Genomic DNA, 72,089 nt, shown 5'->3' with positions numbered 1-72,089 from the left:
TGGTCAATGTCCAACCTCAGTGCCTTAATAAATCCTGTTACAGCAACCATTGATGAGGTGTTTTTTCGGCCAACCAAAGGGATGGTCCAAATCAGTGGATTTCCCTCAACCGAGATCATTTAATGGAATTCATAGAATTTTCTTAGATATCTAGCATACAGTTGATAGAGTGGCCTACAGTCAAGCAGCCAATGTTTTACAGTATCCATTGCACTTGTACAAAATCTACACCCAAGTTGAGCCTTTGGAAATATACCAAATCTTGCAAGCAGTTGTTTAGTTTGAATAACATTCCATGAAAACGTAGGAAGCTCAACCGGGTTACTCTATCAGGGTCAATATTAAGAAATTTAGCCAATGTAGCCAATTCTTTATGTTCCACGTGGCAAAGGGAACTGTAGGAGTGCAAGGACTCCTGCGTTTTAATCCAGTCCCATCGGAACAATCTAGATTTAACTTTCATAGGGTTAACCCCAACTTCCTCGGTTGTGCTTTCTATGTCCTCCAAAATACAGGAGCATACTTGATGGATACTCTTCAAGTGTACACAGCTTTGACATATACTTTGCTTAAGTCTACAAATATCGAATTCCCTGGGGGACAAAGGATATTTCTTTCTAATTAAAGTATCTTCCAGTATGCTCTTGCTGTAAGGGAGACAATGACAAGCTCATATCTTATTGCGACTAATGGAAGAGACTTAGGGACATGCAACAATCTTTTCCAGATTTTGCCCTCGAGGAGGAGAAGTAGCTCCAAGATCCTAAGTGGATACACCTCACCTCCATACAGCAATGTAGGAATTATTTTGGCTTCATAATGACATAATGCAGTTTTTAATGAATATTTACCACATTTAGAGTCCACTCTTGCCAATTGATGGGTCAGAGTAGAGGGTTTAGTTTTTTATCAAGTGAATACATTTGACAAACTAGGACCAGCATTCACCTGGACCCCCCAGATATGTGAGAGATTTCACCTTTGCAATTTCCGTTTTGTTAATAAACCATCTCTGAGAGAAACGTTTCTTTGATTTGGTTAACTGGATGATCTTAGTCTTTTTATGGTTGACTAGTTAATCAGTCTCTGCAAGCCAATTGCGGTGTTTTCAAACAGAAGATAGTCATCTGCATGAATAGGATTATGCTTCTTTCATCAACACAGAAGTAATGAATGTGTATTACAGAGTTATGCTGCCATATATATTGGGCACACTGCACAGGCAGCATCAATCATGCTTTTACAGGACAATGCTGGCATATATTGGGCAGAACCAGCATGAATATGGGTTACGCAAGTGGCAGTGCTGGCTGTGGACACATTTATCATTAAAATGTGTTGTATTGTAAAATGTTCTTGTGTGCTGTTGGGGATGTGGAATTTTAATGTTACCATTGAAAACTGATTGTAATCTATATGGCTTTTTGGTCAGTTTTATTGCTGTAAAATGCACCAGTTCTACCCCATATTTTAAAATATTTCCTTCGGGTGGGGAGACCCCCAAACCCTCCCTAGATCGTTATAGCTCCCTCGCTACACACAATCGCTCTCACTATTTCAGGAGAATATTAACACCTACACTGAAAGAAGTCACAAGCCACTGACCTTTGATCATTTATGATAGAGGGGCTCCCTTAGATACTCACTCCCCCTGACACCAAAAGCTATCGTTGGGACTAGATGGCACATCACTGCCTGTGATGCTATTGTGTGAAAGGTCATACAATATCACTTTCTAATGTGATACTGCTTTCGGTGAGGTCCTTGAATATGTCTCACCAGTCCACTGGGTGACAAGAAGTTAATGCTTCGGTCCCACTTTCAAAAAAGGTTGCACAAGCCAGCTTTAGGCCGTCACATCCAGTCAGATAGCTTTTTAAATAGTAGGGGTTGCCAATCATTAGTGACAAACCTGGGGTTAAGGGACGCCGGATTTAGGGAGGGAATGACCAGCACTAGGATAGAATGGAGGGGTGCCCCTTAGCAAGACCCTTTACAATTTTCACAATACAAATACTTGAATTGTCTTCGAGAGTCAGTGTGCAATTGAGTGAGACCATCCGTAATAATGGCCAAAGGAATATGACAGTTCGTGGGCCCCTCTCCTATTGAGTAGACTGCTTATTGTTCTACCTCTGTTGTTTCCTTATGAGCACAGATTGGGAAATTATCCCTGCTCACCTTCTTCTCTCTCTCTCTCTCTCTCCTGCTCTGGGTCCTCTGGAAGGTAATCTTTGGCTCTGTTCGTAATAACTCTATCTCCATGGCCCAGATTTCTCCATAGGAGTACCACGAAGGGCTGTCAGTGTCTCCTGGTGTTGGCGGTCCTTCATTAGTGGTCCCTCAACCCAGAAGGTCTTCCATGACTTCTGAGGTAGGTTTAGTCCATCTAGACCTCTGCATCCACTCCTGTTCCTTCGGTTGTTGGAAAGGACCCCTAACTCCTTGGCCTACTCATCACCAAGTCTGGTGTCTCTTGTGAGGAATCTCAGGCTTTCATCCCGTCTTCCTTGGGGGACCCACCCCCCTAGGGAGGTGAGCCCGCTAAGCAAAACCCTCCCTAGGAGTTTGGGAAAGTGGGTCCTTATTGGGAGTATCGCCCCACCGGGGAACAGAGACTCCCATTCCGTTAAGGAACTCCCTACATTGTCTGCATGTATGGGAATACCAGAAGTCGATCTGACTGCCAGCTGTGAAACCCGAATTAATGCAGTAAATGCATTCAAACAGTTAACTCAGGGCAATGCTGGTCTCTCAATGGGCTTGACAGTTAAAACACACCCCTTTTGTATCTGGTAGCAAGAATAAAAGGACTTTCCCCCTTGAATGGAAGAGGAGAAGCGATACGCATAGGCAATCCTCCGATGTCATTTGGAGGCAGAGCCACGCTGCCAAGTAGAGCCAGCTGTGACGCGGAGAAGGACCCGGAAAAAGTTCCAGAGAGAGACCCATAGAGAAACTTGGATAGAAGCACGAGAGATGAAAAGCAGGGCCGACAAAGCACTGGGAGCTGGCCAAGAGGGAAGGCGTGACCATGTGGAGGATGTGCTGGGCTTAGAGCCCAGGTAACAACGCTCAACCCAGTGAGCGAGAGGGGAACAAGTCTCCTGCTCGCACTGCGTGAAACCAGAGAACAACATAGTGGCGAGCGAAGAAAAACAACCGTTTGTGTTCAGGAGAGGACGCTCTGATGCTGGGGATAACGCCAGCGACACCGGGTCAAAACCACCTTGCTCGAGCAGAACCTGCTACAGAAAAAATACGAGTGGTGCTCGGATCAGAGGGAGGTACAGAGACCCGACAGTGAGAACGGGAGAGAGAGCGAAGGGGTTAGATGTCTATGAGGGACTACCAAGCCAAGAGAGGGAGACAGACATACATAACCAGAGCGGTTAACGGAGCCCTAATAAACCCAAGCATTGAAATCAGCCAAACGTCTCACAGCTGCACACAGAAATCAAGAGAAATATGTTAGGTGGGCATCCAAACCCCTAAAAAACAAGGGAGAAAATGGGGACAAGGGAGCCAGGAGGGCCCCATAAAACAAGTAAAGAACCATCCCAAGGGAACACCAGAACAAAACAAGAGTGGAATCTTGTTGGGAAAGACCCAAGTAGTTGGTGGAAGAGGATTAAAGATATATCACTTCATCTATGATCACAAAGAGAATTGACTTTTGTTGGAACTTGAGAGTTTTTGATATATATATACATATATGAGGGGGATGTGAAGGCATCATGAAGCAAAACACAGACAACAGATTCAAAGTTCATATACAATGGTTTATTAAATCAAATGTCAGGATGGTTGAAGGCCTAACTTTCCCTATGCTAAGGTGGGATTTGCCTACCTGAACAAAACTAAGGAAAGTCGGGCTTAAAGAGTTCAACTTAAAATACTTTCTGTGTTTAAAATGTATCCTTGCCCACACAACTAAAGTTAAACAAGGTGTAGGGATGTCAATAATCAAAGAAATGGTAATCAAAACAAAGTTCTGAGCTTCTTCCAGCTCTTAGCTTGCTTTTCAGCTCCTCTTGCCCAAGTTCAAGAAAGTTCCACAAATCCTTGAGATTCCCTTCCCCAACTTAATACAGTTCCAAACAATCCTCAGCATTTCCTTCCCCATGTTCAAGGCAACACAGTTCAAAAGAAAAGGATCTTGAGGCTCGGTCCTCAAGACAACATTTCCAGTTCATCAAGTCTGAGGGTTCCCTTCCCCAAGACTTCAACGTAGCAGTTTGTACTTGTTTAATTTTCTCAATGTTCAACACAACTCCAGCAACACAACTCAGGGTCAACTTGACCCTCCTTCTGGATTGCATCAATAATTCACTTATATTGCTCCTTCTTGGTTTGTTTCACAATGTCTCTGGCTTTTGCAATTTTAGGGCTCCCTGGTCTAGGCACAGTTGTCAGATCACACGGTCCACCCATCACAGGTCGCGCAACCAGGGACCCTAGTTTCTTCAGCCCACAATTTAAGGGTGATGGACATGCCTAGCGTTGATTCTGGTGGAGTTTTAGTTACGCTCTGGTTGAGTGTATCACCTATGAGTCAGTGCCCCACGTTGGGCAGTTGCACTTAGGGTTGGCAGCCGTAAAGCCGCTCGGTGGCAGCGAGGGGCAAAAGGTGGTTTGTTATTTTAGAAGGCATTGTGTGGTTGGTTTGGTTGCCCTCGGTGGGCAGGTTTGTGCTTGGGGGTGGCAACCTCAAGATTCATGGGTGGCAGCCATGAATGGAAGGTGATTGGTATTTGTTCTGGTGGTTGGTGAACGTGGTTTTGATTGGCCCAGTGGAGTCACCGGATGGTTACGCCCTGTTTAGTTTAGATAGTTTAGTTTAGTTAGTTTATTTATATAGCGCGGCCAAACCCTCAGGTAACTGGGTGCATTAGGCTTGAAGCAAAACATAGGTTACAGAGAGGTTGCACATACAAGATGCATATAGGGGCAATACAATGGGCAATACAATGGATAGCATAAGGACCGGGTTAGACAGTGGTCCATGTCATGATACATGCTGAGGTTACAATGGCTGTACAGAGTTCAATATAGATAAGCATGCAGGTATCATATTCTTACTGAGTAGTAAGCCAAGTTTTCACCATAGCTCTGAATGACCGGAATGCCTCCTCAGACTTGATTGTCGTGGGGAGTGTGTTCCAACACTTCGCTGCTAGCATTGGGAAGCTAGATCCCCCAGCTGTTTTCCGATTGAATTTGGGAATGTTCAGTTGGTGCTTGTAAGGTGTTCTGGAGGGTCTAGAGGTGCTGTGCCTGGAGAATTTGTCTGATAAGTACTTAGGGGCAGTCAGTGAAAGGCATTTGTGTGTCATGAAAAGCGATCTTAGTTTAATTCTGTCCCGGATAGGGAGCCAGGGGACTTCCTTGGTGATGGTAGAAATGTGTGCCTTACGAGGGAGGTTAAGGGCGCATCTAAGGGCATTGTTCTGTAAGACCTGGAGTCTACTCAAGTTGCTATTGGTGGTTCCCAAGAAAAGTGCATTCCAATAGTCTAGTCTGGATAATATCAGAGCTCTAGACAATGTGAGACAGCTTGTGGTTGAGAGGAATGGTCTACAAGCATTAATTAGTTTATTCGTATAAGTGTTAGATGAGATGGTGGCATTTATTTGTTTTTTGAGCGATAGTGTGGAGTCAAGAAACACGCCCAACGTTTTGACTTCTTTTGAGACTTTTATCATATTGCTGTCAATAGTGAATGATTGGTACCTAGTGTCCAATTTGTTGAGGCGGGTCTGGGAGCCTACGATGAGCAGTTCTGTCTTGTCATCATTCAAGCAGAGGCTGTGGGTGGCCATCCATGCTTGAATTTCAAGGTAGATTTCATTAAGTTTTGTAACATCTCTCTCATAGCACCCAGTGAGTGTAATGAGGACCTGGGTATCGTCTGCGTAGTTGGTATATGTGACACCCAGTTCATCAGGTCGGTCAAAGAGGAGCTTAGTGAAGATGTTGTAAAGTGTAGGTGAGATACAAGAACCTTGGGGTACTCCACATTGGATTGGGACAGGGTCAGCTGCTGCTGACGGAGCCAAGACCCTAGTCGACCTATCGGACAGGAAGGACCAAATCCAATTGGTGGCATTCTGTGAGAATGCGGCAGCTGATGAGAGGTGACGGGTAGGAATTTGGTGGTCAACTAAGTTGAAGGCTGCGGATAGATCCAACAGGAGCAAGATGGCCAAATTGCCCTTGTCTTTGGCTTCATCCATTTGGATGTTTAGATCCAGGAGGGCAGTTTTGGTCCCGTGCCTGGGTCTAAAGCCGGATTGACGCAAGCCTAGGAGATTGTCTTCCAAATGTCGTTGTATTTGGAGGTATGCCATTCTGTTTAGAATTTTAAGGAGAAAGGGGACGGTCGTGATGGGCCTGTAATTAGTCGGTATGTTGGGGTCTAGGTTTGGTTTTTTAAGGAGGGGAAGGACCCATGCTTCTTTAAGGTCGTTCGGTACAGATGAGTTTTTAAAAGAGGAATTGATCAGCGAGGTGATGAAGGGGGCTAGATCTTTGGCTCCATCCTTGATGACTGAGGCAGGGCACAGGTCACCTTGGCAGTTTGAAGGTTTAAGGCTGGCAATTATGTTTACTACTTCATCCTCGGTGACTGGGGAGAAGTGGAAGGAAGGGCAGTCAGGAATGGTAGAGCTCTGTTTACTACTACAGTGGTCTTTGGAGGCAAGGCTAGCTTTTTTGGACTCTATTTTTGCTTGTAGGGGGGTTATTCTATTTGATAGTGCTAGTTGGATGTAATTGCACCAGGCTTTATCCTTCATGCAGTCATCTGTGGGTGGCACTAGTGATTCTAGTTCTCTTAGAATGGAGAATAGCTCTTTTGTGCCCAATTTGGCATTGTGTATTCTCAGGTTGAACATCTCTTTTTTGGCGTTAGTGCTCGCAGTTTTATAAGTAGTGGCTGCAGACGAGTATTTGTCTTTAGAGGTGATAGAGGCGGCTTTTCTACAATTGGTTTCCACTGCTCTCTTAATATTGTGAAGAGCTTTTAATTCTGCTGAAAACCATTTATTCATGTGGGCAGTTGGTTTGGCCTTTCTTAATTTGAAGGGTGCTATTTGATTAAGGGCTTGTTGCAGGGTATTGTTATACAGTTCTACTAGGGCAGTTGGATTTGCATTTGGTGCAGGATGGTTATTGGTAATTGGCGTTAGGAGGGGTCTGAGGTTTTCAATGGTAATATTGTGTTTGTTCCTAGTTGCGGTTTGCGGTGCCCTGATAATTGGAGCAGTTTTAGGCAAGTCTTTGGGTAAGGAGAAAGTGATGAGATGGTGGTCTGTCCATGCACAAGGAGTAATGTCAATCAGAGATAGGTCACAGTTGGCGTCGGCTAACCAATCCAGTGATCTCCTCCCTTTTGAATGTGTAGGCTTATTGATGTGTTGTGTAAGAACTGAGTGAGTGATAGAGTCGTTAAGTGAGGAGGCGTTAGTATCATTGGGGTCATTGAGGCCCAGGTTAAAGTAGCCCATGAGAATAATTTGTGAGCCTGGTTTAATGTTGGATGTCAATAAGTGAGAGATGTCCTCCTCAAAGGTAGAGATGGCGCCCGGTGGTCTATAGATGAGGTATAGCAGTATGGTTCGGGTGTTAGATAACAGTAATTTGAGGGAAAGAAGTTCAGCGGATGGAAGAGCTGTGTTGGTGACTTCTCTAATGTTCAAATTGGTTTTAGCAATGAGGGCCACCCCGCCCCCAATCCTGGTTTTTCTATCATTACGGATGATATTGTAGTTCTCTGGAATAGCAATAGAGAGTGCGGGGCCAGCTGCTTGGTGAAGCCATGTTTCTGTAACCGCAAGGAAGTCTAGGTGATATGCAATTATTAAGTCTGCGATGTCCGGAGCGTGCGCTACCAACGAGCAGGCATTAATGAGGGTGCCCTTGATTGTAGTAGAGGTAGTTACTGTGTGGTTGTCTGGTGGGCTCTCCTGAGATGTGGCGAGTTCCTGGATGATAGGGGTGTCAGTCTGGGTCAGCAGCAGTTTGTTGTTTCTAGCTAGATGGGTGAGCATCCTGGGAGGCTTACGCTTGAGGCTAGTGCGGTAGCCTATTCTAGCATTTCTCAAGTGAGTTGGGCAGGTGATATAGAGACTGGTGTTGTCAGGTATGTTAAGGCGAGGGCCTAGTCTTGCGTTTCTTCAGTGCGTAGGACATGGGATGAGAGGTGTAGGGGGGGTGGCGATCCATTCTTCCGGTGGCAAGGGTAGTTCTAGGTGGGAGGTAGTCATAATGTGTGTGTAGGGGGTGGTCTTATGTCCTGTGGAAGGAGGATAATTCAAAGGTGAGATGCTGTGAAGTAATGGAAGGAAGGTAGCCATGGTGAGCGCCGCTCTTCTTAAAGAGGCCATGGTAGGAGGCTTGACCACTAGGTGTGCTGCTGGCAGTATAAGCCTTTAGATAGGTGGAAGGGGTAATTAGGTGCAAAATCTAGCCTGAGGCCTTACAGGGCGGCTAAGATGATGGCAGGTAGTGGGAGGTAATACGTTATAAGTAGAGAGCTATTTCAACGTAACTGGGATACACAATTGTAGGCTGATATGTAGTATGCTGGCAATTTGTGGTAGTACCATGCAACAGTGGGCTATTTTGAAGTATAAATGCAACAGTAGGTTACTTCAAAGTATAAATGCAACAGTAGGCCAGTTCAAAATACAAATGCAACAGTAGGCTACTTCAAAACATAAATGCAACAGTAGGCTAGTTCAAAATATAAATGTAACAGTAGGCTACTTCAAATTATAAATGCAACAGTAGGCTGATGCCGATCATACGAAACGTGGGCAGATGGGAGTACTATGAATACCATACATATGATACCAAAGGAGGGTGTATGTAATGTGGTGCATGAACAACGGTGATGTCGAAAGAGGTATGTGGCGCTAAGAGATTTGAATGTCTAGCCCTTTTGGACCATTTAACAGGGAGCACTGCAATGCGTTTAGATATCAAATATATCCGTGATTGTAGGACTTAAGTGCATCTTAGTGTATATGCTCGGATCACAGGGCAGTGGTTCTTCCGTCACTTTAGGTGCAAGCAGAGAGTCAGGTAGAGGCATTGGTAGGTGTGGTTTATGCTGTAGTTGTTACAGGGTGCCCAGTAGCATGAAATCTCGCTGGGTTGGAAGTGAGTTAAAGTGTACTTACAGGCCTGGACAATTTGTGGGACATCTGCAGGGGGCCGTGCCGAGTGCATGAGCGGTGCAGACAGGCAGAGACAGGCCCTTTTCTTCGCCCTTCGCAGAATCACTGCCAGGTGACATCTTTCTTGGTAAGGGCTTGCAGTGGCTCAGACCGGAACGCAAGTTTCTTGATGAACTGGCCAAAATACGTGACCATCCCCAGAAAACTATGCACCTCTGAGACGTTTTTCTGCAGTCGGGCCTCCATTATGTCCTTCACCTTTCTAGGGTCAGGTGACACGCCCCCTTCCTTGAACACGAATCCAAAGAATTCAATGGTAGTTTTTAGGAATTTGCATTTGTCTCGGTGCAATGTTAAACCCAGTGACTGGAGCCGCTCAAAAGTCTTTGCAAGTTTGTTCAAATGCTGAGCCTCGGACTTGGTGAACACCAAAATGTCATTGCTGATATAGAGAACACCTTCCAGGTCAGCGAGGGCCCCACGGATTATGTTTTGGAACACCTCAGCAGCGGACAGCCCAAAGCTCAGTCTCTTGTAGCGGTACAGACCACGATGGGTGGTGAACGTGGTAATGTATCTTGACTAGGGTGCAGTACGACCTGATGGTACCCAGCCAGCAAATCCAGCTTCGGAAAGAACCAGGCTCCTTGCAACTCCGTAATTATGTCGTCAATGGTGGGCGTCAGATGTCGTTGCCTCTTGATCGCTTTATTAGGGAGCCGCATATCCACACATATCCTGACGGAGTCAGGCTGCTTTGGTTTTCTCGCAATGACAATCGGGGAGACCCACAGAGTGGGGCCCTCCACCTTTTCAATGATGTCAAGTTTCACAAGGTTGTCCATCTCCTGGTCGACCAGGTCTCGCAGATGGAACAATACCCTTCGATGATTCAAAGCGATTGGCTGGATTGATTCATCTATGTGTAGCCTCACTAGATCACCAGCCATGCGCCCAATCCCTTCAAACAGACGGGCATACTTCTGCAGCAGCATCTGAATGTCCTTCACATCCACACATACTTCCGCAGCCACACAGCTCAGCAGGATGTTGCTGCTAACTGCAGTGACATAAAAGCATGCTCTGAATACTAAACCACCATGCCTCACATCAGCCGCGAAGGCTGCGTCCAGCGGGATTGGCTGCACCCCACCAAATGTAAATATGCGTGCCTCCGGTGTTGCAAGCTTCGGCGGGCACTCCATGGCATCATAGTGCTCCCGCGCCATGACATTCACCAAAGCTCCTGTGTCCACCAGCACTGGAACCGATGACTCATTCACTTCTACTAGGCATCTTGGTTGTCGCCTAGTCGTGGACCATAGGACACTGTTAGGCAGAATTATATGCAGTACCCTTTGGGAACACTACACACAATTAAGGCTACAGGGGCAGCACAAATTCACCTTTGGTACAAGCCTGTACTACACAGAAAAGGTGGTAGCAGTGGCTGAGCAGCCAGACTTATATCAAGAGTAAGTGAGCAGTATCAAATAGTTTACAAAAAGGACAGAACTTACTATGATTCAGGCAAACACTGAATCAAGGTTTCTAAGTAAAAGAAAATATATTTATTTACTCAACAGTTGTATAACATTTCACTAAAGTAACGCAGTCTAAAAATCACACTCTTAAATACACCACACCACTCCCAATAAGCTGCAGACAAGTTAAACTCACAAAATGAAGTGGGAGCAAAATGGCACTCTAGCAATTTAAAAGGGAGGGAAAGACAAAGTTAGGTAGAAATTGAACCACACCAACAGGTAAGTACTCAGGGCAATGGAGCAAGAGGAACTACAGTGATAGAATCAGGTGGAAAAGGATTCGGGCCAAAGTAAATAGGACAAAAGTCTTTTGCTCAAGATCACACAGTTCAGGGTAGTTTGCGGTAAAGTTCGTGCCACGGGTTCCGGACGAAGTTGGTCGGCAGAAAAGTTAGTGTTAAAAGAAGAGAAGGACAAGCCCTCGGATTGGCGAAAAGATTTCACACACTTTCACTGTGGCTGAATGAAACGAGCAACCGGGTTTGCATAGTACCTTAAAACGGAGAGGGAGCTGTAGCTGAGGTAGTTCCTGCAGGCTCACGGTTCCTGAAGCGACTGTCAGACTGACAAGAAGTAGGAAGACTGGAGGGTCCTTGTGATGAGGTGCCGGAGGTAAAGGGTAATCAGAGCCATTTAAATTATGAGGTGCTGGAGGTAAAGGGTAATCAGAGCCAATTAAAGCCCTTCCAGGTAGAAATCAAGCAAGGAAAGATGAATGTGTGATGTCATAGAGGGAGGGACTGTCTTGTTTGATGGACATATTGCTGCTCCAATGGGTGGTAATCTTTATCCTGCCGAGAGGTTCTTTCCTTTAATACTGGACTTGTTTTATTCGTTTTTGATATTTTTTCCTGGTCAGTTGAAAAATAGGAAGAACCAGAGAGGGCCCTGCCAGAGGAAGAGCCCGTGTATGAGTGGGCATATTGAAGGAAACGAAGGACCAAAAGAAAGGAGAAGAGTTGCACCGGTTGTGCTGATTGTTACAGGTCGTTTGTGTGTTTGTTTTTGAACTGATAATTCCCTAAAGTGACGGGAGGTTCAGGAGAGCCTTCCGTATGCCGCCAGCGTAGACAATCAGCTGTGCCCAACCAGCTGTCCCGGACGGGGCTCCCTCGCAGTCCGCCGTTGCAGAGAAGGAGGCGGAGCCAGCGTTGAAGGGCCCTCAGCTGTTCGACAAAGGCAGCTGTGAGCGAGTGACTCTGCTCTGGCCCCCTCCCTCGCAGAGGAGGAGTCGCAGCGTTGGCCGTGTAGTTGACGGGCGCTTCAACAGGAGAGGCCTGTCCAGAGCAGCCAATAAGGGCCGCGCAGGCCTGCCAGCATTGTACAGCAGCAGAGGACTGTACGGTGCACAACGAGCAGCGTGAGAGGAACTGAAGGATCAGCAAGGCAGAGGTTTGTCACTGAATAAAGCTGTGTGAGGAGCGAGGGGACTGCCTGCAGGCTTGAAGCCAAGCGGAAGTAACCCCAGGGACCTTCCCTGGAAGAAGACTGCAGCCGGGTACTCGTTATCTGGCAGAGAAAGAAGTTGACAACCAAATGTTCACTTCTTTAAAACGAACTATTAAAGAAAGCGACGCATGGAGAGAAAGCAAGCAATCCTGTTTCAATGAACCTTGAGGAGGAAGGGAGAAGGTTATGAACTGGACCTCGCAGTATATAAACCAGTAGTGAAGCCCTGAGAAGGGAAGAGCCTTAGGGGCTAATTAAATTCCAAGACTCTCCAGGAAAGACTGTTAGAGAGAGCCAGCAGGTGAAGGGACAGCTCCACAACGCCCTTTCTTTTGAGTTGACACACTGAATTTCGTTACCCATGTGTTCTTAAAGTTGTTATGTGAGAAGAATAAACACAGTTCAAACCTACTCAGTCTCAGGTGTGGTATATCCCTATCCGCAAATTGTAACAGTCCTGCACTACGCAGGGAAGAAACCAGCAGCAGAGCAAAGCAACGAATAAAAGGTGAGCTTGTTAAAACCCAAGCAGGTCCGACCTTCCTGGCTATCCGGCCCACTGTAGCTCTGTACAGCGAATTCGACCGGAGGAGGGAGTCCAGGCTTGCAGTTTGGGCAAACTGGTTGGTCCCACCAGCTCAAGGGAAGAAGATTCCTGGAGGATCCTCTCGTGTCGTCAGAGTTGAAGATTCGGACCAGCAGCAGGGCACGGTTCAGTCGTTGTAGGGGTGCTCTTCCATCAGCTCCTCGTCAGTTCTTTTGTTGCAGTGGCGATTCTGCCTTTCCAGTCCCTGAGACCTGCTTTTTATGCGGTTTTCCCCCATTCACACAGCCTGGCTGTCAATCACACAGCAGGGTGGATGTCCTGGCAAGGACAGTCCCCCAGCCAATCAAACAGGAGTGCGACTTGGGTTACCAAGGGAACCCATGGCAGGGGACCTAAGACCCCTCCCTCACATCCTGCCTACCGAGACTTTCAGGCGCCTTAAGGAGGGCTTCTGTGCAGAAGCCCGCGAAAAGACGGCGAACAAAGGAACCAAACCTGGTTTGGCGCGCAGAGTAAAACAAGAGAAAGACTTTTACAAAAAGAAATGGTGAATAAACCCAGCTGGAGCAATATTAAAATCAATATGGTCAAGCGGGTTTAAGTTCGAGGCTACTAAGATAGCCTAAAACAATACCAGGGTTATTTAAGATAACCGCGGTAGAAAAAATAGGGTAGTTACCACTGCCACCAGCCAAGACTTGATGAAAAGGGAGCGAAACAGTGCTCCAAGAGAGACAGACAAAAAGGGATAAATATTAACCCTTTCCAATACTAATGTAAGATGGTGTGTACTGGGTCTGTGGTTAAAGAGACTAAATAGAGTTAATGGTTACTCTATCTTTTCTGGGGGACAGTAGTCAGCCCCAGAAAATGGGAGTCAGAGGTGGGAAGTCTAAAAGACAACCCTCTGTCACTGCACTGAAGGTGCTGTGTAACACACAGTAAAAATGAGGCCCATGGAGTAGGTGAGGCTCCATAGCCCAAGATTACACAAATGGTAGAAGCACACACAGCAAAACACTTGTAAGAGTGGGAAAAAAGGCTCATACTCTTACCAGGTGAAAAAAATAAATCCTAGAAATCCAGCAAAGCTGATGAAGGACTCAGTGGGTAAGGGAAATTAGCCATTCTGGAGAATTCTCCCTAACAGACACCCACACTGGATATGAAAAAGACGTTCTCCTCCTCTTCTTTATCTTCATCCAGCGCTGAACCTTCCTCCCCTTGATCCACCTGGGCAACGTTGGGCGGGCGCTGCTGGCGAAAGAATCCCACTCTGACTGTACCCCTCAGGACAAATAGCGGGAGCAGATCCCTGCACATGCGGGCATAGTGGTCCGCAATGCCGGATGACTTCCCCACCTCTGGACATTCTGCTGGGTGTGGAAGGTCATACCCACATTTCGTACATGAGTCCACTGACATGGTGCCTCTGTCCCGCTGGATCCCACCTGGACGCCTCGCTCCTCTGCTACCCAGGCCACGGCCCACCGCACAGATGTCCTCTGTCTTTCTGGTGCGCACCCCTGCCTCCATCTGGGATGCCCTCACCTCCGACACCTCCTGACACTGCCCAGGCTCCAGGATGCGAGGCAGAGAGATGCCGGGTTCTCGCAGCACCTGCCTGCGCAGTTTCCTGAGGCACATCCCTGTATTTGCTGGTTCTGTATTATAGTGTCAGGATTGTCCCAGGCACATGGCACAGCTAGCTGGCGCAATCTCCCATAGAACGTGTCCAAAGTCTCGTCATCCTTCTGACGAGATGAACTCATGACAAAGTGTTCGTATTCTGCGTTGGCAAGTGGCAGAAAATAGTCATGTAGAGCCTCCTTCGCTGAATCATAGGAGTTGTTCAGAGGTTGAAGAGACAGAAAAACCACATGCACTGCAGAGTTTAGCAGAGTTCCCAACTTGATATCATCATTGGTCTCCATGATGGCCCGAAAGTACATCTCCAGCCTATCAATCTACATCTTCCATCTGGGGCCCAGGCTGGATGGGGCACCCGAGATATCAAACTCAGGCATTGGTTGTAAAGCACCAGGTGGTCTCATCCCAGGCAGTTGTTGTGGCACCGGGGGCTGGTGCGGCTTCACAGGGGGCTGCTGAACTACAGCTTGGTCAACATTTCTCATGATGGCGAGCGCACAGGCACCCCACACAAGTTAAATGGGGCTGCAACTCACCACCCCCTTCTCTTGACGGCATCGGGGCTCAGCACACCCCACTCCACCAGTTACAGCACAGTCTTGAGCACTGCCAAAATGTCCAAGAACAGAAGAATCCGGGGGCTCCCACCAATGCACTGCAGTTCATAATGCACAGGATGGGCAGATGTTACAGGGAAAACATTAGGCCAGTCAGTGACTACAAAAATTGAGCTGGGTGGGCCCAGGGAATCAAACAAAGAGCAGGCCTCCCCTGGCTCCTCACCTCAAACTTGATGGAATTATGAAGAGAAGGACTTCATGTGCAGGTTCAGCTGTTCGCTGATAGATTGTTCAAGAATTGAGCCCGGATGGCGCACAGGCATTCTAAAATAGAGCCGCGATCATCCTGAGCCCTTTCCACAAAATGTCCGCCAAACTGCATGGTCTGTCCCCTCCGTGCGGCATCCAGGATGGTGAAAATTAACTTCAAAGAGAAAGGAATTCACTGCGCCTTCACCGCTGTGCCCGAGTGACTGACCCGATCTCTGTCGCCACTGTTATGTGTCTCCGGTGTTACCCGAGTGCCCGTAAGCCCCCTCCCGCCTACAGACTCAGGCTGACGCTGATGTGGTCGGTTCGGGCTCCACTATCGTTCTGTGGCAGCCGGGAACGCCCCTTTTATTTATAGGGCACGCTGCGGAGTGCAACGTCACTCTGCAGCGTGCGTGTGCCCTTAAAGGGGCAGCACCATACAGGCCACCGCAGCTGGAGTTCCCCAGCAGGGGCTCCAGCACACATCTGCACAGTTGCCCGGCAGGGGCTCTGCTAGACACTGCCGACCAAGGACAGTATTGCCCAGCAGGGGCACTGTCATGGCAGAGGGCCTTACAGGGCAGGCCCTCCACCTGCAAACGTAGGGCCAGGACAGCACTTCTGTGCGGCCCGGGATCGCAGGCAGAGGCACCCGCAGGGTTTGTGCCACTTATTCTAATTACTCTGATCACTCATTGCCCAGGGGCCCAGAAACATAGGGGGAGGGCTGCCATGGCAGAGCGCTGATACGTACTGCCGCTGGCATCTCCCATCAGCACGGACAGTGTCTCTAGCCATATCCCTGTCCCTGGCATGGATCGCTCGACTTTTCCATTTTTCTCTGACACGGAGCACACCAAAATTCATCGCCGGCTGGCCCGGGATCTCAATGGAGCTCTGACGGCAACACGAAAAAACGCTGACAAAGCCGCTGTCCTAGGACCAGGCGCTCACCTCCTCTGATGCTGTGCGAGACACCTCATCCTCTGGTGGCAGCAGGTCACCCTCACAGCAGGGCGGTGCAGATCGTTGGGCGCGGGCAGACAGTGCTGCAAACTCTTCCCTTCTCTAGCTCAGCTTTTCCTTCTGGCTGCTGGGCTGTGATAACATGGACCTGGACCATGGCCTGGGGGCACCCAGGCCACCACAGCAGCGTTCGCCAGTAGGGGCTCCAGAACACAGCTGCAGAGTTGCCCAGCAGGGGCTCTGTTAGAAACTGGTGACCAAGGACAGTGTTGCCCAGCAGGGGCACTGTCATGGCACAGGGCCTTGGAGGACAGGCCTTCACTGCAAAAGACGACATATCAGGCAGGGGGTCTGGTAGCACCTTTTTATTAACATAGTCACAGCCATGTGACATATGCAAGGGACCGTAGCAGGTACTCAGTGTCCTTAAAGGACAATGGCTGATCCCCCACACTAACGTGAGATGGGGGTTTAGATTCTATTAAGGACAAGGAGGCGATTATTATGCATAACAATCTTTACTCTGAAACCACAGCAGCAAAGAAAAAACTTTTACAAACAAAAAAGTTGTAGAGAACAGAACTAAATAGAGTTCAATGTCAATCTAAGGGAGCTCCCCAATCCATCATGGAGGACAGGTCATGCCCTGCAGGAGACAAATGAGCAGGGACGCTTCCTTATATAAGTCCATTACTCTAAACCCAACTCCTCTTTCTGTAGCTATCTTGAACCAGACGTCCACTGCACAGATCAGATGATAAACGATGAAGGCAAATCCAGCGAAGCTCTCGTACCACGCACTCCACAACTTGTAACTGTGAGCCACACTCCTGATCAGAATCTCAACTCGTAGCTGTAAGAACAACAAGCAAGAAGGGTGGGTGGATGGGAAAAACAACAAACCAAAGAATGTTCTCTCTTGAAACACCTGTGTACGTGCATGTCATAACTGTCATATCATTTCATATCAAGGGTGGGTGGGTGGGATAATAATCGCCTCCTTGTCTTTAATAGAATCTAAACCTCCATCTCACATTAGTGTGGGGGATTAGCCATTCTATGACAAGACAGGAGGCTCATATTATGCAAGTTCGAAGCCCTTGCATCTCATTAGTACAACATGATCAATACAATTGTCATGATACCTACCTCCAAGGTGCCAGACAAGACCCAGCTACCCCAGGGGCAGACATCATGTCTTCAAGGGAAGTCACAACAGCCTCAAGTAGGGGCTCTTTGGACTCAGTCCTGGCGCCTTTGGCGCCAGGCTCATATCGGGCCACAGTCCTGGCGCCATAGGCGCCAGGCTCATAAAAGGGGACTTTGTGTTAAAGGCGCTTAGTGTTAACTTACCTGATGCAGACCATGCTGCAACATCCAGACCTTCTGAGGCCTGAATGGGACTACTTTATCTTTGGAACTACTTAACCACACGGGTGTGGTCAGGGGAAGAATACATACATGAGAGGAAGGATACATAGCTGGAACTACTTTGAAGGCTATTTAAGCCACGCCCAAGCAGCAACTCACGCTTCGCGTTGTTCTGCATCTAGCAGCTGGACGCTCACCGTGTTTGCTCCTGCATTCTGTCTTCTGCCACTCCTGCCAGCATCCTGGAACACCTGCAAAGAGAGAAGAGAAGAGAAAAGGGTAAAGAAGAGTCCTTACCTGCTAAAACCGCATTCCGGAGACATCTCGCCGATGGCCCTGAAAAGGAAGGTATCCATTTAAAAGTATATCGCATCGATCGCTGCAGCGCCGCATCTCACTCACCTGTACAAGGTACCACCACGTTCTACGGCGACATCTGGACTCGCAGCCACATCACCGCGCCTAGGGAGAAAAAGACAAGAATAAAGGTGAGAGGGGAAAGAAAAGAAGGAAACCTTAATTTCCATTACAAAGCTTACCTGTTGGGTTATTCCAACTTCATTTCGGCTCGGTGCCGCATCCTGGCATTTCCGGACCCCGGCCCCTAAGGGGAAAAAGAGACATCAGCGTTAGTGGGCGCATGAAAAGACGTTACCCAACGCCCATTAAAGACTTACCTGATTTCTTCTGGATTGATCTTTGTTTCGGGTCGGTGCCGCATCCAGGCATTTCCGGACCCCGGCCTCTATGGGGAAAAAACACATCAGCGTTAGTGGGCGCATGAAAAGACATTATCCAAACACCCATTAAAGACTTACCTGATTTCTTCTGGATTGAGCTTCGTTTCGGGTCGGTGCCGCATCCAGGCATTTCCGGACCCCGGCCCCTATGGGGATAAAAGACATCAGCGTTAGTGAGCGCATTGATACAAGGACACTGAGAGAACTCTCATCAAGCTCACCAGAGTCTCATTCTTCGGTTCCACAGCTCTTCTCGGAATAGTTTCCGCACCTGAAAAAGAGACAACGAACAATTATTATTGCGGAATCATACTCATTAACAGAATCCTTACGGTACTATACCGGGAAAACAAAACTTGAACCCTCTACAATCAAAATCCCAGTGAAGTAACTGGATACAACGCGCCCCTGCATGAGAAGCAGGATGGAGAGCTCAACCTTTCAAACCCTAAGGTGAGACTTCACGTGGGGGTCGCAGGAGGGTTTCGTAGAGGGGTGAGAAGGGACCGGGAGGCTTATACTTTCTCCCGCAGATTGTTAATACTCCCTTTTCACATACAGAAAGATATTCCTGCAAGCCAGACAAGCCAGATTCGAAGGTCCGTTCCAGTCCATCTTCCGGGTCCTGCGCTTCACCATAGAAGAAGCAACAACACTCCAAACCAGACCTGCGCCTCCGTGGGAGTCAGGTGAGCGTAACAGAACGCGAAGCCTACCTACAATTTCCCACCCGGGCGCTATGGAAACTTCCGAGACAGACCAGCTGGCTCAGCTTTTGGGGGAATTAAGGGCAGAAGTACACTCCGCCCGCCAGGAAACTAATGCTCTCAAAAGAGAATTAATCTTATCCAAGGAAAGAACTGATGACCTGGCCAAACGATTGTTGCAGGGTCAAGCAGGACAAACTCCTTTACCTAGTTCTGGGGGTAATGCCTCGTCAATGGTTTCGAATAACCCGGTACAAATCAATCTACCTGGAAACATGCCTTTGGCCCCGCCTGAACGTTTTGCGGAGGACCCCAAGAAATATGCCGTTTTTATGAACCAATGTCGCCTACACTTTCTATGCAGACCCGGGGCCTTCCCTAATGATCAAACCAAGGTAGCCTTTGTATTATCTTATCTCAGTGGCTGTGCTGGCGTTTGGTCTGTTCCGTTGGTAAGTCAGGATGACCCAATTCTCCAGGATTTTCAAAGCTTCCAGGCGAGCATGGAAAGATTATTCGCTCGACACTCTCAGGGACAGGCCCTTGACAACGAACTACTATCCTTACGACAAGGTAACCAAGATCTCTTATCTTATATTGCCACCTTTAATAGGCTGGTTGTAGAAACGGGGTGGCCCGAAAATAAAAGGATCACACTATTTCAGCGAGGCCTGCGCGGAGAACTTAAGGATGTTCTAGCTCAAATAGTTAATCCACCTCAAGCCTGCGCAGAATACATAGACTTAGTGCTCCAACTTGACCACAGACTGCAAACTAGAAAAGCAGATCGGTCCAAGTTCGAAACTCGAGTGCTGATCAAAACTCACGCTAACCCTAAGAGTACCGACGTTTCAGAACCTATGCAGATCGGCGGAGTTAAAGGCCCATTGACGCAGAAGGAACGAGAGAGAAGACGGCAAAAGCAACTATGTCTCTATTGCAGGGCTTCTGGTCACTTTCTACGAGACTGCCCGGTAAAGCCACCTAAGAAGGTGGTTGGAGCCACGGACAACAATTTAATAGAACCTGATTCGGGAAACGGACAAGCCTAACAAGCGTAGAGGTCCGCTTGCCGAGCTTGAAAACAGACTCTTTGACCTCGCATTTTGTCATGCCAATGGTGCTCATGGACCCGAAACAGCCTCAGCGGTTGCATGCTATAAAAGCATACATCGACAGTGGAGCTATTGGAAACTACATAGATCGTGAATTGGCCTCCAGGATTAATCTTCCTCTCTGTCCGAAAGTTAACAAGGATGTCATTACTACAGTAGATGGAACCGAAATAGCCTCAGGGCCGGTAACACATTCCACTACAGAAATGACACTACTGGGACAGGATGGACATCGGGATGCAATTGTGTTCGATGTAATCAAGGCCCCACAATTTCAAGTAATTCTAGGAATCCCTTGGTTAGAAACACATAATCCTCGAATTGACTGGCGAGCAAAAGGGAATAACCTTTCCTGATTGTGAACTGACTTGTTATCCAAGAAATCCAGATATGGGTCTGGCCACAGTAACTTCCTCCACGATACAACTACCGGTTGAATACCAAGAGTTCCAAGACGTTTTTAAAAAAGAACAGGCGAAAACGTTACCTCCCCACCGGTCGTACGATTGTCAAATCGACCTGGTACCCAATGCTCAACCGCCTTGTAGTAGGATTTATGCTCTTACTGAACCTGAGAACGTTCATTTGCGTCAGTATTTAGATCAGTATCTTGCCAACGGTTTTATTAGCCCGTCAAAGTCTCCTGTTTCCTCTGATCCCTGAACTTCTTGACCAGGTAAAAGATGCTTGTACATACACCAAGTTAGATCTCCGAGGAGCTTATCACCTGGTACGTATAAAAGAAGGCGACGAATGGAAGACTGCATTCCGCACCAAATATGGGCTCTTTGAATATCAGGTGATGCCCTTCGGATTATGCAACGCACCTGCCGCCTTGCAATACTTTATGAATGATGTTCTTCGGGAACTTATCGATGTTTGTGTCATCGTATATATCGATGACATCCTGGTATACTCCTCCTCGGAATCCGAACACAGAAAACATGTCAGGGCAGTTCTTGAGAAATTGCGCCAGCACAACCTGTTTGCGAAACTCGAAAAATGCGTTTTTCATACCACAGAGGTCGAGTTTCTCGGATTCATCCTGACACCTAACGGAGTCCAAATGGACTCGCGAAAGGTGGACGCCATCCTCAAATGGCCATCTCCTAACTCTGTTAAGGGGGTTCAGAGTATGCTTGGCTTTGCCAATTTCTATCGAAGATTCATCCCAGAATTTTCTCGAGTGGTTTAACCCATAACAGCCCTCTTACGGAAGAATAAACGTTTCGAATGGACTCCTGAGGCAGAACAGGCCTTTCAAGACCTAAAGCCAAATTCACCTCCGCCCCTGTATTGAAGCATCCGTGTCCAGATCTCCCTTATATTGTTGAAACCGAGCTTCCATTTTGGCCATGGGTGCTGTCTTGTCTCAAAGGGATCCAGAAACTAACCAGATGCACCCTGTAGCCTTTTGGTCCAGGAAATTCACGGCTCCTGAAATCAATTACGCAATCACCGACAAAGAATTACTAGCTATTAAGTCCGCCTTCAAGGCTTGGCGTCATTACCTCCTCGGCGCAAGACACACCATTACGGTGATTACAGATCACAGGAATTTGCAATATCTAAAAACGGCCAAAGCCCAATCATCCCGCCAACTCCGATGGGCTTTATTCTTTGCAGAATTTTATTTCATAATCACCTACCGCCCTGGTTGCAAGAATGGCAAAGCGGACGCTTTATCCCGGATTGGAATGGATGAAACAAATTCAAACTTAGAACCAGTACCAATTATACCCGAACAAAGAATTTTAGGCTTGACCTCTTTACAAACTATAGAGGACGTTCAAACTCGAGTTAAACAACTTTTAAATTCCACAGCCTTGCAAGAATGGACTCAAAAGGGGTCACACTTTTCTGTTAATAACGATTTACCGTACTTCCAGGGGGGGTTATTTCTGCCCAACAAAGAACTGCAAGAATTGGTCATTGCTCACTATCATGATACATTAATGGAAGGACATCCTGGTATCGCAAAAACTGAGGAAAAGATCAAACGACAATTCTGGTGGCCATCCTGGAGAAAAGACATTAAATCTTTTGTGATGTCTTGCGGAGTTTGCGCCCAAAATTAAGGTCAAAAGAAGAGACCAGCCGGTCTCCTACAACCCTTGGATATTCCACCGGCCCCTTGGCACACCTTGTCAATGGTCTTTATTACCGACCTGCCTCCTTGCTATGGATATAACACTATCTTGGTAATCGTGGATCTGTTCTCCAAGATGGCCCACTTTATCCCTTTAAAAGGGGTACCTTCAGCCTCCATCTTGGCCAAGGAATTTCTGGAAAACATAGTTTGTATGCATGGTTTTCCATCCATATTAATCTCAGACCGAGGAAGCCAATTTATTTCCTATTTTTGGAGGAAATGTTGCCAACTGGCACAAATTGATGGACGCTTATCCACTAGTCACCACCCCCAGACCGATGGTCAAACCGAGAGGACTAACCAAACCCTTGAACAATATCTTCGGTGCATGTTGCATCAATCTGAAAACAGCTGGAAAGATATTCATGGATCGCAGAGTATGCATATAACAATTCTGTACATTCTGGAACAGGACAAACCCCTTTTTACACCTTGTATGGTCATCATCCTAGAACCTCAGACCTAGACCCTCCTCAAAACCTGGAAATGTCTGCAGTTGATCATTTGCATTCTACTATAACCCGAGCCTTCAAGGAAGCTACAACTCATTTGCAACAAGCCAAGAAAAAATACAAAGAAAATGCTGATCTACATCGGAGTGAAGCACCTTCGTACCAGATTGGAGACCAGGTGTGGCTGGCAACCAAGCATTTGCCTCTCAAAGGACCACAGACTTTTAATCCCAGATACATTGGACCCTATCCCATCAAAGCTATAATTAACCCGGTGGCCTTTAAACTCGATCTACCAGCCAACATGCAAATTCATCCCGTTTTTCATGCATCACTGTTAAAACCGGTGCAGCCTGGAACCAGACTAAGCAAACCACCTGAACCAATTCAAATCGATGGGGAATTAGAATTTGAAGTTAAGGACATATTGGATTCCAAAATGTTAAAATCAAAACTCTTCTATCTAGTTGATTGGAAGGGGTACGGACCTCAGGAAAGATCTTGGGAACCAAGTGACCATGTACACACCCCGCGATTAGTGCAAAGATTCCACCGAAAATTCCCAAGCAAGCGAAACCCCCGGAAAGGATGACCTTGGAAGGGGCCTTGGGAGGGGGTACTGTCATGATGCCTACCTCCAAGGTGTCAGACAAGACCCAGCTACCCCAGAGGCAGACATCATGTCTTCAAGGGAAGTCACAACAGCCTCAAGTAGGGGCTCTTTGGACTCAGTCCTGACGCCTTTGGCGCCAGGCTCATATCGGGCCACAGTCCTGGCGCCATAGGCGCCAGGCTCATAAAAGGGGACTTTGTGTTAAAGGTGCTTAGTGTTAACTTACCTGATGCAGACCATGCTGCAACATCCAGGCCTTCTGAGGCCTGAATGGGACTACTTTATCTTTGGAACTACTTAACCACACGGGTGTGGTCAGGGGAGGAATACATACCTGAGAGGAAGGATACATAGCTGGAACTACTTTGAAGGCTATTTAAGCCACGCCCAAGCAGCAACTCACGCTTCGCGTTGTTCTGCATCTAGCAGCTGGACGCTCACCGTGTTTGCTCCTGCATTCTGTCTTCTGCCACTCCTGCCAGCATCCTGGAACACCTGCAAAGAGAGAAGAGAAGAGAAAAGGGTAAAGAAGAGTCCTTACCTGCTAAATCCGCATTCCGGAGACATCTCGCCGACGGTCCTGAAAAGGAAGACATCCATTTAAAAGCATATCGCATCGATCGCTGCAGCGCCGCATCTCACTCACCTGTACAAGGTACCACCACGTTCTACGGCGACATCTGGACTCGCAGCCACATCACCGTGCCTAAGGAGAAAAAGACAAGAATAAAGGTGAGAGGGGAAAGAAAACAAGGAAACCTTAATTTCCATTACAAAGCTTACCTGTTGGGTTATTCCAACTTCATTTCGGGTCGGTGCCGCATCCTGGCATTTCCGGACCCCGGCCCCTAAGGGGAAAAAGAGACATCAGCGTTAGTGGGCGCATGAAAAGACGTTACCCAACGCCCATTAAAGATATACCTGATTTCTTCTGGATTGATCTTTGTTTCGGGTCGGTGCCGCAACCAGGCATTTCCGGACCCCGGCCCCTATGGGGAAAAAAGACATCAGCGTTAGTGGGCGCATGAAAAGACATTACCCAAACGCCCATTAAAGACTTACCTGATTTCTTCTGGATTGAGCTTCGTTTCGGGTCGGTACCGCATCCAGGCATTTCCGGACCCCGACCCCTATGGGGAAAAAAGACATCAGCGTTAGTGAGCGCATTGATACAAGGACACTGAGAGAACTCTCATCAAGCTCACCAGAGTCTCATTCTTCGGTTCCACAGCTCTTCTCGGAATAGTTTCCGCACCTGAAAAAGAGACAACGAACAATTATTATTGCGGACTCATACTCATTAACAGAATCCTTACGGTACTATACCGGGAAAACAAAACTTGAACCCTCTACAATCAAAATCCCAGTGAAGTAACTGGATACAACGCGCCCCTGCATGAGAAGCAGGATGGAGAGCTCAACCTTTCAAACCCTAAGGTGAGACTTCACGTGGGGGTCGCAGGAGGGTTTCATAGAGGGGTGAGAAGGGAGCGGGAGGCTTATACTTTCTGCCGCAGATTGTTAATACTCCCTTTTCACATACAGAAAGATATTCCTGCGAGCCAGACAAGCCAGATTCGAAGGTCCGGTCCAGTCCATCTTCCGGGTCCTGCGCTTCACCATAGAAGAAGCAACAACACTCCAAACCATACCTGCGCCTCCGTGGGAGTCAGGTGAGCTTAACAACAATAGAGACATTATAATAAAATAATAGGAGAAGAAATGTTTTAAATGTTATCATTAGATCAATCAGCTGACCACAAGAGAATTGCCCAAGACTAGGCTGCCGGAATAACTGTCTTATAAGGCATAGCCAAATCCACTGCAAGAAAAACAACTAGAAGATGTGCCAATTCCAGCGTTCCTCACAGGCCACCAAAATCAACTGATTAAAAAGAGGGGGGAAAACACTGAACAAAGTTTTCCTATACTAAAAGGTTAGGAAAAACCCATCGGAAAAATAAACTCCTAAGTTGTCCAATCAAACATTTAAACACTTAAATTCATACCATCTTTGGGAACCTAGATAGCAAACCAAAGAAGATAAGCACTTAGCTCTCCTGTAGATAATGAAAAATACCCCTTAGGTGTGAAAGCTTTTTAGGTTCCATCCCATGCGTTAAAGGAAGATATTGCATTAGAAACAGGGCATGTCACATAACTACACTGGGGAACAAGTGGGAAAGACAAATCTTCATAAAATGTAAAATGGGAGTAAAAAGGTTGTTGTATTAATCTGTAATAGGACAACCTATCCTGAGCGGAGCTGAAAGGCACAATTGTCTTCAGACATATGGGTATACTAAAGAAGGTATGTCTTCTGGAGGCAGAAGCAGAATGGAAGAGAGGGGCCCCACCTGAAAAGCTAAACATGCCAAACCGCCAAAACGGAGACCTTCAGACCTCCCGAGCTCTGAAGAAGGACTCTGCTACCATGACAAAAGGCAGATATTTACAAAAACCTGACCCTTAAGAGACCAAGCCTGGCAAGGAGAATGTATCTTACATCCAATCGCTACCATTATAGTGATATCTGAACCCCCTTGTAGATGTGCCCGGTGTTTGAACCTTGTTCTCTCCTCCATGGTTGATAAATCCCCTAGAGGATCATAAACTGACCGAAGGAGGACCCCTAAATTCCAAAGTCTTAGCAAAGACTCTAAACTGCAAAGACCAGATCACTAAACAGTTCAAATGAAGTTGCTCACCTGAAGAGGACTAGCCTCTACCTTAGCCAATTTGAAGAACCTTGAAGCTCCCAGCACCCTGAGCTGGCACCTTATTGCAAAAAACAATCTCCTGTGAAAACCCAAAAGGTCTACCTGCCATGCAGGTGACTAGGAGAATCAAGTCATTAACTAAATATATATCCCAGCCCTCTGGGAAACGCACTGACAGACACCTTCTGATAGTTAATGTAGAGACGCCGGAACGCATTGTGATAAGAGGGTCGTAATAACTTGGATGAGAGATTAGTAGCGCTCCCAGACCCCTCTATCCCACCAAGGGATATTGAGCCTTCCCAAAGGAGGAGAACCCTCCCCCACTTATCTAAGGAAAACCTTGCAACCCAGAAGAAGGCTACCCTGAGGACCACGCTAGAGCCCTGCTTTACACCTTTAAAATAAATAAATACACTCTTGCACTTCTAACCAACCCCCTGACCGTGGAAAGTGCTCTGATTAACTTATTGAAATACCAGGAATTAGCGCAAAGGAAAGTAAACTGACGGGAGGGAAATGCTCAGTGCGAGTCTGCACTGGTCACGAGTCAGAACTCCTGTAAAAGGAAAAACAGAAACCATCGGGTGTTTCTCCAAGAGGTGTAATATTATGATGCAATCTCCCCCAAGGATGGCGGGAAGGGGAATGAAGGGGGAAAGGACTCTCGGGTAATTATCATGCCCCGTAAATGAAAGGTTGTGAAAGAATACTGGGATCACTGTCCCCTCAAACCCTGAGGTCTGAGTCTCTGTATGCGCGTGAGGCTGAACTGGCCACTAAGGGAATCAGGGGAAGGAAAATATTAAGCACATTGCCCATAGCAAAAATAGCACTTATATAGTGCTACGAACCCTCAGGTATACTAATGTTGCTCATCACTACTACCAACAGTGTGTAGTGTGAGGTGTTTACTTATCAATTGCAGCAGGATGAAAGACTGATTTAGACCTTTCCAAGTTAGGAACCTTCATCAGTAGGCTCAGCACGGCTGTGAAAGCCAGTACTCTATTCGCTGCACTGTAGAAAAAAGTATATATATACATATAACGAAAGAGCCCAAACAACTCTCTTGAAGGTACAGAAGCCTGCATGTACTCCTCGAGCAGAGAAGAAATTGTAACACGCTGCTAGACAGTTAGCTGAACAACAGGCCAAGCTTTGGGAGGAAACCCATGGGGCAGGCGCCAGAAAGTTATTATTTGGCAACTCGTCTATCTGATACCAGCAAGTGTTTCCAAACACTCCATCCAAGCAAAAAAGGTTGCCCACCTTACCTTGCAACAAAACTGAACAGTTACCCTCGAGCTGACCTTGTCTCCACCTATAGTTCAATAGTGTAATGAATGTCAAAATGGGACAAATAGTAAGGGAAACACCTCCCAACTAAAGAGAGCCTCAAGCCCTGCAGACCTCAATAGGGGCATAAAGTATAATTTTTTCTTCCTCATGTCGAGAGAACATTTCTGCAGCTTAATCAGCACTGGTATTGGGTGGAGCAATTGTTATTGGTGAAAGCAAAACCTAAGGAACGGACTGAGTTGTCCTGAAACTAACTAATGTAAAGGGCGACAGAACTTTACTAAAAGACGAAAGGTTAACACCTGAGTGATGGCTAGAGAGGAAGGTACAACCCCCACCATGGGTCTGAATACAACCACCTCCACATACTCTTTTCTCTAAAGTACTTAATGTATAAATAAATAAATAAAATAGTATAAAATACCCACTGAGCTATCTGGGGTACTGACAATTCTGAATACGCAAATGTGTTCCGGGCACCACTTAAATATATTGATTAGCAAAAGAGTACACTGAGCAAGTGCACCTCTACTGCTCACCCTAGCAGGGTGTGGAACCAGCAGTATATGAGGGGTTCACCTCGCAAAAGAACACAGGCAAAGCCTGCCACCGAGTAGGTGACAGCACACCTACAGGGAAGATAATGACAACTGCGACATGCAGTACCTAAACAAAACTGTCGACTTTAAGGGAGGAATACATTGAGCAAGTGCACCTCAACTGCTCACCCGAGCAGGGTGTGGAACCAGCAGTACACGAGGGGTTCACCTCACATTAGAACTCAGGCAGAGCCTGAAACCGAGCAGGTTATGGCAGACAAACAGTTAAGGTAATCACCAATGCCATATGCATCACCCAAACAAAGTTGCCAACCTTAAGCAAGGAATACACTGAGTAAGTGTACCTCAAACTGCTCACCCTAGCAGGGAGTGGCAACCAGTAGTACACGAGGGAGCACCTCATCGTAGAACCCAGGCAAAGCCTGAAACCAAGCCGGTTATTGCACGCTTACAGGGAAAATAATGACATCTGCCATATGCAGCACCTTAACCAAGCTGCCGACCTTAAGGGAGGAAAACACTGGGAAAGTGCACCTCAAACTGCTCACCCTAGCAGGGTGTGGCAACCAGCAGTGCACGAGGGAGCACCTTGCTGTAGAACCCAGGCAAAGCCTGAAACCGAACAGGATATGGCATGCTTACAAGAAAAATAAAAGACATCTGTATTTTATTGTATTTCATTTCTAAAATGTAAAGGAGATGGTACCTGACGCTCCCCTCACCTGCGCATCCGTAAGCAAACCTGTTACCAGGGCGCGCGTGGGGATTGAAGTGGGTGGCCCATAAGTGGAAACCCTGAACTTTTCCCATAATGTTTCCTTATAAGGGAAAAACTATTGTATCTCATTGAGTATAAACTGAAACATCTATCATTCATAATTCAGCATTTAAATATGTATAGCGCTACGAACCCACAGGTATCAGAGCGCTGCTCCGCCCTACCCCTGGGCCTGGGGCAGAGTATAAGAAGGGAAAAAATTCCCATCACTCTTTACTGTGTATAAATTGAATAATTTGCTACTCCTAATTCAGCATTTAAATATATATATATATATATATAACACCACACCTACCCCTGGGGTAGTGTAAAAGAAGAAGGGAAAAAATTCCCATCACTAGCCACCCTCCCCCACCCCCCGCCGCGTCCGGAGTCAAGCAAAGCCTTTTAACGGCTTGCGCGAGGAGTAAGGGGAGGGAGGGGCCGGTCGGCGGATAGCCGACAAAACGTGTCCCATAAGCATACTTCCTGCCGCACGCCGGGCCTTAAGCGAAAGCTTCTAAGGGCCGCGCGACGGAGGGAAGTATAAACATCAGCCTGTGCGCGCGATGTCTGAAGCAAAGGCTTCAAAGACCTGCGCGCCACAGCTGACAGCCCCATAACTCACGCGTGACAGGCCCAAAGCAAAAGCTTCCAAAGGGGACGCATGCGACAGACACAAGCCTGAGTGTTAAATAACATTAAACTAAAATAAATAAACACACAGAGCCTGGCGCTGCCAGGCACCCTAATCATTAAAATAGACCTTAAAACAAACACACAGAGGCCGCCACTGCTAAGTGCTCCAAACCCACGCTTGACGTGCCTGAAGCTAAAGCTTCAGACTGGCCCGCACGCGTCGGGACTGAAAAGCGAAATGCTCGCTACATAAAAGGAACTATCCTGCAAGAAAACACACGGGCGCTCGCGACCCATTATTATTGTTAGGTGCCACGAAGTAAGTGGCAGTTCATACAATACTGCAACAATAAATTAAAATAAGGAAACACAATTCCCAAGGTGAAAGCATTAAAGCAAATATTATGTATGCTACACAAATTCATATGGCAACCACTTACTAACATGCTAGGCACAACTAAAAGGAGTGACTTAGCTGTGGTGTCAACAGCAAAGAAAGAGGAGTTGGGTTTAGAGTAATGGACTTATATAAGGAAGGGTCCCTGCTCACTGGTCTCCTGCACCTGTCCTCCATGATGGATTGGGGATCTCCCTTACATTGACATTGAACTCTATTTAGTTCTGTTCTTTACAACTTTTTTGTTTGTAAAAGTTTTTTTCTTTGCTGCTGTGGTTTCAGAGTAAAGATTGTTATGCATAATATGAGCCTCCTGTCTTGTCATAGAATCATACAGTTATGCCCCTCTGGCTAAGCAGTCAATGAGTTAACTTTATTAACAAGGCCACAGTAGTCTGTTATACAAAGAAATGTACTAATTGGAGCGCTTCTGTGTACAATTTAGTTTTGAATTTCAGCAGACCCATACGCATTCTTACATCGTCTATTTCTGCAACCTGTCACGTCAGAAAATTGCAAATCATTCAGCATCAGCAAGTCTCGACCGGGTTTATGCTTCCTTTCGTCTTCCAAATTAAAGCACTCTGGTCATTGGCTTCCTCATGACTTGCTCTTCTAGTAAATCACTAACCCACCCATTGTCTGCCCATTGTCATGCTAATCCCCAACCCTGTTCTTGCCCCTCCCCGCCCAAATCACCTTCTCATGGGAACTCTTTGAGCTCTCTTTAATCAATCCTTAACATTAAACTTTGCACTCAATGATGACTTAATTTGAGCTGTAAATGCTAATGGTGTAATAGAAATGTCTTAACCTGGTCTGCCTTCAGCCAATCAAGTTAAAAGCACTGTGTGTGTCCTTCAGTGAAGTCACGTTAACAGTTTTTGGCTTTTGTAAAAGTATCAGGCATTTGCCAGGCACTGCCATTAGATGCCCAGGTAATTTCACCATTTTGCACCTGCTACCATTCATACAACTAAAGACAGCAGTGCCTACCAAGGGCCTTTCCCAGGCCTACACAAAACCCTTAAATATTGTCATTGCCAATGCTTGTTTCCATCATGACTAAACTACATGTTGCCGTAAATACCCTGTGTTTATCTCTTGGCTAGGCAATGTGTCTTCAAGGGGTCTCTCATATTGAAAGACCCCATCAATGCAAAATGCCTCCACACAATCTACAATGGGAGAGCTGGTAACAAAAGAAAGGAGTACTTGCAGGTTGTTAAGGGGCTGCAGACAGCCCAGTCCAGAACGCTGCGTGGGACTTCACATTAGAAAGGCAAAAAAGACCGAGCCTCATAGCGTGTGCATAACTGGTTACGGGAGGACAGGATGTTAGCCTTTCATATTCATTTTTTTTCTTTTTTGTAAATGGGGCCAAGCCAGACATCACATTGGTTATAGGGCATACTTGTGTGCGGAGGCGACGCAGTTCCACAGATCGTCTCATGGTGGCGTGATTGCATCGTCTGCAGACACGCGAGTCTTTCTTTAGTTTCCATTTCCTTGCCTGACGGTCTGAGCAGCGGAAGCGTGACACCCATATACAGCTGTTTACTTTTTGCAACTTATGCAGTATTTTGTTTCCGGCGCTCCATGTTACCGGAAGTTTTCGTGTCCCGGAAGGTAACTCTGAAGAGTGAGAATTCAAGCTGTTGGCTGTACACCCGGAAGTGTGAAATAATAAGAAGCCGAAGTTGGAGCCGGCGTGGACGGTTTGGTTTTGGACAATGAGCGAAGGAGGTAGTGGGAAGAGCTGACGCAGGCGGCCTGCTTTTCGGTAAGCGCGCGGAAGACTGGTGTTGTGCTGCGGCGGTAGAGTTGAAACTATTTAAAAAGGTTGTCTCACGAAAGGGCGTATTTCAAGAGGTAGAAAATGCGGTGTGGTAACAAAATGATGGCTTTTGAACCCGCAGACCTTGTTTCCAATACCGATTTAGGAAATTTACCAATATTACAATCCTGTGTGAGTAAACGAGTTTATATATGGCTCAGATAGGTAAGACCTTTGCAATTAAAATGCATGATTACCGATTAAGGAAAGACCTATATTGGTACAGTTTTGGAGTCCATGCAGTAAATGAACATAATGTATTCTGGGACTGCGCCCATCACCACTTCGTGCAGGGCCTTGGTTGTTTGGGTAGGAGGGGAATGGGTTATTTGCGCAGAACCTCATGTCGACCAAGCCAGATCTCTTCAAGGAATCCAATCTTGGTGATTTGCTTAAAGCGCTTTGAGAACCCAAGGATGATGACAGAATTGTATATTTGAAATATTTCTGTGATGGTGACACTGCATGAAATCCGTCTGAGCAGGTAATGCAATTTGAGCTCTGTGCTGATTTTAATTCGTCACACCACAGGAAAAATGTCTACATCGCCGCAAGATTGGGTCGGGGTGTGTGAGTAAGAAGGGCAGCCCAGCTCAGGAGCAGACCTTGGAGACTGCTGGGCTTGCTAGCCTGAGAGATTTCGGACCTCAACGGAACGGCGCTCAGACGAGAGAAACTTTGCGGTGCACAGTTCCACCGTGTTCCGCCGAGTTGGTTTCGGCACTGCATGCAGCTGAACGCTTCTCAGAAACCACTCTCGCCTTAGTTTGAGCATCTGGAGGGTTGCCGGGGTTGAGCACAGCCCGCAGGCAATTTGGTGGCTCTCAACTACCTCTCTTTCGTTTTTCAACCTCGCTCTCCACTGAAATTCTACTTCTGCACACACAACCTAACTTGCCTCCAGAATTGTTATACCGGTGACGATCTAGGTTGCTGCTCTCTGCGCTTTAAAAAGGAACCTGCACGTATTTTTTTTAACACGATGGCAGCACATTCTATTATGACTGAATGTTTTGTTGATTAGAATCGTTTTTCGTGTTTTTCATTTGACTGCCTCCCCACTGCTCCGGTTACTTAACAGTGCTGTGTATTCTCCTAAAACAAAATGAGTCCCACATTAACAACATTTCGAGTTAAAATCCATGTTTTGATAATTTGACATGCAAAAAGGTTTGTTTTTTTATGGTTTCGAATTTTCACAAGCATAATGACTAGCTTTAGGTCTGCGCTAAACTGGTAGACTATAGGCAGAAAACCTAATCACTGCTTCATTGTGTTTCTTTAAATAATGTTTAAAAGGCATACATATTGCACACATTCACACAGCACAGAGGCTTGTCCAGCGTGGCATATTGAGCCCTGTCTGGTGCATCCGGACCATGGTTTGAGGAACAGTATAACCACATGGCATACCAGACAAATAATAATGTAACCCGTGTATTAGCACTGCAAAGGCAGGATGTCTCAAATTATTAACGGTGGTGAGGGAGGGAGGGATAATGCTAGCATGACACAGGATATGGGTTAAAATCACACCAGAACCAGACCTTTTGCACAAACTTTCACCCCACACCAAAGACGGTATCAACCACCTATTCGCGCACACCTTGCTTCAGATTCACCGCTTCAAGTTTTGAGGGCCAGCACCACCGGAATTTTGCAGGCACAATGATAATCCTGAAAGTACAGCATGACTTTCAAACTTGGTGTACTTTGAATTCTGGTACTTGTAGCGTTTGATTACAAGATTTGAACTTTTGACTAAAAAACCATGATCCTTTTGCCTGTCATGGTTTTATATGGGTTTAGATATTTGCAGGCAGGGTAATTGTGTATTGAGTGATTTGTGTACTCTGCAAGTATTAGTTAAAACCAATGTACATGTGGTTTAATGCAATAGTGCCGCTTCATATATAATGGTGACTATTCTTAAACTGCACAACACATGTTTCTCTTGGCTTACTCAAAGCAATACTATTTGAAAACGATACTGACTCAAACGTGAAATAATTAACATTGGAAAATGTAGTTGCCCATTTTTGTCTTGGGTGTGTGTGTTTACTTAAAATAGGATTCCATCCTTATTGATTAGTAACCATCAGTTTATTTTGCTCACTCTTCTGAACTTCCATACGAACTCGACTATTTATTGAAGTGCGTGGGGGCAGGGGGGATGTTACTATTTTTGGATAGAAGTCCCAGCTGCACTTCAGGCCCTTTTGTTCTCAGGGAAGGTAGCCTTATCCCAAAAATTCAAGCATGGGTTGGAGGGATGGCCAAAACAGAACTTAGTGTGTGAATAATGTGTTATTACCACAGGCATCAACTTTATCGACCATGAAGGGATGAACGTCTGGTACAGCCGGGTTTCAAAAAATGGCCTGCAGGGCTGTGTTAAGCTCACTGACATCATAAATTGGCCATCCACAGCAGGTAATGTTGTGTGGACATTTCTGTGTTCAAGATCGGTTGCTGTTGCCTTTGTATTTAATATTGAAATTGTCTGCTATCTTGTAAGATCATCAAATTTAGTTCTATCCCTGTCTTGATTAAACTTCTTCTAATTCCGTTTTCAGTGATGTGAATACACATTGAAAATAATAGACCCTAGGACTGGCCCTTCTGAAATGCATGCTGACGACTTTCTCCTGTGCTGCACTGCCCAACGTCTGGGATTCACCTGCCTGTGTGGTGGTAGCTCTTACAATTCAGAGAGTTGATGAAACCTCTGGGGGATGTGGTCATCTGGGAGAAATGTTAATGATTTTCTTGCTTGGAGATCTTAACCAATGACATAGTAGTGGACAGGGTTTTATTGGTAAATTGGTCCCAGGACTAGTTCTCCGGTACCAGCATCCCTCTTTTGTTCATCAATTTCTCTGTCATGGATAACCTACATCTGACTCATATTTTTTATTTGCCAACCAATTCACTTTGTTTCTCGTAACTTCCAATCAGGGACCTTTTGGCCTAATGTTTCGTTATGTCTGATACTTGGTACATTTTGATTGAAGTACTTCAATTCCAATATCTTACCATCTTTGTGTCCAACTTTGATCATCAACCGTATTGTAGCGTTTTACAATTTTGACACCTGGGAAGCAATGAATGTTTGCTTGGTAACATCCAGTATTTTAAGTAAATTTTTCAGTCCTGCCATACGTTACTATTTTGGTAGTTTATTACTGCATTTATGTGCGCCTTCACACACAACTTTGCGGGTATATTGCTGGTCCCTGCAACAACTCGTAACAATTCTAGTAACTTTTACGTTCTCATTCATGCCTTTATCTTGCCACCATATCACTTCTCTAACGTGCTCCAGAGCCACATTCTTGTTCCTTGAAATTAGCATCACGATATGACACACTCTGATTATTTTTTTAATATCTTACCTTTTCAATGCATTTCTATCACTTGGGCGGTTATTATTCCTAGTTACTGTGCCACATTGTTTACATGTGATTTCACACGCCTCAGACGTGACATCAGCACGCTGTAACGTCACTTCCGTGACGTTTATGTTTATATTCAGTGTTTTGGTATGGCAATTCTTTTTCCATACAGCACAGGACGCAGGGTTTGGGCCCCTTGATTAGTTCATTTACCGTTTTTTTTTTTTTTTTTTTTTTTTTTATGGTTAAGACTCACATTTTCGCATGCTAGCGTATTCTATCTTTAGGGCTCATGCACACTAAAACGACTGCATGAATAATCTATTATGCACTATCCCTGGTGACGGAGGCTCATTATGGCAATAACGTACTTTGGCATTAACTCCTTTTTCTTCTCCGCGAATATTTCACTTCCTAAATCCTATTGATATATATTTGGCCAAGTGATAGATGCTCAATAAAGAAACAATGTACTTTGGCACCAACTCCTTTTCCTCGCAGAGAACACTCCATTTCATGAATCCATATAAAAGTAAGCTTACATTCAGAGCTTTAACATGGCACTTCTGGCCATCAATTATCTAATGTGGACACCTCATTTTGGTCCTAGGTATATATTTTCTGCTTGATGAACCCACTGAAGGGTATCGTTTGTCAACCCACGAATATTTTCTCACGCAATTGTGCAGACTTTATCTAATAACTCAAAGAGGGAGTCCCTATGGGACTAGTTTCCATTTACAGGTATGCTTCGCACACTATATATTTCACATCTCACTGTCAATCTAAGTGATTATTCCACTCTTCATGATTCCTCTTATACATTACCATGTTTGTTCTACCTTTGCAGAAATTGGGTATACTGAAACAAATTTAGGGTAAGAGTGTTATACTTGTCCTCCATTGATTCACCAAGACGACTACCATTAAAGATCATTTGTGTTGAATCACTTAATTACACGGGTGAAATTGACAAATGCATATATCTATCTTTCCCAATATCAGAACCAGGTTGCTTTAGGTTCATTTCTTTAATTTCACATTTGACTGGGTGATCCTGGGGGCAAGCCTAGTCTGGCACGGTTTTTCACTTTGGGTACCATACCCTCTTTTCTAACTTCGAAATTTGAATTGGATGTATCTAAGATGAATAAGGTTTCTTACATTTTTCCTTTTCTTTCTGGTTTTCTTTTTTTTTCCTAATTTTGCTTTGTCAACATTGTGCACCATTTGCTTGACCTCACCGGCAATCCAAATTGTGGTATTGTATGTTTTTGATTAGCATTTGAATTTTATTACCATAATTTCTAACTCTTGTTGAAACTGTTGATTTGGATGGTTTTAAATTGTGTAAATTGAATGGTGTATATCATTTTTGTAACTATGTACACTTATGACTTATGTGAGATCAACACAGCCTTGAAAACGACCCATTGGTCGAGTGTCTGCTTTCCAATATCCAGAATAAACATCTTACTTCTTTGGCAACACTTTTTTGGAATACTATAATTTGATGTTGAACGTTTGTATAGTATAAGTTAACTTGAGCGTGATTCACCTTCCTACCCCCAACAATCTAGATTTCTATTACTTTCCAACTCAGGTGGATGAGTTGCGGGGTCAAGAGTGATTGCTGCCAGTTTACACTCATTGTTCCCCCTGCTTTGACACTTAATTTAAGAATGGTCACGAGCGCACAGTACTTGTATATCAAATCCACAATCTTTAATCTCTTCCATGTATATACTATGGTTGTTGTGTAATGAACACAATCTGGCACAATCCTGAAGCCCTCTAGAAAACCACTAGCGTGCCAAGGGTGCTGTTAAATCACTGAATGCTTTCCATTGCAGTGGGTGACCACAGGCATATTCAAAGAGCAGTTAAAATCAAAATTATGATGTGCAGAAAGGGTCACAATCCGTTTAAACCGTTAACTACATTTTAAACTGAAAAAAACTCAGTCCTGGCTTGACATGTCAGCAATTGGGCTCCTTGCCGTTCAATATTAAGTGTGAGTGGTGCAAGTAGGCAGTGATTGGGTGTGTTGCAGGTCTAGAGCAAGGGACTTCCATGCATGTTGGGGAGTGCTGCCTTAGGGTGCAGCGGGCAACAAAGAAGACTCGGGAATCTGGCCTATTTTTGACATAAAGCAATGTGCCCAGATATTGCAAGCAGTTAAATGGGTGCGGCGAGGGAGTTGGGAGTAGATAGATCCGGTAATCAAGGTAAACTAATTTAAGGTAAACTGTTCCATGGCAAATTAGTCTAGAATATCTCCAGAATGCAGTGTGAGCGAAACCAGTCAATTGATTTCTCCACTAGTGCAGGTGTCCATCCTTCACCACTAGTGCAGGTGTCCATCCAATAGCCTTCCTAAACCTTTGGACCAGGAAGTTGATGATCACAATAATGCAGCTATGTGCTCAATAATTCAAATGTGTATTGATAGCAATGTGATGGATGATCAAAGTGCGTCTTGGAATCTAGATTTTCAAGTGGCAATAGAGTGGGGCCTTTAGTCACTAGTTTTGCTTCACATTATAATCTGTTCCTTGATGCTTGATGAGTAGCGCTTCTAGGCGCTTTAGCTGCAATGCTGACGCTGGTCTGTCAAGTTGTTTCAAAGGTGCATGCTCCCGATGGGCAGGGATGGCAACAAGATGGCTTCCAAAGGTTCGGTGTGGTGGGTCAAGTTGGCATTCGAAACTGCTGATTTTATTGGCTTCCAGAGGTTGTCAGTTGCTCCCAAGATGTAATGCCTGCAGTCGGGTTGATTGAGATGATCCGTGGCAATGGGTCGAGCTGACGTCTGGAGGCTGGAAATGCAGTAATCTGTTTGAATGCTCGTAGTGCAAAATACAGCAGTGCGGGTCCTGTCCGGTTGCAGACCTCTCAATGCGATTGGAAAAAAGCAGCCCAAGCTGCTTGTAGATTGCTGGGTGACCCAATACAGGTTCTCTGGGGGGGTCATTCAGTTCTGCACTTTCACTCCAGGAATTTAGCTGGCACCTACAGGTGCTCCTTCACCTCCAATGCAGTCAAGGTTCAGTGCCTTAGACAGTACTTGGTCCATATCACTTCACCCCAATTGTTCCCTTAGAATAGCTAGGGCCCAGGGCTCTCCTCTTCCTTGGATACCTCCTGCTTTCACATCCATAGCAGAGGACTATTCCCCAGCAAATTCTGTGAATTTCTCCTTATGAGAGTCCAAAGGTTAATCAAATCGGGGATTTTCTCTCCTTTTTAAAGGGAAATTGGATTGGCTCAAAATAAAACCTGTTGTAACAGGCTGGATTGGATCCCCTTACAAGTGTCCTTTGCCTTCTGACCTCACACTGTGGCGATTCACAAGGTGTTGTCACTTCTCCCCTGGGGCGGGGCAGGAGGGCTTGCCCTCGAGGCTAGGGAGGTGCAGCCCCCCCCCCCAAATATAGATGGTTCAATGCAGGATCACCTCATGGGGGTGGAGGGGAGAACTACCTCCCTGGGGATAAGGATGATTTCCTAGGCTACAGCCCAATGAATGTTGCTACGCCCCGATATTACTGTCACACCCCTGGAGTAATACACAACTCCTTCCTAGCCACAGAAACCAAACGTAGTGACCACCCCCCCCCCCCCTGGTTTGCACGAGCCCATGACTTGAATATACAGGTACCGCGAGGCAGTTGAAGGGGGCGGTGGGGGAGGGAGAGGGTTAGGGAGAGGTTGTGGTTAGGGTAACCAGGAAAAGGTTTAGGGTTTCTTTGGCATTGGATGGATAACGTGGAACATGGGGAAAGTAACATACAAGATTCCACGAACATATAATGATCACAATTCTGATTCCTTAATTCCGAGTTACTCCTAGTTCCTGTCACACCCTGCTTCCTCCTAACATCGCAACAAACTTAAGCACATGTAATTTATAATGGCCATGAATAGCTAATGTAGTGCATACAGCATAAGACAGAATACACAGACTTATGATAATCATATCGATACAGCACTTGCAGAGTGGTGCTCTTAAATCCCTCTTGAGAAAATTTCTTGAGATTGAGTCACGAGGGGAGACATAATAAACTAAACAGAAATATTGACAAGAGCAAGCAGCACATACAACATAGCTTTTCTCTTCTTGTCGTTGTGCTGATTCCAGCGTTATATTCTCCAAATCCGCATTGGAAGTGACAGAACAGTATTGAAGTTCAACAAGCCTCCTCCCCGAGCCGGGGAAAAGTTCTGCGCCCTGACAGCGGCGCGATACAAGAGTCAAACAGAAATAAACATGCCCCTGTATGTTTTTTGTAAGATTCTGCCAGAATTAGCTTTGCGCACTCTGAGCGGCGTGCGACAAATGCCGCCTGAGTTTCAAACGTGCACACACATTCTCAAGCACTTGAGGGCTGGTTGGGGGGGGGGGGGGGGGGGAGCTCCGCCACACCACCCCAGGCGTATGCTGACTTTGTGTTGCACGGGCCACCGTCCTAGCCTTTATTGCCCCTGAAAGGCATTGGATGTCGAGCGCTTAACATCACTGCCGGTCCAGGTTCAGAGAAAACAAACTCTGCATCCGTGCTCCTGCTCTCCTCGGCCCACAATCACCAACCGGCAGCATGGGCCGAGGAGGAAGTTAAATAGGCTTCTTAATGTAACCCAGCACACCTGTACCAACTGTCCTGAGAATCATGGGAAGTGTAGTACCCCCCCTTTATACCGTAATAGTAATTCCAATGCTGCCAGACAATGCAACTCTTCATACCAGCAGAGCAGCCCCTATTTCCTTACAAGAACTCCACCTCTGCCTGACACGCTAACTAATGTACTCTTATCCTATGTCTGCCTATCGACCACCTTGTACTAACTGTCATTAGATTGTATGTCTTTACTATGCTTGTATGTATTTACTCTGCTGTAACTACCTCTAAGTCTCCGGCGCCCTGTTACCCCAGGGTTCGGCACACACGGTACAAATAAAGAAACTAAACAATTCCTTAGCCCTTTCTAACTTCCAGAGCCACTACATTGAAAGCCAGCCTATGTTTTGTTGTAACATGGGCCCCAAGATCAAAAGAACTAGGATGAGTAAGAATACAGGCGACATAGAGATCAATGACTTCTTGTATGAGGTGGCCCCAAGGAGGTATGCAGATTAAGTTGATGACCAACAAGAAGGACTTGTGTAATCCGCATGGGTGGAACTGGATACGAAGTATAAAAATGAAGAAAGGATTGTTGGATGTGGGAAGCCCGTCCGCGCAGCTAAATGCAGCCGTGACGGGCAGCACAGTGGTGGTCGGTGCAGCAGTATCCAGTCCTGAGGGGAAACGCAGGCAGCGTGCGAAGTCTCAGAGCGGGATATTGAAACACGACCGGTGGCTGTGGAAAAGCAGAGGGCGGCAAGAGGACGCTAAGGAAGGTCTCCACCCACTGAATGAAGGTGTATTTAATCCCGAAGACTTTGCAAAACCACAAGTGCAGAGGAGCGAATCCCTTTGAGCCGGAGAATTGTCTTGGGCCCAGGAAGTCCTGGCAATGTACAAAAGCCCCGTAAGAGGTACAGGCGAACCGGAGGGGACCCAGAGGCTAATGTAACTTTTTCCCGGGCCAGTATTAGCAAGTATGTTCATGGGCATAACGAAAGAAGGGTCTGGGACCTCGGCAGTGAGCGGGCTAGCATCATCTTCCTCTGTGCAGCGGTAGTGGGGAAACCTCTGTTCACCAGATAAGGGTCTGGAACCTCAACAGTGGGGAAAAACTGTACCAAGCAATAGCGGGTGAAGGCAGTCCTTCTCCTGCTATCCGACAAAGAGCTGTGATAAAGATGCCAGGGGAAGGGAGTTCTTCTCCCACCGGCCAGATTGTGAAATGAACCAAATAATACCGGTAGAACGAGGTCGTTCTCCTGGTACAGTCTTAGAACTTGTGTTGAAGCTGCCATAGGAAGAGAATACTTCTCCCTGGCCTTGTGGTGAACTGTACACAGTAACACCAGTAAGGTGTTGCAGCTGTTGGAATGCACACAGGATATTTAATTTTCCCCTGTGGCACTGCAAGGCAGGAGCTGATGATGCCTGTCGGCTAGCTCAGCAAAGGCGCATGCTTACACTGCAATTGTGGCATGGAGAATTTATGAAGGTTTTGGTTTGATTTGCAGGCCTGGTTTTCAGAAACAGAGTTCCTTTCATCAATTTATATTAATAAAAATCAAACCAGTTTTCTATGAATTTCTTCCATGTATGGAACTGCAACCTGATACTGGATTGAATATAATGTAATGGCCCGGAACAGAGTCAACATGAGAGAGGCCACAAACTAAACAGGATCACGGATACCAGCCGGAAGCAACCTGCAATAGGTTTCGGGAACAGGTGCATGTTAAAGGTTCATTAAACAACGATAATATACGACTGGCGCACAAATGGCCTGAAACGGAAGAATGCAGCTAAAACACAGATTGTAACTTTTAGAATAGTTCCTATGACCTTACTTGAAACTCTGATGAATTCCTTCCCAGATATGTATTCCCTGAACTCTTGGAGATTATTTTCCTTAAGGGGGCTTCTCAATGCGTGGCAACCATGAACAGTGGCTAGTAAAACGGATGCGCCCTTTCAGCTACAGTCAGACATTTAACGTTGGGTCACAGAAGAACAATTGGTATCTTAGCACTGGATCCACTGATAATGGGGTGTGGGGGGCGAGGGGGGGGGGGCTTAAGGGAAGGGACGTTGCCAGCCCAATGGTGAAATTCCTTCTGGGGTCAGGACTTTTTTCGTCCTTCGCTTAATAAGCAGTGTACTCTTACGGCAGGGTGGGTGCGGGGCTGGACTGCATGTTCACCCCTCTAGAAAACGGCCACCCTTTCAGTCACCCCAATGTCCCTTCTAATGAGATGCTCGTCCCTGCTGGATCTGTCTAATTGCCGACACTGCACAACTCAGTAACAGAACATTGCAGGTTTCTGTCCCTCGCCGTCCACTCGCCTCCCCTTCACACGAGTCATTCAGAGCAGACACAAGGCAGGACCCTCGCTTAACGGTGCCTCTCGACACCACCAAGCTTTCACTCCAACCAATCTCCCTTTTTCATGCTCCTTCTCAACATACTCTCTTCCTCCATGTGTGTTGATGTGAGGGTTCACAGAAAAGCCCAGGTGATGATCAGATGCAGAGAACTATAATATACATTTACATTAAACATAATGCATGCTTACCAGGGGCCAAATGTTCAAGTTATTATCCAGCCATAAAGTCACTTGCCACCTCAATTCTATAAATGCACACAATTGCTTATTCACCAAGAGTCAAATATCGCTAGCTAGTGGCGAGTGCACATTTTGCACCCTGTGCTTACAATAAACCCATTTATTAAGACTACCGTTTAGATACTACAAAACCATTGCTTTTACCAACTACCAACGCATTGATGTCTTTTTAGTTGACTGCTGTTAGAAAATGTGTGTTTTTTTTTTTTTTTTTTTAACACTACACCCCACCCATGCCAAAACCTATGTTGTGATTACCACCGTGTTCTAATAGCCATACAGACCTCGAGAGAGGCCATTGTTTGGGTTAATGACTCTTCCCCGACTTATGGTCCGAGTTGAAATGGTAGCTCATAAGCCCCCAATAATGGGAAACGTAACACAAATACTGTACCCTTGCGCAGAACAAAAATCCTGACCCTCACTATGCTGACTAAGGGGAGCTGGGGTTTCGGGGGTGTCCCCCTCTCCCCTTTGTCAGTGTAATGGGGGGGGTGTCAGGGGTTGCGGCTGTGTCCCCCTGCTTCCATTAGCTGGTATCGGGGGGACAATAAAGGAAAAAAATATTTTTAAAAGGATCTTGCAGTGTCAGTTCTGGCCCACTTTGCAGGAGAGAACTGTCGCTGCAGGTATAGAGGAGTGTGCCACTGAAAATGTAAGTGGGTAGAGGGGAGGTGAGTAGGGGGATGCAGGGCAAAGTCATCTATGTGATCACCGCACTGTAATGGAACTCTACATTTTGAATGTAGACGTCATGGGCAGCACAGTGATCACATAGATCCAATAATGCCCTCCCTTGGTCTATATGGCTGTATTTCAGTCTGGCAATATATCCTGCAAAGTTCAGGTTAGCTTTGTCATAACAATTGTAAAAGGAGATATTTCTCCTGACTTTATTTCCCTCTTCCTTATGTGTGACATAGGTTTTGTTAGTCTTTCCCTCCCTCATTTGAAAATATCTGACCATATGCCACTGGTTCTTTGATTATGCACTGGAAATAGGAGGCAGGAAAGGATGGTGGTAGGTGTGTGTGGGGACAGGGGGTGGTAGGATGCCAGGATACCCAGCATCTTAGTTTAACTGAATTAGTGTTTTTGTGTTTATATACTCTGGTAGGTTAGAAGAAGAACACATACTTGTATTTTCCATCTCACTTCTGCTGTTTATTAAATGAAAGGTGAAACGCCTAGTTTTGCCTATGCTGACTAAGGACGTTCCCTATCTTACAGAGTGAAGTAAGTTGCTTGTCAGTCGTCGGTGAGAGTCCAAATCAAGATCAGACCACTGTCCTAACTAACCTATCCTAACCCTTCCACTATTGGAACAGCAAAAGAGAATGACTCCATCCTCCTGTGAGCTGGTTCTGCACCAAGTTCAGCTCGGGCCTTTTTCCGCCTGGCACCATGACGAACCAAGCTATGTCGATTTCATCAGTGGATGAGGTTTTTGAATTAAGCGGGACGGAATGTTCTGATAGGGGGCTTGCTGACATCTCAGTAAAGAACACCTACCGTGCGAACTGTGCCTGTCCTCCTGTGCACTGTGAAATTGGGAGAAGGCTCTGCGCCCAACTCTAAAATCGGGCTTCTATCAGACAAGTGAAAAAGGAAAGGACTGTGCTGATTTCATTATCTTAACTGGAGCCTTTCACCTGAGGACTTCATACAGGAGCTATCTGATCCTCTCGTGCCTGGGATCTAAAACTATCGAACAGGTCGCCATGGCACTTACAAACATTTCTGTACCTGATTGTTTTAGGTAAATGGACGATACTTTGCCTGCATTGACTCAAGCTTCCTCCAGTTGCCCCGTTTCCTCTATTAATGACTCCCCTATTTTGGCAACTTCACCACTTGAAGCCCAAAATAATTAGAACAGGAACGAGGGGGAAACTATGTGCCTGGTACATTCTATGCCTGCATCAACGTTTGAGCTGACTTCTGATGACTTACCAACGACTTTACTAAAATCTGATTCACCGCCGTTGGTGTTGGACACCATAGCCAATTACTCTCTCGCTCTTCAAGAGTCCTGTAATTCTGAACATCTTGATAGCACACCTTGTTGTACTGTTGTAACATTGGTATGTCTCTGTTCGACTGCTTCAATTGATTTGGCAAACAATAGCAGTTCCTCAGCAACCATGTTCAGCATCTTGAAAACGCTGCTTACGAGACTTGTTTGCTAATTAATTGCTAATAAGTTGTATTTACAAGAACTACAGCTCTCTAAAACAATGGACATGGTGTATGGGTCATCGAGGGCTTTTTTTTTTCAGCCAGGAACCAACTCGGATTGGCTCACGTTTGCATGAGATGCATTTATGGCACATCTCCCACCTTTGAACACTCGCAATGCGATTCCATTGGGTGACCCAAGGCTGACTGAAACTGATCAAATACTTTTATATCTGCCTCCTGGGAATGGCCTTAAAAGGCGTCCTGGTAGGGTTGTTGGCCACGCTCTGATGTATAAACCATTAACTAATAAGAAAAAAGGAATGGGCTTATTGGCAGCAGCAGCCAGTGGGAACCTTGTGGCACAAGCACTGGCGGCACCCCTAGCATTATTTCTGATTGTTCAATTTCATGTTAACGAACAAACCCTTATGACTACTAGTAAGGCTGTAATTTCGTCTGTATTCTATTTGGGGATGCGAATGATGTAATCTTACTGATTTTGAAAATGATAGCCCCCCCCCCCCCCCGGACCATCTCTTGTGTTCTGCTGTTAAGTTGCCTACCACTCTCCAACCTGATCCAGGCTGAAATGACGAACTGTAGTAACAATAACAGTCAGTTGGCTTCCACTTTGAGCTATAATGGAAAACCCACTGTCTGCTCTTCTGCCCAGACTGAGCCGGGGATGGCCTTGGCGTGTCCTGTAAAGATGTTAGGCTTCCTATATCGGAAACTGGGATTGGCCAGAGTTGGCAAGAACAGGCCAGTCGATCCCAATTACAGGACCATTGCACTTTGCCTTGCAACCTTGAAATTAAGGCTCTCTTAATACAGTGCCTCCTCTGTGATGACAGCGGACATTATTTAAATCTGGCCCGATTATTGGATTTATTTCACTGAATTATGGTTCTTTGATTTATACGACGCAAAGAAATTAAAACGGTGGATAGTTGCGAAAAAGTACCTGCTAACATGACGGTTTATTTTATTACTAATGACACCATGACCCATATCCTACAATATAGTGATTAATATAGGCAGCTAGGATATGAATAAACGTCTATTGACTTTGAATATGGTAGGAGATTCCAACCGTAAAATTCAATGGGTTTCGCTTTTTTTTTTTTTTAATCAATCGGGGTGGGGGGGAGAATAAAGTAAAATATTTCACACAAAGGCCTAGAGCACACTGTTTGGGTTCAGAGTTGGTAGAGGCACTCGGTGGAGTCTGCTGATGTTATATAACAGTTAATTGACTGAAGTAGGTTGGTCAAGCTTCTTCTTATCTATCCCCCAACCCTAGATAAGCGGCTCACCAGCACTGTCTATTGCCAGGCACCTCAGAAAGGATTAGATGGTATGGTTGGAGGGCAAGTAATTTTGAGTTTTACGAAAGAAAAATCAATTTAACCACTGACCTGTCATAATTTGTGTGATAACAATTCGGTATATCGCCATGCATAAGACCCCCTTTTGGTCCCCTTATGTGTTTTCTGGAGATACCAACCACCAGAGCCAGGTAACAAATTGGTAGCTGCACTTAAGCCCTGACACATTTCAACTCTTGTACCTAACTTGCCTTATGGAGCAGGGATGGATGATGCTATGTCAGGGGAAGTGAAGCATTGGGCTTGGTTGGCCAGGCTGGTCGCACAAAGGGGGAAAAATTGGTATTTGGCTTCAGATAACCCACTAGGAGTGCAGCTTAATGGCTGGAATACTTGCAGGCTTACCATTATATTTGAGCAAGGTGGGTTTATGGAAGAGCTTGATCAGTATATAATGGTGGGATTACAGGAGACTTGGCTTGGGGATCCAATAGTGGTGGATGGCTGGCATTCTATACAAAAGCCGACTGTTGAGGTCCCTCGTGGGGGAGCATTCCTTATGGGTGCTAGAAACTATTGAGTATGGTGGAACTACCTTGAAGCTCCCCCAATATTCTTATTGGAAGGATTTTCCTACCAATGGAAAAGGGAAGCAGAGGTGGTCGTTATTCATATCTACAACACCGCATATAGACAGCCCCACGATTTGGTGTTGATTGAAATTGAGTTTCTCATTTGCAAATTGACACCTTGTGCATTTTGAATAGTGTTCAGAATTTTAATTCTGATTCCTAGTGCCCTCAATCTTTCGGACCATCAGGACCTGTATCAGCAGCTGCGGGCAAAGATTTGCTTTCCCATTCCTGTAAGAGAGGGATTGAATGGGCTAGCTTGCTTACTTCATTCATCTGGGTTCTCTATGGATAATGGGTTTTCCCCACCGCAGTGCACTCGCATCAGCCCTAAATCTTATAGTATTCTAGACTACGACTTTAATTAATGATTACTATCTGGTTAGTGACATGGGCGTATTCCTACGGTCTGAGAGTGATCACACGCCACTTGTTAAGATTTTGAACTCCACTGTGATGACCCTTTAATCTGAACACAGCGATGGACTTGGGTTTAATCCTTCCTGGAATCTCATAACCTGGAACGATCGAAGGTTGGGTGAGGCCTCCGCCTATATTCAAGCAGGCTTGGGTTCCTTTATAGAATGCGGTGAATTTAGGTGTACGGAAAATCCCGCTGATTGCACGGCTGAAGCAATCTGGTATTTTAGGGAAGTCATTGTGACTGCCATTCCCACCATCAAGAAAGGTACTAGCCCGAAGTGGATTATCTACTCTTCGCTCAGTCACCGTCATTTTTTTGGCGCAGTAATATTAATCAAGAGGAGTGACATGTGCAGAGAAATGCGAGACCTGGCGGCTATGGACTTGGCCAAGCCGAGCACGCGATATGCTTAAATAAAGTTTAACCCTTGTTTAAGCCATTTACGATACATTGGTATAAAACTGAGTGTTCACGTTGGCAGGCATTGTTTGGTTTAGCCTTTGAGAACAATGGACGAGAATTTGAGGGTGCTTGATGGTTACACCCCTGCAATACGAGCTATCTCTGATGCCTCGGAAACTGCCTGGTTGAAGTGTGTCTCTAAAACTTTGGGAAGAAGTGAATTAGCCTCTGTTGCATTGGGAACATTAATGGTAAATTGGAAGTACATAAACACCCAACGATCTATTGAGGTAAATTGATGGTAGCAAATCCTTGTGGGCCCTCGGCCCAGATGGTATTTGTAGCGCAGTGATTAAGAACAACCCTAGACTGGCTCTCTCACTGGATTGGTGATTCCCAGTTCATCCCTTGGTCTTGGAGAAACCGTTGTTATCCCCATCCCCATCTGGGAGAAGGGCGATCACCTTGATCCTGGCAATTTCGCCTCTTAGCCATGCTTGACGCTTCATCGAAAATCTTTGCCTGCCTTTTATTGAACAAACTTTGGGCATGGGCTGAAGCTTCCAAGCTCATTCTGCTAAACCAGTCAGGCTTCCAGTGGGGGCTTAGCATGACAAATTGCCTCTCCTTGCTAACTTGTCATCCAACAGGCATGGCTTATTCGCCAATGTCCTCTATATGCAGTGTTTGTTGATTACATCCCGGCAGGACTGTTCGCCATGATAATCTCTTTACAAACCAACACAAGTCTAAAAGTCAGATTTGACCAACCGGGCAGGAACTCTTGCACAGAGTGCGGATTAAAGCCGGGATGTATCCTTGCGCACCTCCTTTTCTACTTGCACTTAGCTGATATGAGTGGCCTTGGTCAAACTGATTGCCCCAAAACTGTTACTTTCCTGGATTGTGCACGCGGATGATATAGTTTTACTGGACCTTGCTTCATCTGGTCTACAGGTCTCCTTAGATCTGCTAAAAACGTTCTCGGATTCCCACCATCTCAACACCAGTAAAACTAAGGTTATGGTGTTAACCTCGTGGTTGCAAAAAAGATGACTGCAACTTGGCACCTCGGTTGGTAACACCCACGAGGTAGTCGGTGAGTATAAATACCTGGGAATCTACTTGATTGCAGACTACGAGGTACTGGTCACCTGGACTATGTCAAGCTAAAGTGCTCTCAGGTTATTGGGTGCCTTGGAAGATTGGCCCGTCCTGGTGGTGGGTATTCTTTGGGGATCCTGACTCTATTATATCTGGCCAAGATTCTCCCCATTATTATGTATCTGGCAATGCCAATCGAGTAGCTAAAATGGCCACACTAAGAGGATGTTCCGCGTTCTGACTCGTACCCTTGTTGAGATGATCTACCTCGAGTTTGGCATTGATTCCTGTTTGGCGAGAGTCCAGTTGACTTGCTTGAACATGTATTGGAGACTCGCCAACGCCCAGACTGGCACCCTGAATTTCCTTATTTTTTTATACTAGGGCTACCTATATGCAAGACAGTACACTGCTTCTTGTTGGCACTGTTGCTACTAGACGGTTGGCTTTGGCTCCAGGTGATCCGCCGAGTTGGACATTTTCGCACTATAAAGCTGCTGGCATTGTATACTCTTGTTAAGGTGAGCAGTATATAATGAATCTGGCCACTAAATCCAATAGCAGATTATTTGTTGAGTATATTCTGAATCGGGAGTACGTTCCAAAATATATCAGGCAGTTTGTGGGTAACACCTTGGTCTGGGATTACCTCAAATTAACATTAAGTGACCTTGGAAATTACGGGTGCTTGGAATGATATTCCAAGGCCGTTTTACGGTTTTGCCGATTGTGTGGCACTAACCAACTTGAGTCAACATTTGCTAACTGGCTGTGAAGCTCTGGAAGGCAGTGAGGCTAAGGGCCCTCATGGTAGCAAGCTTGGGCTGTACTAATGTGGGGAGGCCCTTTGGGTGATGATTATGGCGGGTAACCATGAACCCTCTATTGTCTTGGTGATATTCTGGAAGAAAAGTTATCCTGGAGGACTGTAACTTGTATTAATGTAATGAGGGTTTGGAATGGTGGGATTGGCCTGAGTAGGGCACTCTGATAACTGACGAATTGCATTGTAGAGACAGTGTAGAGGTAGTAATTTATTGGTTTTCTTTTTACTTCATAATGAATTGGTTTTTATGTTTACATATAATTGTGATTTTATGGATGTGTATTAAGTGATGAATCGTAAAAGGTTGAATAAACCAAATGCCAAATAATAAATCAAATTTAAAAAAGATCATGTACCAAGAAGATGCTGAGCATTGTTTTCTTGTATTACTGCATTTAAATATTACCAAAGATAATTATAGTTTTTACAGCGGTTCTGCAAGATTTTGAGGGTGCAGCGCATTCGGTTTAGAGTCTTTTGGAATCTGTTTAGTTTTATGCGTCAGGGCTAGTGTCGGTTTCAGTTGACCGATCTATGCTGTGGTCACCAACCTTTTCATCTCTTTGAATTTCTTAAATATTTGAACATTTATACAGGTACATAGCTCAATGAGGGAGTAGCCCAACTTTCCTTTGTCTTCAATAAATATTTGTACAAAAAGGGTCCCAACTGTGTGTAAGTGGCTAGATCGGTTTGGCTGCTGCAATTTTGAACTGGTTTAAAATGTTTGTTTTAGAGGTGGGGGGGGGTATGTAAATTGATTATTGTGGGATCGTTTGCTAAGGATTAGAGCTCCAGCCGGAGCTACTAGTTCGGGATACACCATGGCAAGAGATGCATCCTTGGAGGCAATATTTTGATTTGCAGGATCGGGATGAGCTGCTCTGCACTTGGATTTCAGACTTATTTATGAAGTTAGTTCTTGACCAGGTGCGGTAGGAGTTTAGAGTACTTTTTCTCCACTACCCCACACCCCCTCCAAACTGTTCAATGTATCCAACCAGTTGCCCATGTGCACTCTCTTCCCTTAACCAAATCTAATTTCCCAAGCACATATTTGCGTAGTGTACTATTCTACAAATCTGCCTTCCTTGCACTTCTGTAATGTTGCCATGGTCCGCTGAACAGGACTGACATCCACTGATACTATCAATTCATTTCCTTGCCCTCTGCTAACCCCCCCCCCCCCCACTCCCTGCCACCCCATCCCATCCTTGCATATAGCACTTAACCTACGGAAGGAAGGACAAGGAAGACTAAGGTTTGGATAACCCTGACTGGGGCACAATGCCAACTTTTGGTCTTGCCTAAGGTGCTCTGATACAACCACGATGGCAATTTGGTACTATAAGACCTTCTAACCTAGTATGCAAGTGCCTGCCATTTATTTTGTCACTTCCACAGGAGTGCGTTTCCTACCATTTCCCCCCACCCCCCCTTTTTACACTGGATATCAAAAGCTACATTGCAAGCTTTTGTCGTACAGGGAGCAGAAGTACAACCTTAACCTACACTCTCTTCCCTTTCACTCGTGGTACATCCTTAAAGAGACAAACCTCTAACACCCACCTTCAACCAGAAAACAGCAAGAGGCTTATTTGACTGGATCTGGTCTGCCCACCCGAAAATCTCTCCAGGTCGTCTCTTTGCCCTGCCCTGCCTCTTGCTCTTATCATTCTTGTGACTATTTCGATCAATATTTTATCACAAAGCACCACTGAATGTTTAAAATGCTCACTGTTTTGTAGTTTTCTTCTATTGTGAGAATTATTTTTGTTTAGTCACTTGTAGAGCATAACCAGAGGCGTTTTACCCATGGTGGCTTGGCCTAAGAAGTTTGAACACCACTAAATTAGAGGCCACCCCGATGGTCAAATAAATTGACACACGGAGCGTCTTCACGAGTGACTGTTTAGTTTATAGACTGCTCTCAGTAGAATGGTGAGGTCCGAAACATGACTACTTGGCTTTCTATGCAGAGTGGCTCTTCTGAAAGGATTCCTTTTTTGCTGTGGTTATGTCTCGTGGTTTAGAGCATTAAAGCGCTATAGGCGAAGATCCGAGGAAAAGGCCACAACGGGAGCTCTCATTTGCTCTGCTGCGAGAGCATGAGCAGGCTAGGAACAGAAGAACCCCCACCAGCCGCTGCTGTCATTGCACCGAAATGTCCATTGCTGGCTTTATTAGAAGCAAAATCGATTCTGCCTGATAAGGCACACAAGGAGTCTGCTGGCCTCACCAAAATGGCCACCCCCGTTGCCGTAGCAACATACGGCAACAAAAATAGTTGCCGGAATCTCACTGCCACGGCCTGAGGCCCCAATAGGCCCGTGGAGCCTGCCAGCCCCTCCCCTACTGCTTTAAAGGTGTAGTGGGAGGCGACTGACGGGCAAAGCCGCAAGGCGAAGGCCTGCGGAAGGCCACAATAGGAGCTCTCGTCTGCTCTCTGCTGCTCGAGGGTGCACCTAACATATCCAGGTAAGAGCCCCTCTCCTCAGTGGTTCACCATCACACTCACTCGTAGGCTCTCCAGCCTACTTGCCTGTATAGTAGCCCCGCCTGTCTCCTGTCTACCCCTGTCACGAAGCCTCAAACGAGTGCCTGTGCACCAGGCTAACCCTTCCCTCCACTGCACCCATTGTCCTGACCACCCTAAGGCAGTTAGTAGCGCCCCCCCCTGGCCTACCTACACCACCGTGCCCTTCCACATCCGGGCCACCCATTAATCTTAAGGTCCACAGCACCTACACCCTCAACCACCGAAGGATTCCACACGGAACAGAAACCTCTTCCTGCATGATGCCCAGCACTGATGAGCTGTGGCACACCGCAGGGAGCCGGCAATACCATGCAGGAGCCCTTCAACAACTATCTCTGTCCTCTCCAAAAGCAGTACAACCATCTAAACCCACAGCCCACACCACCGTGATCTCGCCCATGGATAAGGGTCACCTCTCTAACGCCACCCCTGTGATTGGCACTATTGCAGGTACCCCCCTTCCTCGCTACAACAGTGACCATAAACACTGTCTGCAGCCAACATTGCACTCACTACTGAACTTGATGTGTACTCCCCCACAGTTAATGTATGCTTCCCCCCCCCCTCCCCATTACTGTCATTGCCAATCTTCCTGTGTGCGCCACCACTAACACCAATGTTAATCATGTTAGGTCCGCCGCCACCCCTACTGCCAATGCCAAACCTGCTGTGTGCGCGCCACCCCTACTATCAATGTTAATCTTGTTGGCTGCGCCACCACCATCGACAATGTTGTTAATCATGTATGCACCACCATGGCTGCCAATGCTAATCATGTTGGGTGCGCTACTACCGATTCTAATCATGTTGTGCACGCCGGCTCTCCCAAAGGTTACCCCCTTTCGTGTCCTATCACGAACGACACCTCTGCACCTATCCCAAAAATAGAGAGCCCAAGCACGTCAACTATACTCAAGTGTGCCCTCATCAATGCGAGATCACTTCCTGCGCATGCTTTAGACATGACCTTCTCTGTGACTCTAACCTCAACCTACTATTCATCAGTGAAACATGGCTTCACGAAGCCTCTGGCCCAGCACTGACCCTTGCCCTACCCGAGGGTTACACAATTTTTAGACCAGACCGGAAAACCCAAAAAGGAGGGGGGGTTGCACTGATCGCTAAGCAATCCATCCCCATCAGAAGAATCCAAGGAGATCTAGGCCAGAACTGTGACTACATGCTCATCAAAATCAACCCCTCTCCCAGCTGTACAATCACCGCCCATGTCACCCACCGCCGACCAGGACCAGCTACAGAATTCCAAGAAGCACTCCTACACAACCTCAAGAAATCCACCATGTCCATCCTCCTTGGTGACATGAATCTCGGCCTCAATGAACCCACAGACTGGAATGCCACCTCCCTCAACAACGCCCTCGTTACACTCTGCTTCATCAAACAAGCAGTGTCGGAACCAACCCATAATAACGGTCGCACCCTGGATTGGATTGCCCAACACAACTGTCCACTATCTTTCCCAGTCATCGCCTCCATTCCCTGGTCAGATCACGCGGCTATCCATTTCAATCTTAATTACGCCAAAGTCCTGATCACCACCCAAGGGACATTGCTTCCCGCCCTTACTAGGAGCGCCAAGCAACTCACCAAGGAAAGGCTACTTCCACATCTCCAGGTTCCAGAACTTGAGCATCCATTCACTAATAATCCGGACACCCTCGCAGCCACCTACAACCTCATTATCTCCAAAGCCATAGATACCATTGCACCCCTTAAGCAAAGAAAAGCCAAACCCATCGGACAAACCAATTCATGGTTCACCCAGGATCTCCTGAAACTGTGCTCACAAAAACTTCAGCTCTCTCTGCTTGGCAAACGAAACCTAATGACGCCACCACTTGCCTTTTAAAAACATCGCAAAAAAATACAAATCTGCTATCACAGCCAAAGCTAGTTCCTTCAACTCCAGGATAGCCAACGCAAAATCTGGGTCCAGAGAAATCTTCGCAATCTTCAGAGAACTAGAGACCCCCACGTCCCCCTTCCAACCCTTTGAACAAAGACAAAGATTGGTGCAACGACATTCAAGAAGCCATGCTCAATAAACTGAACACCCTTCAAGAAAAAATCAGCCACCAAAAAGCCTTAACGCTACAACTATCCGACCTTCACCAGAACACCCCAGCCGAAATTCCAGCCTGCTCATTCCAGATGACAGAAGGGGAAGTCCTGACACATAATCGACTCGATAAAGCCTTCCAACTGTAAGGGTGACTCATGCCCTGCCCAGCTCATCAAGGACAGCGCCTCTACACTGGCACCGTTCTTCACTGCCTTCATCAATGCTTCTTTCCAATCAAACCAAGTGCCCTCCTACCTCAAAGAAGCCTGGGTGCGCCCACTGCTGAAGAAACCTACACTTGACCCAAAATCACCAGGGAACTACTGCCCATCACAAAGGTCCCCTTCGTTCTTAAGAGACAAAGCAGCATACATCCAAGTCCAGAAATACCAAGAAACTCATCATCTGCTTGGCCTCCGACAGTCGGGCTTTTGCCGCAACCATGGCACAGAAATTGCTGGCCCTCCTCCTACTCCTTGACCACTCCGCGGCATTCGACCTGGTGGACCATGACACCCTATGCCACCACCTCTCAACGGCTGGCAATTTTTCACTGCCACTGTGTGGATCCCATCCTTTCTCAGTGGTAGAGCAATGAAAGTCTTCTCAGACCAATCCTGCGCACAACCACATCTAATTAAGTGCAGGGTTCCGCAAGGGTCCTGCATCTCACCCACCCTGTACAACCTATTCACAAGGTCTCTATTCAAATACCTCGACTTGATGGGCATCACATACACCAATTATGCCGACGCTACGCAGGTCCTCATCCCCCTTACGGGCGACTACGAGACCGACCAGAAAACCCTCAATTCCATTTACACCACCATCCAGACATGGATGGCTGAAAACTGGCTCTGCCTTAACCGTGAAAAGACAAACTTCTTATCGGCTCTCCGACCACAATCAAAAAAATGGGTTCCCAATATGACTCATTTCTCATTGACAACTCTCGCATCCCGGTATCCCAGTCAGTCAAAACGTTGGGAGTTTACCTGTATTCTAGCCTCACCATGACAAGACAGGTGAATGCAATTTCATCAGCGGCAGCCTACCACTCGAAACTTATCACTGCTGCCAGGCCCTTCCTAATGCAACAAAACTCCCTCACCATTGCCAGAGCAATGGTAGGATCACGCCTAGACTACTGCAACGCGCTCCTACTAGGCACGTCAGCAAGGAACGTCAAACTTCAAACGGTGCAGAACAATGCACTTAGAGCAGCCACAGGGATCTCTAAAAGTGACCACATCTCGGCTACCAGGAAATCCATCCACTGGCTACCCGTTAAAGAACGCATCCTCTTTAAATCCCTTGCACTGACCTACAAATGTCGCTATGACACAGCAACTTGCTAACTCGCGCAAAGATTCTCTGCGCCCCATCAATCAGACCTGCTAGATCCAGCTATACTAACCGACTTTCCATTCCTTAAAGCCTCATGATTAGAGCAGGCGGCTCTAGCTTCCCAGTTCTAGCGACGACCCGCTGGAACCTGTTACCCTCCCACTATCAGAGGCATTGAATCCCACATAGTCTTCAGAAAAGCAATAAAAACGTTGTTGTTCGTGTAAACCGCCACTATCTACTACATGTGCTCCCTCCCGCTCGTCATGCCAACGTGTAAGGCATATGACCACTGTAACACTGTTTTGACCAATGTATAACGTATGTATCAACCCCACCCCCTGTAACTAAGTCACATTCTTGAAACAGCGCCGCGATGCCTCCGGGCTGCTATGCGCTTTACAAATAAACCTAATAAACGTAAACAAGACGGAAGAAATAACGTCCTTGTTGTAGTCTTTATCGATATGTTGCAGTAAGGGGTTGCTAAGGAAAAAACTCGTTAAACTTGGGGGAATTCGCTATCCATTCCATGAATGTTTGCGTGGAGTAGGACCAAAGTACACATTTCTTACGTTTATCTGCCAATGTTCCTTTTGAAAGCAGTATTTAAAGCTGAATATGCCTGGTGGAGTAAAAAGTCTTGCAAGTAAAGTGCTGGCACGAGAGCTGCCGGCACTTGGCAAGCTCAAATCCTGAGGCAGGGTCAACCTGGACTTTCCAGTCGATAAATCGAGTACTGTAACAGGAGGTAATGCGTGTATGACACCCGTTATTACAGAGCCTTGAACCAAGCAAGAGTACTGTAATGTTATATAACTTATATTAGAATGTAAGTGATGCTAATGCTGAAATCTGTCAGTTGTTGTCAAAAACCCATGTCTGCAGATGGCTACGCCCCCCACCTCCCCCAAGAAACACCTTAACGCAGCAGCAGTGGTGGTTACAAAAGGATACAAAGAAAATAATTTGCAGGCCTGTATCTTGGATGTGGGCAAGTTACCAGCCCTGGTACAGTAACTACTACCGTTTATGTAAAAGTCTATTATTTGGGCAGATGCTGCTTTGAGTGCAGCTTTCCAAACTAGATGTTTTGACCTTGTCCATTCTTGTTCACCACTCAAAGCTATTATCGCAGCTTATTTTTCGATTTCAGTTATCTGTCTAGCTTTATCGCCTTGTCATGTGCGTGCTGAGTTTTGTTTTAGAACCCAGGCTGAATTTCACTTTAACACCACCCATTTGGAATGCTCGCCACTGTTCTCAATTAATGAACTGGCTTGGATGCATGTTTTGTGCAGCTATGCCATACAGTTTTGCCATGTGGTTGATCTTTATAGTTCACAACATAGTCTTTGATGGCAGGGAAGCCTGGAAATTCTTAAGTACACCTAGTTTTGGGGGAGGAGAGCTACATATTCCGTATTTGGGATACATTATACGCCTAACCATGTCTGTCTTTCTCTTCCCTCTAAAGGCACAGAGCATGGAGAATGATGAACTTCCGCCAGAGGATGGGATGGGTCGGCGTGGGACTGTACCTCCTGGCAAGTGCGGCAGTGTTTTATTACGTCTTTGAAATCAATCAAACCTACAGCAGGCTGGCCCTCGAGCACATCCAGGAGCACCCTAAAGAACCGCAAGAAGAAACCACATGGGCACATGCCTTGAAAGTCCGACTGCTGTCACTACCTTTTTGGTTATGGGCCACTATTTTTCTAATACCTTACTTTCAGATGTTTTTGTTTCTTTACTCGTGCACAAGAGCTGACCCCAAAACTGTGGGCTATTGCATCATTCCCATCTGCTTGGCAATTTTGTGCAATCGCCACCAGACGTTTACCAAGGCGTCCAATCAGATCAGCAGACTACAGCTAATTGATACGTGAAGACCTGTCCTGGCAAACACTCGAATTGCCTCTGGAGGAAAAATCACCCCACCCCATTCCTCGATTGAAGACTTATGAAAAAACTATCTTGTTTTAAGGGCAGTGGTCACTATGGTCGATGTGTATGTTCTTGCAGTGGAAGGCACGCAGTTCACTTTGCCTACACAATCTATTGTTTATTTTGCAAGGAATGTCCATCCGTGGTTGCGCACAATTCAGTGAATCCAATTATTGTCAATTTGGCCTCATCTGTTGACAGAATGGACCCTCTTCATGCAACCGGAAAAACGTTCACATAGAACTATAAAAGGGGCAATGCCATCTGTGAGTGGTTTTATAGCAGTCGTGTTTGTTTCCCTCCTCGACCAATAATGCAGTACGCTTCCAGAAACTCATTGTTTTAAATTAAGTGATTCGTGGAGCCTGCTGTATGAGCTATTCTGGAAGCACAGCAGAAGGCTTGGGATGACACATTAACAGTATTTTAAGGGGAAGCTCATTTATTTTGCTTCTACTTCTATTGGTTCTCAAAAGACACTCCGCCTCTAATGTTGGATTTCTTTAATTCCAAGTTTCCTGTTTGGCTATTAAGATCTTTATTGAGCCTAGAGAAAAGCTGAATCAAATTTTTTCGTTCAACTCCATGTATAGCTGCAAATTTAGTCTGCTTCTGTGTAAACCCCTCCTGCGACCTCACCCGAAGCCCCCCCCCCCCCCACATGCCCACCGTTCCTTCCCCTTAAGTACATGAGGTGAAGGAGTCTTATGTCCCCATTACTCCTTGGTAGCATTCATTTGTTTAGATGATAGGGTAGCCCTACATAGAAGGAATATTTGAATGTTGCGGGTGCGTACCGCTCGCCTTGTGTAATGGTTTTTTCATCTCAGGCCAGAGTTTGATTTCAAGGAATGTCTTATGAAGGACTAATCTATTTTTGGCATCGAACGTTATTAGTCTATCATCTTGTAGTCTTCGAACACTTGTTCACTGCCCACTTTTCGCGCACCCCCAGTATATGTAACTGAATTAAATCGTTCAAGTGTAGCGTGATTAAGGAAAAGGAAACGTGACTATATGAGCAATGCTGGTTCTCTTAGTGTTTTCTGGGGTTAGTAGCTGTCTTACCACTCTAAACGTTGCTTATGAAGCACTCTGTGGAATGTTAACCTTGTTGGGGAGTCCATATTTATTTCTCGTTAGATGCCTTTGGTGGGTGGCAGCTTCTTATGTGCCTTTCGATATCCAACCTTGCGTGGTTGAAATGGGCTCTAGGAGATGTAGAGGGCAAATACTGTATATTAATAATGCCAAAAATAGCAGGAGGAGAACAAATAAATTATGCTTATGACACTTTATGTCCTCATTTTGAGTGATGTTTGGTGGCCTCTTGTAATTTGAAACACAAACTGATGGCTAGGGATGTAATGGGTTTGTATTGTATGTTTTCACAGCCGGATAAGGCTCGCAGATGCTCCATCAGAGCTTTTTAACTATAAACAGTGTTTTTTTTTATTTTATAATCTGCACATAGACCGCCAGATCTTTGGTTTACTGACTTGGAAAGACACTCGCTAATTTTTATTTGTATCGACCCATGCCTGTGGTCGGACCACAACATAGTGCGCTTTACTATGTCTCCATCACCCCACTCCACGTCTACTGCTATTCTCCTACCCCAGCTCGCAGCTCTAAGAATATTTCAAAAGAACATATTGCCCCATTGCTTAACCCTCTATTACAAGCTCCCAACCTTAATACAAACCCCAACACATTGGCTGACCTATACATCAAAACTGTCAAATCCATCAACCCATTGCCCTGCTCAAGCCACACAAACTCAAACATATGCACACATGAACTCCTGGTTCACCCCCGAACTGCATACGCTCTGCTCTGAAAAACGGCTGGCTGAGGCTAACTGGAAAAAAGTTCCCGCCGAAGCCGAAAAACGAATCTTTTGGCTTGCCCCCCGACAATACAAAAAAGCCATTATCTGTGTAAAAGCCACTACCTACAATCCCTGCATCACTAATGTCAAATCCAACACTCGAAGCTGCCCCCCCCCCCCTGCTGAATCCCATGCCAACCTCCCCACTACCTAACACCACCCCTCCCAACAGATTTACCGGTGTTCCATTTCACCAACATCATTGAAACCAATGTTAAATTGATTTTTAAAAGGTCTTAAACCGTCCCGCTGTAAAGGTGACGTTTTACCCTGCAAGCCTCAAAGACTGCACAAAAATCTTGGCACCATTCATCACCTCCTTCATAAATGCCTTGTCACCACCAGCATTGTCCCAACTAGCCTCCAAGAATCCTGGGTTCTCCCACTTATCAAGAAACCATCGCTGGACCCTACAATTCCTACTGACTACTGACCTATAACCACCGTGCCATTCCTCCTAAAAAATCTTAGACCGTGCAGCTTATTTTCCAATCCAAAACTATTTGGAAAATAACCATATTCTTGGCCTGCGCCAGTCTGGTATCCGTCCAGGCTGTGGGACCGAATGAATCCAGATCGATGAGATCAGAGACAATGTGAAGCTGGCACTATTGCTACTCCTTGACTTGTCGGCTGCCTTTGACCTGGTAGACCACAAAATCCTGCAGCAAACCTCTCCCCTGAAGCCTCCTCCTGGATTGACTCCTTCCTAACTGACAGTCATCCAAGTATTTGCTAAGAACGCCAGTGCCCTCTGCTCCCATATCCTGCAGTTTCCCCTACGGTCTACAACATCTTCACTAAACCCCTTTTCATCCTCCTGGACTCAAATTGGCACATCCTACAATAATTATGCTGATGATGCGCAGATATTCCTCCCCCTTCAGGCAATTATCTCGCAGGCGCCACCACCCTCAACTCCATCTATACTGCCATCCAGGTGTGGATGGCAACCCACTGCTTGGGTTTAAATTATGACAAAACAGAAATCCTACTGGTGGGCACCCCATCCATGATAAAGAAACTTGACTCTCAATACTCTATAGATGGCACCATGATACCATTCTCACCCTCTGTGAAAACCCTGGGAGTGTACCTAGATTATACTATGTCCCTCTGTTGGTAAGTAAATGCCATTGCATCTTCAGCCGCCTCCATAACAAAATTGACTGCCAGACCCTGCATCTCTTTCCTCATTATAGCCAGGGTCACTATAGGATCTAGACTTGATTACTGCAACACCCTATTTGCAGGCACCAGCTTATAACATTAAAAAGCTGCAGATCATCCAACATAATGCACTAAGAGCAGCTCTGAATATCTCTAAACTGGAGCATATCACAGCTGCAAGAAAACAAACCCACTGGCTCCCCATCCATGAGAATTATCTTTAAAACGCTCTCCATAACCCAGAGATGCCTAGCCAAAGATGACCCACCCTACCTTGCACAGGAATTCGCAAAAGTGATCTCCGCTAGACTGACAAGAACTGCCAGCACTCATCGCATCATCCAACTCAAAGTCAAACGAGCCAAAGTGGGAGGCTCCAGCTTTCCTGCCTTAGCTGGCAAATACTGGAACTCCCTCTCTGAGAGCTGAGCACTTGCACTGGACCTTTTGCAAATCGCTAAAAACTTTGCTTTTCACCCAACAGCCCACTCACCAATGCGGCCCCCACTCTGGGACAATGGGCGTGCAGGCTTCAGACTTGCATTATTTCTGAAATGTACTACTATGCAACCTTTGTTGTACTAGCGCCTTGATGATGCCCCCGGCCATAGCATGCTTTATAAATGTATAAATAAATGCCCTCAGGACTCAAGCAAAAAGTAGTAAAATATCTGACACATGTGACTGGATATAAAAAAAGTCACATATTAGCAAAAACAGTCAATATCTCCTATCGCAATATTCCTTTTGAATAGAACCACATTACAAGAATTATTCGATTCTGGCAATATGTTGGAATTCCCCTCCAATGCCCCCCGCAACCCCCCCAAATATTTTTTCCATTGTTTACACCCCTGTAGTGTAATGTAGCCTTAGCTGGGGTGCACAAAAATACGAATATATTGTGTGCTCAGTACCGTAGGCAGGTTCTCTCAATACATGGATCAAATCCATAGTCCATGAACACAAAGGTTGAGCATAAAGCTACTTCTCCCTCATGTCCAGACCTTATGTCACCTATAACATGAGTGCAGTAAGGCCCAGTGCAGTCATGGAATAAATGCTGCACTGGGCCTTTTTTTTTTCTTTTTTTTTTCTTTCCAATCTTTCATAAAACAAAACTTAAATAACAATTCTGTCCTTTCATCAACAGTTTTTTTTTTTCCGACGGGTGTTTTTGACAACGTTTTGCAGATAAGTCATTTTTGGGGGTGGGGGGGGTGGGAAAGGGCATATTAAGAGGGGTTTTTTTTATCGGGGACAGAAAAAAATAGGTGGCAGAGGGGTGGCTCCCCCCCCCCCCCCCCGAAAAAACTGGTTGTTTTATATCGGTAACATTTTTCCATAAACACAAGTCAAAAAAAAAAAGCAGTTGTCGATGATGACATTAGAACCCAATTTCACATAAACAACATTTTGTTTATCGAGCCAGGTCCTAACATTCCAGTGTTAACTGCTTGTTAGTGCACAGGTGCAATCTAAAATTGTATGAGTTGTCATTAAAGAATTTTGTGTTATGAAATATTGTAAAAAATGTATGGTAACATTTTTAATGAAACAGGATAAGTAAGGCCCAGTGCAGTATTTATTCCACATCTTCACTCATTTGATAGGTGACATAAGGTCTGGCCATTAGAGGGAGGGGTAATACTCCGCCTGTGTTTTTATTTTTTATTCATTTTTTTTTTTTTTTTTGGTGCTTGCTTTTTTTTTTGTAGATTTAACTGCACTGCGAGTACAAGCTCCCCCCCACCACTCCCCTTTGTTTTCTCAAACTATTGTCGCCATATAAATGATCAAATTTACTGCAGATGAGTTCTTGATGTCCTTCCAAAACATACACATCTAGCATTTCTAATGAGGGAAAGACAACCAAACACCAAATTTAGGCCAGATAGTTGTACTACAACCAACCATAGCGCGCAAAGTCAATGGTGAAGGTTCACAGGAGTTTTGGTCCAAAACAACTGGAGAGCTGCAGGTTGCATTAGAGCATCTGCAAAGGAACTATCAAATCAAGAGTTTTTAATCAACCAAAACGGTTACAGCTGGAAATATATATAAATGAACAGGAACACAAACTCAGCAACTGTGATGGATGTTTCCAAATGTATCTGAATACATTTAATCTACGCCACCCTTTGATGGTACAGAGATGATGCTTTGTTTGAGGGTAGGAGAGGAGTGCTAAATCTACAGCAGGGTCTAAGATGTAGCAAAGCATAATTCAGTAACTGCTGATTGGTCTGAATGTTCAACATGAAGATTTGTCTAAAGAGGCGGCATCTTCAGGGTAAGTGCAAGTTACGGTGGCATCTTCAGGGTAAGTGCAAGTTACTTTATTCGTACATCACCCACTGGCCGCTTCTCAATAACTGTCCACCTTCTTGTTCCAACGCCCAACATTCCTCAAAATGCTCTTGATAGTCTCCCTGCCCTCAAGACAGCAACCAAACTCATCCCCCACTATACAGACGAATACTGTTGAAATGAACACGCCTTTTGTACACTTAACAAAATCTCCCCCTTTTGAGGTAAGCAACTTTGTACAATTTCACATCAGTGTCTCTCCCTTCATTACCCCCCAGGCCTCCCCCCCCCACACAGTGCGCCAAACTGACCTTCTTGACCAATGGACTTGAGAAGAAAAATGCATTTACAAACTAAATATTCTAATGGAGATTCCTCTTTCTCATGCAGTGTCTAACCGGGCCTTTCCCTTGTCTGCGTAATCTCTCAGTGATCACTTTAAACTCTGATGTAGAATGCATATCATCTCGCTTATGTGTACCACCATTGACATTCTCTGTTGAAACCTTCCCTGTGGCACACTTGACCCTTTGAACCTAACTTTTCCCACTTGCCATTTATTCGGGGATTCATCACCCCCACCCATTCACCTACTGCCTATTGCAACTTGACTTTATGCTGTTCATTAAACTAACCATTCTATATGATCTGTGCCATGTCTATAACATGAGTAATATTGTCACAATCTACCTGAATGGATTTCGCTAACTCAATCCAATTTTGACACAAGGAGGTTCCGGGCTCTCTTAAGAGATACAAAAGGTGATCTCTTTTTACAGAACGTGGTGTAGTACAATCTGCCCAAACCATCTGTCAAACGCATTCCTTCTATGGTGTGCCTGCTTTCAAAGCCATTTGGCGCCTCCCTTTAATGAGCCGTTTTGCTTTTCCTACCAGCCCATTGCATGAGGATGGCACAGGGCTTGCCTGGTGTGCTTCATAGCCAAACTTGCTAAGAATTCTCTCCTACCCTCTAATGAAAACTGTACACCGTGGTCTTTTGCAATTTTATGGGTAAACCCTGCCCTCAAGCAAATTTCCTCCAAAACTGGATGATCTCATTTCAGTGGTAGCTGCCTGTTTTACAGGACATCATTCTGGCCACTTGGTGTGATTTACTAAAACAAATAAAAACCTGACCCTGAAACCTTTTCCTGGAACAGGACGCAAAACATCCACTGCTACCTTGCTCCTAGGCTTCAGCAGCACCGGCACCAGTAGGAGAGGTGTTTCCCTGGCGACTTTAGATTTATTACCAGCCACACACTCTAAACACGTTGTAACCATCCTATTGGCCATGACATCAATGCTAGGCCACGAAAGCGATGGTTTCGCCTTCTCTTTGGTAACATTAAATCCCAGATGCCCTTCATGGGCTAAATGAATGATGGAATCTCTCAGTGAAACTGGGGATACCACCTTGCTATTCTTCTGTTTAACATCAGTGATGCACAACTCCTCCTTAACGTCATATGAGGCTGCCCAGTCCCTTTTCAAGTGTTGCTTTATCTGACTGCAAACACTGAGCGTTCCCTAATTTGTTATACCTGAACTCTTTATTTATTTTTCTTTCTCTCTCCTCTTAAGCCTGAGCCCATGATTCCTCTGTACTGGCTGGTGGTCCTACTGCTGCTACCACTACATAATTTTCCATTGCTTCTCTCTCCTCATCCTTGCCGTTGGGTAACCTTGGTAGACAGTCTGCCGCTGCATTCTTGATACCTGGCAAGTAAACTACATCAAAATCAAATGCCTACAGGCCTAACCACCATCTTGATATGCATGGCAGAGCATTTTTGTACACCTGCAAGAAAATATTGCCACGGGTTTATGGTGAGACCTTGCCACAAATGGGATTCCCCCATAGATGAGGATGAATGTCCAGTCTACTGCTAAAGCCTCCATCTCAAGTACCAAGTCATTTACCATTGCCCCCTTTATTTTTATTGTGCATTCAGTTAAATTCAACTTTAAGCACATTTTATTACATTCAAAAAATGTGATCTGTATAAAATCATTTGAATGGAATAAACCACATAAAAAACATACTTCACATTCATGGGTAACTTTGCTACACATTTAAAGCCACAATCTAGGGCCATTGGTAATTTCTTTAATGCACAAGAATTGTTCCTCCTTATTGAGCTGACCAGGCAGACTGTACTTTTGAGTAATGCCTTCAGAAGCGTGGTTTTAATAGCAGAATCCTTCATTTGTGGTAATATTCCACAAGACCATAGCTACTTGTCAGAAGAAGCTGGCATCATCCTAATCGTGGCCACTAAATGCTTTGGTCGCATACCTCCAGCTGTTAATTTGTGACCTGAAAAATCTACTTCGGAAACTCTCCACTTAAATTTTCTTCTCTGAATGTGGTGCCTTGCTGCCTTCAACTGGCCTAACATTACCCTGAGTTTGGACTCCTTTTCCACCGTACATCTAAATGTCATCTTGGAATGCAACAGTGCCCGGCATTCCTTCTACAATGTCCATGATCCTGCAAAATGCCATAGCTGCTGCAGCTAGCCCAAAAGGCAGTCAATCAAATTTAAAAGCCCTTAAGGGTATGATGTGAGATGTCACTGCTCGGATAACGTCACCTGGTGGTTGGTGAAAGATGAATCTATTACTCTAAAAATGTTTGCCCTGCCAAAGGTGCTGTGGTTCCTGTAAAATGTGGCAGCAGGTGTCGGTCTACCCAAATGTTCCTATTGAGATCCCATCCATACACCCTCTAAGTTTGCTATTGGCCTTAGATACCTAAACGACGGGTGCCTACTGCTCTGAGCTTTGAATTTCCTTCAGACTTCTTGTTGCAGCATCCTGTCTAATTCCTATTTAAACCACTCTTTTATACTGTGGTACAGGTTGAACTTGGTATGGTATTTTCGAATTTCCCTATTGATCAATACTTGCGTCACTATATGTAAACTGATTGTCTGGCACAACCCTGCAATGTTCCGGTCTAGTACATTGATTGTGATAGGATGGTCAGGGTAAAGCACTGTCTGGAGTAATTCAATATTCCCAATCATAAACATTTTGGATGGGCCTCGTTTTTTTTTTTGGGAGGGTGGTTGGTTCAAACACCTGTAAGCTGTTATTGTTTCCGGTTTAAACGCCTCAATGGTCTTGATTGTTATCTTGTGTATGGAGGCATTGCCTACACACAATGCCCTCTATTTTTATATTTGCGACAAGCAGCACTACTTGAGGACCAAAGCTGGTGGTTGTCATGTTTTGGGCTGCCTGGTGTGTCGAAAGGAGTCTTAACACAAAGTGGATATTATTTTATTTAAATAATAAGGAAAAAGGCTGATCTCGCCCTATTGCTATGGGGGGATTACATTAAACTGCCGTCATGAAGTCCAAGCTACAAAATGTCCTCAGTCCAAACCTAAATCTACCTGACCCTACCACTAACAGAAACAAGTAAAATGGTCAAAATAAGGTTTCTCTTCTGTGTTCCTTTGACCTTACAGGGGGAGACGGAAGTTTCCCCCCCCCCCCCCCCCCGGGCACAAACGGCTGCTTTCCTGCGTTATGGGTAAGTGCCTATGTTTAAATGCTCAAGCGCCTTTCTTTTGCAAGCTGCCCGGTACCCATCATAACATAGATCCCATCTATTCCCTTCACAGTGCTGTGTACCGCTTAAGATTTAAGTGAATCTCACTTGCCTCATCCACACCACTTCAACTCTTACTAAAGACCAAACGGTAACCCCTGACCTCCATGCCATGTGGCACTTCACACACACCAGGACCTATGGGCCTGCCATTAACTGACTAATGATGTTCTCCTCTCCCACCCATCTAATTTTCTTTACCGTTCCAATGTAACCAATCGCCCATCATGGGACTGTTGGAGTTATTTTACGGTATTTTTGGTGAGCCTGTTCGGGTATGTTGTGGTATAGTGGTGAGCCCTAAATACACAGGACTGCCTGATAATGTCTTCTACTGGGATCATAAGCAGGAAGCCACAACCGGTCCTGGGACACTCTAACTCATAGTTTCATCTTCCTGTGGTATTTTATTTACAATGCCACTTTGGTGGAAAACCAGAACACACTTAACAGGTCATCTGAATGCTATAATCTATGTAGCCAGCCCCTGAGATGGACCCAATGCACAGTAACCAACTGTTATGTGTTTTACCACAAGCGGTAGAATGAGTTTATGTCTGTGGTAAAATGCGTTTACCACTTGCTTTACATCAGTCTGAATACTAACGTAAGGAGCTAGAACACAGAATAATTAGACTGAGGCCAACTTCTTTCTCTCTTTTGACACTTGTGGTGATTGTTGGTTTATTACAAGCTTTTTATCAAACAGAACTAAAAAAAACAGAAAAAAACCCGAAGGAGAAGCTGATCCTTTTTCCAAAATCCAAAAAAACACAGTGAAGTCCCTTCTGGTAATCGACCTCAACAAGGTGCTTTCTGACAAGTTCCCTTTTAATCCTTATGAAAGACTAACTTCACCAAAGCAAATGTTGCTGGGTAAAACTCCTCTCGTAAGAGAATGGACCAAAATACTTCAGCATCTTGAAGGTGCCTTTCCTTGACTATCTTGCCCTAGAATGTAGTTTGCGTGTCAGTTAACTCAGGGCAGAATAGGGTGTTTATTCCTCCCCTTCCTTGTGACAGAACCTGCAGCTTGTTGAAGATGTCTGTTAATAGATTTTCAGAATCTGTTTCGTTGGGAACAAGTTCATCCTAAAACGCAAAACTGGTTCCTATACCATCTATTAGGAAATTTGATCATGTTTTTCGGTAGTGAGCCCCAAGCCTTATGTTCCTCTATAATGGCAGTTTGGACTTTATATTGGTTCTTTTCTGCAAATCATGTTTGTCAAATCATCCGGCCCTAGCTTCCACTTCACCCTAGCAGGATTATTAATGAGTTCTTCCAGGTCCACATTAAGATGGTTAATGAGTCAGTCACAGTTGTTTCTCCAGCCTGTTAACAGGGTCTCTAGAAGTATTTAATGCTGACTCCCAAAATTTGTAATGGTTTAGCTGGACAGGGCAACCAGCATTTACGGTAGAGTGCCAGAGTTTTCCATGTTGATCTTGCTAGCAGGGAGATCAAACCCAGCTAAAACCTAATGATTGAGGTTGGGGACCTTCAATCATTTTCTACAACACACTCCCTCTAAAGAAGGCCATATTTCCCAGGGAGTCAGTGGAAAACCTTCAGCCCTGTATGTAAGTATTGGGCTGACCTTCGCTAGAAAGAGACAACGGCAGGGCTGAGAAGTTTCTGCATTTCCTCTGAAGCAGTCTTCCCTGAGCAATCGGAGTCCATTAATTTAACCTTTAGGGCCAGCTGACGGGGGTAAGCCTGTCTTACTGTTGTTAATCAAGCCCCCCCGAGCGGAACCATACCAAAATCTCGTGCCCAAGCACAGCAGGGGTGAACATTACGGTAAGCTGGGGAGAACATTTTAAGGACCCCGCGGTGTCAGCACCGCCCCATGTAAGTGGCACGAACTGATGCTGCAGGAGCACAAGGCGGTCGGCGGTGCACCCAGAAGTGCGCAGCAGTAGAGGCAAGTGGGCGGTGGGAGATTGCGAGCAGGGGCTGGCGGGCAACAGTGAACTAACTGATCACTGCGCTGCACCGTAATTGGCGTTGACCTTTTCATTGGCGCAGTCAGCGCAGTGATCTCACAGATTCGATAGAGCACCTCCTGAGTCTGTATCCATGGTTGTTGATGTACCGTTTAAAATCTGGTCTTGACCTTGGGCCCAATATCAAGGCGGTGGTCTTAGTTGGGGTCATTGCCTGTCCACTTAGGGTCATGTATTCATGGAGGGCATCCAGCATCTGCTGCAATCCGATAGGCATGAGGTCAAACAGGACCATGTCATGTCGTCCACGAAAAGGAGTCTTGCAGCTTGTTGGAGGACAGGAGAGGGGAAGACTCTTGTCTTGTCCAACGCCTCTCTCAGATCTGAGATGTATAAGCCAAATAATATTGGGGCCAGGGGATAGCCTTGTTTTAGGCCACCAAAGGTCACTTTTGTTTGGTCTGGACAGGAGGCCCTGAGCATTAAGACAGATCTGAGCATTTGTAGACTCATACAGGGATTTAATCGCTGCCAATAAGTCAGATGGACAAATGCACATCTTCATTTTTTTTCCTATAGCTGTTGCTGATCAACGCTTTTAAGTCCACAAATGCTATGTCATTTTTGGTCTTCTCATTAAAGGCTTTGCCTTTCAGAATGTTGAATAAAAACAGGTTCAGGTCCGTTCCGATACCCTTGACAAATTCTGTCTGCCTCGGGTCTTTTTTTTATCGGCAATCTTCAGTTTTTGTAGTTTTCAAGAGAGAGCCACCAAATAGTTTGCCAAGAGAGTCTAGCAAAGCTATCGGCCGGTAGTTGGACGGGTCCATCCTGTTGCCTTGCTTATGAGTGGGGACAATTATTGCAGATTTCCATGACCCTGGACCATACTCGCATTACCTGTTTGAAAAGCTCAAATGGCAAAGGAATCCAAAGTTCAGGAACTTCTTTAATCAAAGAATTTGTAATGCCATCTGGGCCCAGAGCCTTAACAGTTAGACTTCTAAAAGGTTAAACGGATCAACAGATGTTGATCACCAGGCCGTGTTGACCCTCCATAGCCGAGACTTCCTTCAGGCCAATGAGTTGCATGAAAGGGCTACGGCTGTGAAAATAAATTACACCCTTCAGTCCTGTCCCATTCTTAACAAAGGTGATTAGACTGCAGCAGGCTGATGTAAATAGGGTGGTGTAGCCATCATCCGAAGCCAGGTTATGTCCAGGATACCCGATTTGTGTGTCTTGATTTGTAGGAAGGTGCATGTACCCTCTTGTGTTCCAAAAGGACAACCGCCGTCACGGGCCTCGTGGCTTATCTGAATTCGAGTTACATCTGTGCCCCAGACCCTTTCTTGCCTTCTTGGCCCTTTTCCCTTGTGTCCATGATCCGATCACATGTGATTATGCATTAGATGGACTCCTTATTACAAAACGTTATCTTGAGCGGCCCTTTAGGCGTAATGTTCAGTTTGAGTCGGCTCCCACAATAGAGGTTTGCTCGAAGTTATCACAAGGTTTCTTAATGTCAGAGGATTGATCTAGGTCCCCCTAGGCTTAAGTGACAGTGCATCCGTTCTCCTAGTATGTGGATAAAGCAGCTTGAGAGTTGGTTTCCTTAACATTCCTTGACATTCAAAGCCCATAGGAAGTAATAAATGGGCCATTTCCAAAAGGGAGGTCTTGGCACCCTTTGAATTTAGATGGATGATCACCCTATCAGTTATATGCTCTTTTGAGAATTACACTATTGACATTCTCTGATTGAAAGAATCACAACTAAAGGCACATTATGGAGCAGTTCTATAATGTTGGATCGATTCAAAATAAGGCCATTCTCCGCAGGTAACAATTGCACCAAAGATACCAAACAAGATCTTAATCTACTATTTTCGAGGATGAGGGGTTTGACTCTATTACTGTGGATGTTGGAGCATGGCTTGGGAAGGTTTCTAATAGAGGCACGGGTGTTCTTGGTGATCTGTATCTGGGATCAGTGTCAAGTCAGGCTTTTATTTTATTCTGGACCAAAGATTTTAGTTGAAGGACCAAGGCGGAGTTTAGTAGAAATTATTTATCCGCGCTCTCTCCAGGCCTAGTGTGTCTTGTAGTTTTCTTTGGATCTGGCTCGCAGATTCCGCCTCATGGTCAGCCCTAGTCTGCAACGACGTAATGAAAGACTCCAGGTATATGATTTTTGAGTGAATCAACGCCATCAATGTTGCTTGATCTTTGGATGTCTCATATAATTTCAAAAGTGGATTCAACGAGATAGAGAGCCGCCATCATACTGCAGTGTAGGTTGAATGCCCAAGAGTTCTCTTCCGATATAGGGTCTTCCAGGGGTTTAGGCTAAAAGACTTGAGTCTTAAAGGGTCACCCCAGAGAACAATCCCTGTAAGGTCTTACTGGGGTGAGCTGGCCTCCGCCCCCCTCCCCCGGTCGGTTGAAAAGGAAATCAAGTGATGTTCTGAGACTGAGGGCAATTTCCTTTGTTGGGGACTGCCTGTCAGGTTTAGGAGTACCCTTGACGTCTCCTCTCCCCACAGCCCTGGAGAGGTTGGGGGAATTTGATCAAAAATCTAGCGTCCCTTTCCGGGGGGCCCCTTCACATGTTAGCGGTAGCGCATGTTGTAGGGTCTCATTATCATCCGGTGCTTGCTGCTCCAGTGACTGCACAGCTGCCACCTGTGCTGCCCTTTCTGAATCTGTGTTAAACCCCGGGCCTTTATGGGATGTCTGAACACCTCCAAGGTTCCCTCGTTGCAACACTCCACCGTCACCCTTGCTGGACAGTAGTGGTGCTGTACGTTGGCCTGGGTTCTCTCTCAAGGCTCCCACGTCTGTATCCAAAGCAATGGTGAAAGAAGCCTTTACTAGCTGTAAATGAGGGGATGTGAGTGTTTTTGAGCGTTATCAGGTTTTAGCAAACATCCACTCACTTGGATTTTTGATTGCAGCCTTGTTTCGAGCATTGGGAAGAAGCGGTGAGGGTCGGGCGTGGGATCCATGCTCATCCAATAGTTTGTCTACTGGCACCTCAGACTGCCCGACCTCCCAGGCAATGCAGTCAACACTCCCTCACACTCTGCAACGGGAGTGTGGATTTTGAAGGGAGGCTGCAGCAACACAGGGATGGAAGTTGCAGTAAGACTTCAGGCAGGCTCCCAACGCAGTCGACACTCCCTCACATGCAGTTTTTCTCTTTTTTTACACTTTATAAGAAATTAAAACTTTTAAAGATGCACATCACATCAAAATGCACCAAGTTATTTTACACGATATCCCTTGTGATTCAACATGGGAATGAAGAAAAACCACACATTTCATTAGCAAAGTTCTCCCATAGTAACTGGCCCTTTTTTCATAATGGGCTTCACACTCCCTTAGTGTTGCAGTTTGAAACGTTGTTATCAAAGACCTTGACTCACAGTATCTGCTTTTCGCAGCTTAAAGAAAACTCCTGCTATATTTGACACTTTTACATGGAATGAATACAGAAGACAACCATCTTTCCTGGCTGCAACTGTCTACAGAATGCAATTGTAATGGAAATCAACACGCACCTCAATTTCACCAGAACTCGCCCAAAATAATGCTTGATTCTCTGTTGCCTTGTACTGCAAAACGGTACTCCCACTCAGCTGCCCGGACAGGAGAAACTCTCTATCTGGTTTTCTTCCCACTCATCAAAGAAGTATCTCGGCCCAGTTGTCCTGACTGTGAGTGCTGCTCACTTCTCCACAGGGACAGAGAGTGATCGAGACCAGTTGGAGAGTTTTCCGGCTGGCAGATCTTTTTAAACCCTCCGTCAGAGACCTCCCATGAAAGCATGTTTGCCTGAATAAAATGTAATTAAATACCGCCTCTGAAAGTGACATGTCCCCCTTTTTGCAAACCAACTCACTAGAATGTTCTATAAAACATGTGATTAGCCTGGCTTTTAGAAAGCCAAGAAACTGATAAAAAGTGTAGATTAATATGCTCTATTTTCCTGTTCTGAAAACGAACGATGGGGCAGCATCCCACATTTCTAACTTGTCACGTATTCTCTGCAAAACAAATCTAATTCTTCATGTTTATTTTTCTTGCATAGCCCGTGTTTGTCTTCACATTATCTTTATCAAATTTGCACCAAAAATCTTGGCCTATCCTGGACTAATGTACAGGGATA

At 45.6% G+C, this 72,089-nt stretch overlaps 1 protein-coding gene across 1 annotated transcript; it reads left to right on the top strand.

Moving 5' to 3' along the window:
* Positions 1-31,326: 31,326 nt before the first annotated feature.
* LYSET (lysosomal enzyme trafficking factor) lies at positions 31,327-57,064 on the top strand. Its single transcript, XM_069637739.1, has 2 exons — positions 31,327-31,461; positions 56,503-57,064. Exon 2 carries the CDS (start codon positions 56,519-56,521, stop codon positions 56,912-56,914), a length of 396 nt encoding a protein of 131 aa, XP_069493840.1. The 5' UTR covers positions 31,327-31,461; positions 56,503-56,518; the 3' UTR covers positions 56,915-57,064.
* Positions 57,065-72,089: the final 15,025 nt, after the last annotated feature.

The sequence above is a fragment of the Ambystoma mexicanum genome, chromosome 14 (genome assembly GCF_040938575.1).
Source record: "Ambystoma mexicanum isolate Mex_15411 chromosome 14, UKY_AmexF1_1, whole genome shotgun sequence".
Classification (NCBI taxonomy): domain Eukaryota; kingdom Metazoa; phylum Chordata; class Amphibia; order Caudata; family Ambystomatidae; genus Ambystoma; species Ambystoma mexicanum.
Note: the sequence above shows the minus strand (reverse complement) of the source record. Positions and strands in the feature narration are given on the sequence as shown.

Excerpts from the sequence above, each read along its gene's own strand:
- LYSET (XM_069637739.1), top strand. The coding sequence starts at position 56,519 with ATGATGAACTTCCGCCAGAGGATGGGATGGGTCGGCGTGGGACTGTAC.